This window comes from Miscanthus floridulus, chromosome 5 (genome assembly GCF_019320115.1).
Source record: "Miscanthus floridulus cultivar M001 chromosome 5, ASM1932011v1, whole genome shotgun sequence".
Classification (NCBI taxonomy): Eukaryota; Viridiplantae; Streptophyta; class Magnoliopsida; order Poales; family Poaceae; genus Miscanthus; species Miscanthus floridulus.
In genome coordinates this window covers 138,807,787-138,877,389 of record NC_089584.1, presented here as the reverse complement: position 1 = coordinate 138,877,389, position 69,603 = coordinate 138,807,787, and the positions used below count along the sequence as shown (strand labels likewise).

Genomic DNA, 69,603 nt, shown 5'->3' with positions numbered 1-69,603 from the left:
GGAAAGTAACCACGAACTCCCCTGCATTCTGAACTAATCTGTTTCGACACACAGAACCAACCGTTCATCAACGACCGAAGGTATCATAGGAAGTCATTCGGTAAAGGAAGGAAGCAGTAGAAACACCTGCAACAGGGAATCCCTGAATCCACGAGCACTTCAGGGGACATCACCGTCGTCTTATCACCCAGCATTGCAAAGGTTTCTGCACCCCAGATCAAAATTCCGAAATACAAAATCAAGCGACAGTTACAATAGCAGAGAACAGAGAAAACGATGCAATGCGGGCGCCTCACCTAAGGAGTTCACCTCCCCGCCATATCCATGGACGCGCACCACCTCCTCGAAGGCAAGTGCAGCGTCGCGCGGCACCCCGTACCACGTCTTGGGAGCCCCGTAATGCATGTAGTTGAGGCTGTGCAGGTCGTGGTCCTCAACATGCCAGGCGAACCAACTGAACATCATGCCGACGTAGAGCATCGGCGACGTGACCCCGGGCACCTCCTCCCGCAAGAAGCGCAGCAGAGAAGCGGGGCTCCTGGCGACGCCGCGCATGTTCCACGCCGTCTCGCCCACGTTCGCCGCGGGCAGCTGCGTCGGGCGGGCGGCGCAGGGGGCGAACCCGGAGCCAGGCATGTCGCTGGCGTACTCCACGACGACGGGGCGGTCGGCCGATGAGCGCCAGAAGAGCGCCTCGACGTCGAGCGGCGAGAGCTGCTTGGAGGCGGGGACGCTGAGGCGCACGAGCAGCGCCTTCCGGGAGGCGCCAGCCTTGGCCTCGAACTTGGGGAGCGTGTAGCAGTGGGAGGAGAGCCACACGGGCTTGAGCGCGGGCCGCGGGCGGCGCGGGCAGAGGCCAAGCTGCTGGTGCCGGGTGGGGAATGTCGGGGTGGGATCGTCCGGGTGGAGCGCGGCGAAGGAGCGGGAGAGGTTACCGAGCGTGGTCCGCTTGGGCGGCGGCGGGAGCGGTGGCACGATCTTGCAAATGCCGAAGGGCGCCGCGGCGGGCTCGATCTTGAGGAGGTAGGCGATGGGGTCGGCGAACTCGGCAGCGGTGGGGCGGAACTCGGGCGCCAGAGGGAGGGACTTGAGCCACGGGGGCACCGACTCCCCCTGCGAGGACGCCATGGCTGCGGGCGATCCTTGGCCGCGCGGGGATCGATCTCGCGGGCGGCGCTAATCGCACATTTGGCCGGAGCAGAGCAGAGCGGAGGAGCAGAGGAGGGCTTTTGGTTTGGGGGGCTTTGGCCTTTGGGAATTGGGAGGGGAACGGGAGTCGGGACTCGGGAGTGGAGTGGAGACTGGAGAAGGGGAGAGGGAGCGTGTGTGCCCGCTTTACGGCAACCGCTGGCGCTGCTTCGGTTGCTGATGGCGCTCCTGGAAGGGAAACGGTGCCGGCCGCGGGCGGCGCTCTCGCTGGTACACGGCAGGCGGCAGCGCCGCAGGCGCAGCGGGGCGGTTCCGGGTTTTCCGCTTACAGACAGCGGTTTGGCATTTTTGCACATAGTTTTTTTTTTCCATGAGTATATCATTGGTGGTTTTTGGTGCGTGTATTGGACTTGAGTCTTGGACCCCCGGCTTACGTGGCGTACGCCTGCGTATGTCAATGGTAGCTAATGATTGATTTGAGTGTGTGATCTCTGGTGCCGCGACGGAGAATGTTAACTGTTAAGAGTCTTTGGTTGGCTACCGCATTTTGCCAAACCGCGCTATAACTCTTATGCCTAACTTGCGGCAAGTGTTTGGTTAGCTCCTATATTTGTGGCATGCTACAAACACGACTACAACACCTTTGTTCATTTTTTGCGCCACAATCTACCAAAACACTGGCGAGCAAAATAAACGCGGCGATTGTTGCGTCGCCGCTCTTGCGGTTTGGTGAGCGGATGCGCAAGCCAAACATGCCCTTAACACGCACCTTTACTGACAACTTTGTTGTTCCCTGGTACAGTCCGTTTTGGAATTCTTCGTTTTCTTCTCTAGATTTGGTTTTATGCACTCCCTCCGCCGCCTTGATGAGAAATCAAATAATTCTTAATTTATAGATAATATTTATATATTTAAATATGTTTGTTAGCAAAATATATTCTACAAATAATCTAGTGATGCTTATTACACATGGTAAATATCAATAGTTGTTTATGGTCATGTTCGCTTCTTTTATAATTCGTACTTTTCAGCTTGTTTTTCAGCCAAAACAGTATTTTTCTCTCGCGACAAATTAGCCGGAACAATATTTCGGCTTGTTTTTTCAGCGAAGCGAACGGGGCCTATATCTATTTGGTCAGATTATAATTATTTGAATCCTATTTTTTTAGGAGTGGTGGTAGTAGCTAGGATTTAGGAGTCAGCTTGGGGAGCTATTTTGTTACGGCTGAAAACAAAAATATCTTTCTTCTATGACCTTTCATCCAATTCAGATTATTGATGGTGTTAAGTGTGGGGGTAAAATGATCATTTTACCCCTTACGAAAAAAATAAAGTGCAGAGTTTAGTTTATCTATTTTAGATTTAGAGTAATATATTGCACAAATAAGGTCACACACAATAGTAGATAAATTGTAGTTTCAGGGCTTGCACGCGATTAATATTGCCGCTAAAATTTTATATTATTTTTTGAGCATCTTATGGCCATTTTGGTTGGGTGGTTAATTCTCAACCAGGCTCCAGGAAGCCAGCTTTGAGCTGTTTGGTTGCCTGTAAATAGGTCTAAGCCAGGCCTAACCAAGCCACTTTGGAGGCCCTAGCCTGGCTCCCGAAAAACGAGATTGAGATCCGTTTTTCGCTAGCCAGGCTTGGCCAAGCCCTTGCATGTATTCTCGTCATCGCCTGTCACCTCCCCGCGCCGCTCCTCCGCTCGCGGTCTCGCGCCCTGCTCCTCCGTTATCCGCTCCCCTTCTCTGGCCGCCGCGCTTGCGAATCCAGGGCCGCCAGACTTCACGCTTTGCTCCTCCCTTCGTCTTCACCACCGTCTGTGTCCTCCTCACTCCTCCAATCTCGAATCGCCGGGTGCCTGCTTCCCTACGGCGGTGCCGGCGGGTTGGCCGAAGAGCAGCTGCAGGCGCTCCTGTCAGCCGCCTCCGCGGGCAACAAGCAGGCGCAGCAGCAATACCACTGCGCGTCCGGCGTGGCCAGCACCACGAAATCGACCTGACCTGCAACGACGGCGGTGGCGTGGTGGCATCACGGAAGGGCGACAGGTACGACGACCTCGAGCCTCAGTACCACGGCGTGCACGGCGGACGCGCTGTTGGCGGCGGCGGTGTCCACCAGCGGGCGCCCGTTGTCCACGGCGGACGCGCTGTTGGTGGCGGAGCTATGCCAGCAAGGTGGGGAGGTAGACGCGCTGGTGCTCGTGCGGGTGCGAGTGCCTCCGCACGGGGCTAGAGTGGGAGACGGCAGTGGTAGTGCGAGGTGTCAGCGCGCGTCGTTGCGGCGGGCGCCTCGCTTGCGCTGTGGGAGAAGGAGCGCGAGCTGGAGGCGGCCATGGCGAATGATGTTGCAGTGGCCATGGCGACGGGCACGTGTTCGACGAAATGTGTCAACGGGTAAATTTACCAATCTTAGGATAGGGTGATTCTATGCAAGGCAAAGCAAACAACTAAACAAACCAAAACTTAGCCAAGCTTCAGCAATCATTCCAACCAAACAAGTGGCTGTTGGCTTATGCCAACCTGGCTAAGTCTAGCCTGGCTCAAAAAGCTAGTCAGACTTGGAATCGAACATGAATCAAGCAGGCCCTTAACAATCTCAAATGAAAAAAAATGTGAAACTTTAAAGTTGTAGATCCCATTAAAAGCTACAACTCTTATATATAAAGTATCTCCATTGACACCATATAAGAAAGATGATTTTTCGAAGGCGACAAGCACTTGTACGCGATTAATATACTGTTGAAACTTTGTTTATTTTTTTAGCATCTTAACGACCTTAAATTAAAATATTCAAAACTAGAAAGTTGTAGATCTCGTCGAGAAATACAATTTTCATATAAAAATCGTCTTCATCTAAGATCATATGGAAAAGATACAATTTTCTGAAAACTTTATTCTTTTCATCAGTTGCCTGAATGGGACGGAAGGCCATGGAAGGAAGATATTTTCGTTTTCGGGCCATACAGGTGAGGTAAAAAAAAGACCATAGAAGAAAGATACTTTTTTTAGTTCATATAGATAAATATCTTTTTAATATTAAAGCTGGTGATGATAATCTTATCGTTGCAGGACCTAACTAGAACCATTCATGACGATGGCCGATGGAGTTACTAGCTCAACATAGGGAGACACCACGGGAAATGGAGGGGGGGAAATAGGCCATTGTAGTTTTAATCATTCATGTTATGGACTATAACGGACACTCTGCATTATGCTAAAAAGGCTGTGTCGGTCGGTTGACAAGCTCTTTTGTTGTAGCTTGGATGCGAATTGCAGAGTCGGCAATGATGAAGGATGATAGGAAAGGACCAAGACCAACCTAGTTTTAGTTGGCTACGGTGGTGGACCAGTCCAAAAATTTTGGTTGGGTAAACATTGGAAACGTGTTCTTGATAATAATGGTATCATGATATCCATTTCTTTTTGAAAAATACAAGGACACACCTATTACGTATTAAATTTAAATATAAAATTAAATTTAAAGTAAAATAAAAATGCATTATGTATTATCAAAACTACATTATCATCACGTAGCAAAGGTAACATTTGAGCGAAGTGTTGAACATCAACGGAACCTGACGATATAGCGTTTTGGACACTACATAGGTTGGGCCTTGGATCTGACTTTTTCGGCTCTAGCCCTCAATATTTCTCATTAAGTCGAGGATCGGAACATATACTATCTAATAGTTAGCTGCCTAATTTTTAGGCACAACTAACCATAAGTTGTAGACAGTGCAAATAGCCTCTAAGTCAACAATTCCATCAGCTCGGCGTGTAACCTCCAGTGCTTAGTTGCATCTTTCACAACCTTGAAGTAAGGATGGAGCACCCGTTGTAGCCCGTAATCAGAATCTTGCATTGGGCCAACTAGCTATTATAACATTGTAGAGCACACCAAATGTGTCGAGTTCATAAACTCAAGGTCCCCGATGGGTCCGCTTCCCAGCAAGAACTCGGCCCAGCAGACGTCATTACAATGACGCGCGACTCCTGGGCCGGCCCAGATACCTAACGATAGGCCGAAAGAGTGATCCAGTCTTCGATCGGAAGACCTGGCCAAGGAGGGGACAACGCTCGCTTCCGACTTCGACCCGCTTCTTCCGACAGAAAGGACTGGCCAAGGAGGGGACGACGCTCGCTTCTGACTCCGACCCGCTTTTTCGACCGGGAATGCATCGAACCTCTGCTTACGGCTCTTCATCGACTGGCGCGGTCGGAGCCCACTGGGAACGACCGACCGGGGATGCCCGTTCGGTAAGGACCCAAGAGTCAGGTGGAGCAGATAAGGCAAGATGCTCAAGTCAAACCGCAATACCGAGGACCGTACCTCGCACACCTGCAGGACAGTACCACCAGGCCACGCCAGAAGGATGCTTTGCAACCTTTCAGACATGTCATAACACGAACAGTGTTGTGGGCGCCAATATTTGTCCTACAGTATGGTGGGCGCCGACATTTGCCATACCCGAAGAGCGCGATGGAGCCAGCCACATGCATCTGGGCGTCAACAATATTGTGGGCGCCGACAAACTGTCTTGTACCCAACGGCATGGACAACAAGACTAGGAAACACACACACACTCTCTCTCTCTATCTCCCCTAAACATATAAGGTCATCCCATTCATCTATAAAAGGGGATACACTCTCTCCTAAAAGGAGGACGGTCATTTCGACTCTTTTTCTCTGCTAAGCTTTAGACATTCTGAGCACTCGAACAGCTCCACGACTCTAGAACTCTAAAGCTACACAGAGCATACGTTCCACTACTTAGCATACATTGGAGCTCCCGTCACTCTTGGTCCTTCGGTCTAGAGTCCGACCGGACCTTCGACACCCCTTCTCATTTCCACTCATTTGTAACCCCACAACAAACTTCAAGCACCTGGGCTCAGGAATAAAGTTATCGACCGACTCAAACTGGACGTAGGGCATGTTGCCTGAATCAGTATAAACTCTATGTCATTGAGTGCTATGCCACATCCGATCACAACGTATGGCAAAACTACAAATATTTACTTATTGGTCACTTTTCGCACCGACAGTCGACGCTGTCCATGGGGAGGACGTCGTATGTTCACGCTTTTGGTTATCGGATGGCCCACCTTTCCACTATCTTTGTCATGACAGGCTCAAGCGATACGATTCGCTTCAGCTCGCTGGAGTTTCCCATGCTCCCACCTATTGGGATGTGGGTTCCTCCCGTCTTCGAGCTGTCCTAGACCTTCCTTTTCGGAAGCCTAGACTTCGTCCCTGACCAGCTCGGCGTGCTTCGCCTTCACAAGGAGACACTTGTCTCGGCACCCGGCGGAGGAGGAGTGCTATCGGGGACCTAATACCGGGGTACCCTAGAAGGTGGAACCAATAACCACCGAACATTAAAAACTTCTGGACAGATAAGGGCGCCGTAACGTCCCTTGCTTGAATGACAGGAGTTGGATTTTGCCTTGCCCGATGCCTTTGAGATAGCTCTGCCTCGCCCAAGGGCTCAGGGCTAGTCTTCGTCTCGCCCGACGCCTTTGGGACGGGCTCGGTCTCGCCCGAGGGCTGAGGGATAGACTTTGCCTCGCCTGACGCCTTTGAGATAGCTCTACCTTGCCCGAGGGCTCAGGGCTAGTCTCCGTCTCGCCCGACGCCTTTGGGGTGGGCTCGGTCTCGCCCGAGGGCTGAGGGATAGACTCCGCCTCACCTAACCCCAGAGGGGCGGGCTCGGTCTCGCCCAACCCTAGAGGGGCAGGCTCAGTCTCGCCCAACCCCGGAGGGGCGGGCTCGATCTCGCCCAAGAGATAAGGACTGGTCTCTACTTCACCTGACGACCAGGAACAAGCCTCGCCCTGCTCGATATCTAAAGACTAGTTTCATCTTACCTGACAACTTCTCCCCGTTCCCTCATGATGATGGGTATAGGGCAAGACAAGATGTTTAGGTCAACCATGACTCCAAGGACCATACCCTGCGCCCTAGCAGGAAAAATACTGCCAGGGAACGACGGGACAGGTGCTTTAGACCCTTCTAGGTGCCGCAGAGCTCGAAAGGTATTACAGGTGCATGCTCCTCGCCCTGTAGAGTTGTAGGCGCTGCCTTTAGCTCTGGGACATGAAACCCGATGAAGATATATGACAACCGCTACGCTCCAGAAAAGGATTTGCTATCTCCACGAACGACGAATATTCCGCCACCACTCTATGGACCCAAGGGAGCGGCGTCTGCTTCCCGACCCCTCAGGTCCACCAAGTCAGAAGACCTTGGCCATGGCGCTACTCCGGACCCCGACCTCGCGTCCCTCCGACGAAGACTCATAGGAACTAGAAGACGTGCGGAGCAAGGCTGGGGGAGGCTCATAAGTCAAAACCACTGTACTGCAGCCCATACCCTGCGTAGGGCAGCATTCTATAAATCAACCTGACATTCTACAGAGGCATCGACAGTATTGTAGGCGCTTATCTTCCTTCGTACTCATCAGAATAAAGAACTAGGCCGGGTAGACGTGAGCCACAAGACTAGGTAGAGTACGCATCCTAAAGCCCTCACCCTTGTAAAGCCAGCCCCTTCATCTATAAAAGGGGAGACGCTTCCTCCATCAAAGGGATCGATCTTTGACGGCATAATACACAACACTCACACAGTCAAGCTGCGATCAAGCTCTTGGCCTCCTTTCAACCCTTCCATCAGAGACTTGGGACTAGTCCCTCTCTCGATCGTTTGTACCCCCTACCATGAACTGTTTTTGGTGCTAATAACACGAGCAGCAACAAACTAGACGTGGGGACATTCGGCCCGAACCAGTATAAATCTTGTGTCCTTTAGTGCACCATCCGAGCCTAACGCGCATTACTATAAATTTACTTACTGGTGCTTGTACGAAACACCGACAAGTGCCATCTGTTGACTTTGGGCCACCCGGCGACTGTCGACGAAATATGGTCGGCAGTCTACCTAGGGGTATGCCCAAGGTAGTAGATTATCGGCAGACAGATGCGCAAGCCCCCAAACAAGACGGTGACGCAAGACAGACACGAGGTTTTATCTAGGTTCGGCCGCCAATAAGGCGTAATACCTACGTCCTGCGTCTGATTTGTATTGCTGTATGTCAATGAGAGATATCTTTTAGAGGGGTCCCCTGCCCGCCTTATATAGTCCGGGGAGCAGGGTTACAGATCTGGAAACTAATCCTAGTCAGTTACAATTGCCATATGTGACCGGATAAGGATTCCTATTCTAACCGACCAGGATCCTGCTTGATCGCCAAATCCGTCTTGATTCCTTGTGCGGGACTCCGATCAGGTTAACTGGGCCGCACGTCATCTTTCGAGTGGACTAAACCCATCGATCCGGGCCAGCCCAAGCTTAGCCGTAAGGGTATAGGGGTTAATACCCCCACAGCTAGTCCCCGAGCATCATGTATTATGCTGCGACACGCCATTTTAACCTTCTCCGACAAGCGAGGCTTGAATTCTTGACGCCTCCGACCACCGTCATCACCGGAGAAGTAGGTTGTCCGAAGAATGTATGGTGCTCTTAAGAAAAAAGAAAAAGATTTCCGTCCTAAGAAGTGTGCCCACTTGTATTTCTGAAAAGAAATGTAAGTGTTCTTGAAGCATAACACCCTTAAACATCAGAAGCGTAGGGGTCGAAAAACAAACACATTCACCGCAAGGTGAAGTGTGCCCACTTAGTCCCCGAGCTTGCTGGAAGGCAAAGTATGAGCCTTGTAGCAAGGTCTAAAAGAAAAGTCTCTTAACTGTATGTGAGTACAAATCACATGTAGCTAAGGAGAACCATTATTCAAGCAGTGGTCTGAGCAGTCCCCGAGCACACTAATAATCCTCATAACCATTCAAAACACAGGGGTCGATTTAAACAAACACATTCACCGCAAGGTGAAGTGTGCCCACTTAGTCCCCGAGCCTGGTAGTAGGTGACGCAGGCATGTGGTGCCAGGGTCTAAAAAAGAAATTCCGCTGAGGTTAAGAATCCAATTGCCGTACAAGCAAAACAAAATACACCGGCAGGTGCATCGTATCGACGTAGTCCCCGAGCTTGCTGGAAGGCGAAGTATGAGCCTTGTAGCGAGGTCCAAAGAAAAGTCTCTTAACTGTATGTGAGTACAGATCACATGTAGCCAAGGAGAACCATTATTCAAGCAGTGGTCGGGGCAGTCCCCGAGCACGGCCGTGGTCGGAGCGATCCCCGAGCACAAAAGTGGTCTGGGCAGTATCCAAGCACCGTAGTGGTCTGTGCAGTCCCCGAGCACATTAGTGGTCTGGGCAGTATCCAAGCACCGTAGTGGTCTGTGCAGTCCCCGAGCACATTAGTGGTCTGGGCAGTATCCAAGCACCGTAGTGGTCTGTGCAGTCCCCGAGCACATTAGTGGTCTGGGCAGTATCCAAGCACAGTAGTGGTCAAGGCAAATCCACGATCACTTGCGCTGCTTGTACTATTATTTTGTATATTTTTCTCTATTCTCTGCCAAGGCCAGTCTGACACATCTGGTCAAAAAAGTAAATAGGTATAGTACGTCGTTCTGTCTTCCCCCCCCTTTTTTTTTTTTTTTTTTTTTTGCAAATAGCCGGTTGACACCTGTATTGAGGTGTGTCAGTGTGGGCCCCCTTACACCATCAACGAAGAGGCGCGTACACTGTTAACGAAGGAGCGCGTTTATTGGCGCAGATTTCGAGGTTGTGTGAACAACCGTCTGCGGCGCGTGCGCACGACTCCCAATATTCTCGGGCGGACGAAACGACGGTGCTCTTTGTTTTATATAATGCAGATCTGGTAAGTTGCTCATACCATTCATCATTGTCATCCGCCGCCGCAACCTTCTTCTTCCTCCTGCCGAACCCTATTCCCCAAAAATCATCACCAATCCCCTCGGTCTCCCGCATCCATCCACTTAGTAAGGACGAACCAATGGCGAAGAGAGACGCCCAGAAGAAGGGCGGGGTCATGGCGAAGGAATGGTGGAAGTCGCGGAGCAACGAGCAAACCATCGAGGACCTCGTCGCCATGGGAGTGCTCCATAACAAGGCACTTGCGGGATGGCGTGCACCGGAAGGAGAAAGCTTCCCCGATCCACAACCAGGTGAGATTGTGGTCTTTGAAGATTTCTTCAAAAGGGGTTTTGGGATTCCAGTGCACCCTTTCCTTCAGGGTCTCTGTTTGTACTACGAGATTGGGATTTGCAATCTGCATCCCAACTCGATTCTTCTTGTCTCCACCTTCATCCATCTCTGCGAGGCTTATGGCGGCTTCCAGCCCCATTTCGACCTCTTTCGCCACCTATTCTGTCTTCGGAAGAAAGGGAGCGGTGGCTCGAAGATCGCCGGAGGCGTTTACCTAAACCTGCGCGACGGCATGAAGGCTCAATACCTGCACTGCCCCTGGAACACCTCATTGGACGAGTGGTACAAGAAGTGGTTCTACATCCGTGAAGAGCCGAACACCATCACTCTGTGCGATGTGGGACTGATTCCAGAGAAGAAAAGCAGCTGGTCGGAGAGGCCCGAGAACTTGGAGCAGATCGCCGAACTGCTCGGGATGATCCCGTGGGGAAGGCTTGATGGCCCGAGCGTTGTCGGCAACTTCATCAGCCGAAGAATTCAGCCTTGCCAGAAAAGGATTCACCCCGGCTTCGAGTACCAAGGAGGCGCTGATCCGACGAGGACCAGAAAGGAGCCGCTCGACAAGATGGAGATCAAGGCCAGGATTGGAGAGCTATTCAACCTGGCCGATCCCAATTATGTTGCACTGAACGCCATTGAACACGCCTTCAAGCTGGCTCGCCCTCCCCCAAAGGTAAATGACGCCTCCTTTTAACTGTAAAGTCATGTTGTATCAAGAAAATAACTGTCTTTTCCTTCATTTTGTGTCTCAGTATAATGGCCGTGACCGGGCAAGAGTGTTTGTGTCGCCTCCCCCCGGTGTAGAGTGGCCGCAAGCTACTGGGCCAACCGCCCAGACCAGCGCCAGGACCGACGGCGTTCACTGGGCGGTACTCGAGACCGTAGAGGACGCCTCGACCAGAGCCGCCGGCAAGCGTCCGGCCGCCAGCAAACGACGCCAAGCCATCATCTCCCAGTTGGACGACGAAGCAGAGGATGCGGACATCTTCCGGCTCGTCCCCCGAAAGAGGAGAAGGTAGGTGGGGCCGTCGGAGCAGGGTGGCTCCTCTGTGCCAGCAGTGGTCACAGCACCGACCACGGCAACACAGAGCACAGACGAAGGGAATGTGCCGCATCATCCTCCGACGCCCGTACCGGAGGTTGAACAAGTCCCGGTGGAAACTGCCGAGCAAGCAGAGCAGGGGCGGTCGAGGAGACGTTCCTTCGCCACATCCTTCCGCAAGTCAAAACTGTAAGTATATATATTTTTGATGTAAGCTTTGCATTTTGCATTGGATGCTATTGTCTTCTGAATTTGTCTCTGAATGTATTAGATCGGCGTCCACCGAAAGCCCCGACCAGCTAGCTGGGTGCAGAACGTCCTCTGCAAAAACGGCGGGACAAACTGCTCAGTAACCGGCCGTGGAAGAGCCCATGGCAAGGACTCTGCCTGGGCCTCAGCAGACGGACGACCAGACGCTAGTCCCCGAGCAGAATACAAGTGCTCCGAGCACAAACTCTGATGAGGCGGATACCACAGCGCCACGGGAGCTGGATCTAGCCGAGGAGCAGCAGCCAGAAGTTGCCCAGAACAAGGGTGCCAACGCGACGGCTCGTGGGAAAGCCCTGGTGGTCGTGGAGTCTGCGAACTCCGGACCACTGCCGCCTCCCGAACAGGAGGCTGAAGAAGATGAAGTGGAAGAAGTCCTAGGCCGTCCCCAAGATAGACGACAACATGTATATGTGTCGCGCTATCGGAACGATGAATGGGTCATGCACGAGGAGATCCCAGAGGCCGAGGAAACCTTAAGAGTTGAACGAGCGGCCAAACGCCTGGTGACTGAAGTCCAGGTATATTTGGCTTTAGTCCTTAAACCTTTTGTGTAGTCAAACTGTCTGACGTAGCTTGTCTGTATGCAGGACGTGATGAAAACTGCAAGGTACCGAAAAAGGTGCTTCGACCAGATAGAAGTAGTCATGAAGACCAATAAGGAGCTGACGGCTGAAGTGGAACGCCTACGGCGCCAACTTGAAGCCACCGACCAGGAGAGGACGAACCAAGAAGCACAGAACCAAAACCTGGTCGGCCAGCTCAAAAACAAAGAACAGGAGAAAACAGGTAAGCATTCACCGTATCATAGCAAGTGCTAGACTTGTGTTTTTTTTGTTCTTGACAGTAATAGCTGTAATGCAGGTTTAGAAGCTGAAGTAACCCGCCTCCGGGGGGAGAACAGCCGGTCGCTTGCAGAATGTGGTCGTCTGAAGGAGGACAACGAGAAATTGGCACGCCGCCAGTCGGAACTCCAAGACCACACTAACAGAATGAAGGACGACCTGAAAAGTAAGCACTCCAGACCGCCTTGCTCATTCAATTGCCCACATTGCCTTGTCGTGTCATCACGTTTGATGTCTTGTACTGTTTTCAGTTTTGAAAGTCAATGCCAAGAGGCACCTTGAGGCCGTGATCAAGGAGCGCGACGACTGGAAAGCACAATGCCTTAAGGCCGTCGAGGAGCGGGACACGTGGAGCAAGCGGTGCCAAGAAATGGCAACTGGCATTGTGCCCGTCCTCGACCTTATTGACCCGGCGCTCACAGAGGAAGAGCTAAGGACGCCTCAGCTCGGACTGGTCGAGAGATGCAAGCAAGCATGGGGATGGTTCCAAGACTTCGTGAAGGAGGCGGGTGAGTACACGGGTGCCCATGTGCTAAGCATGGTGCGTGCTCACTACCCCCTGATCGATCTCGAACGCTTGGAGGCTGGGTACCCAAAGGAGATAGACCCAGACAAGGCCGAAGAGCTTCGGACGGCCCAGCTGGACTTGTCGTCCAAGATAATTGGCGATATTAACCTGTGCGGAGGTGGGACAGCACCTGTGTAGGGTATGCCATCGACAAGCCAGCTGGAAATGCCATCAGCTGCAAGCCAACCGACGAAGCCTGCGGTCTTGACCAGCCAGGCACCGGCGGGGCCATCCCCTTCAGCTTGACTAGCTCTAGAGTCCCCGAGACTCGAGTAGGGTATCAGAGGCGGCAAGCAGTAAATGCTATGCGCCCCGACCAGCCAATGTAATAGGCTTAGAGCTGTAGAAGGAGGACATAGTTGTGTTATTGTAAACTTGAGCCTTTTCAGGCAAGCTTGTAATAACGTAACTGTATATCATTATAAGCTTGTTTGTTTTATACAAAACGCACTTTAAGCTTGAAAATTTTTTGTTGGTGTAACTAAGTGGGAACGTGTTAACGTTCTGTTTAGTTGTACCGTTTTGCTCGACACGTCCTCCTGAAAAGTTTGTGCGGCCCTAGTCTGGCATGTGGTCGGAGTATGAGGTACTATGACCTGTGCATACGTGGACGCAGACAAGCCAAACCAGGGGGGACCCGCCGATCACCCGCAACGTAGGGAGCGGATCCCATGCACGTGTTGGGAGGAACCGGAGACAGGGCCTGCTCCGAAAAACCGTAGAAGGAGTGGTGGTCGGCTTGTACTGGCTTAAGTTAGAACAACCATAAATCCGGAGTGACACGTTAGAGTGGTCGGACAAATCATAGTTGCTTTAGTAAAGTAAATCGAGAATACAAGTAGAGTACATATCTCAGTAGTTAAGCATAGAAGCGTCTAAGCTTGTCGATGTGCCACGAGTTCGGTACGTCCGTGCCGTCTAGATGAGCCAACCTGTAAGACGTTGGACGTGTGACTTCCTTGATCATGAAGGGTCCCTCCCATGGGGTTGCGAGTTTGTGGACATCAGACTGGTTCGTCTTCCACTTTAGGACTAAGTCCCCGACCACGAAGAAACGCTCTTTAACGTTCTTGTTGTAGTACCTGCACAACACAGCAAGGTATTTGGCCGTGCGTACGCAAGAATCAAGCCTTTTCTCTTCTGCGCTGTTGACTTCTAGCTCCCGTACTTTGTTGACCTTGCCTTCGTCGAAGTTCTCTACCCGTGCTGATCTGAAAGCTATATCTGGTGGGAGTACTGCCTCAGCGCCGTAAACCATAAAGTATGGTGAGACGCCGGTGTTACGACTGGGCTGAGTTCGGAGGCCCCAGACAACGGCTGGTAACTCCTTGAGCCATCTTCCAGGAGCTTTATCGTTTTCTCTGTACATCCTCTTCTTCAATGCGTCCAGGATCATGCCATTTGCCCGCTCGACTTGTCCATTAGCTCTAGGATGCGCCACCGAGACATATTTTACAACTATGCTCCTTTCATCGCAGAAGTCCCAAAAAGCGTTCCCGGTGAACTGAGTACCCAGATCAGTAATGATGCTGTTGGGCACGCCGAAACAGTGGATGACCTGGTCGAGGAATGTGACAGCTTTCTCTGAGGATGCCTGTACCAGAGGCATGTATTCTATCCACTTAGAAAACTTGTCAATTAGCACGAAGACGCATGTAAATTTCCCAGGAGCTGGTTTGAAAGGCCCGATCATGTCCAGTCCCCAACACGCGAAGGGCCAAGAGGCTGGAATCGTCTGGATCTCATATGCTGGTACATGGATTCTCTTGGAGAAGAACTGACAACCCTCATAGCGGCGGACTAGCTTCTCTGCGTCGGCCACTGCTGACGGCCAATAGAACCCTGCTCGGAAAGCCTTACCGACCAGTGTTCGTGAGGCCGCGTGGTTGCCGCAGGAGCCAGAGTGGATTTGGTCTAGGAGATGCTCGCCTTCCTCCTGGGTTATACACTTCATCAAGATTTCCTCCTTAGCGTTTTTGCGCCATAACTTGCCATCGACGAGCAGATACTGCTTGCTACGACGCATCAGGCGCTCATTTTCTGTTCGATCGATATAACCGCTACCATCTGTTAAGTACTTGATGAAAGGCGTTCTCCAGTCCGGCTCATGAGTGGTCGGAAATGGCTCGGTTGTGCTCGGCATCGGAACCGTAGCCACTAATTGCTGGTCTGAAACTTTGTCGGTCGTTGAATCTTCGTCTTCAATGGAAGGCGTGAGCAGGTCTTGGACGAATACGCCATGTGGGATTTTGGCTCGGGATGATCCTAACTTTGACAACGCATCCGCTGCCTGGTTCTTGTCCCGGACCACGTGTGTGTACTCGATGCCATAGAACCTGCCTTCCAGCTTTCTTATCGATTTGCAATATGCGTCCATCTTTTCACTGGTCGTGTCCCAGTCCTTGTTGAGTTGGTTGATGACCAGAGCCGAATCTCCGTAGACATAGAGACGTTTAACTCCAAGCTCAACCACGATGCGTAGACCATGCAGGCATGCTTCATACTCGGTGGCATTATTAGATGCTGGGAAATAAATCCTGAGGACGTACCGGAGCTGCTCCTTGGATGGTGACACGAAAAGAACTCCTGCTCCCGCACCGTCAATGTTGAGAGAACCGTCGAAGTACATCGTCCAATATTCGTCGGATCCCGGAGAGACAGGCGTGCTTAAGTCCGTCCACTCGACGATGAAATCGACGAGCGCCTGAGACTTGATTGTAGTACGGCTTGCAAATTCCAAGGAAAGGGGGATAGCTCCATTGCCCATTTGACGATGCGCCCGTTCGCATCCTTATTGCGGATGATGTCCCCCAAAGGATACTCGGTCATGACCACCACACGATATCCATCGAAGTAATGTCTCAACTTTCGGGATGTTATCAGTATGGCGTAGAGCAGTTTCTGAATCTGTGGGTACCTGGTCTTGGATTCGTTGAGTACCTCACTAATGAAATAAATTGGCCGCTGTACCTTGTAGGCGTGGCCCGGCTCGTCGCGCTCGACGACCATTGTAGTGGAAACCACCCGATCGGTTGCCGCAATGTAAAGTAGGAGAGTTTCGTCTTCTCTCGGAGCAGTAAGTACCGGAGGTGACGTGAGGTACTGTTTTAGCTGCGTGAAGGCAGCGTCTGCTTCCTCCGACCACTCAAACTTCTCGGACGCTTTGAGCAGTTTGAAGAACGGTAGGCCTTTTTCTCCTAATCTTGATATGAAACGGCTTAGAGCAGCCATGCAGCCGGTAAGCTTCTGGACATCCTTCACCTTTTTGGGGGCTTCATGTCTAAGACAGCTTTGACTTTTTCCGGGTTAGGGCGTATGCCGTCGTAACTGACGACGTTGCCGAGCAATATGCCAGAAGGGACACCAAAGATGCACTTCTTTGGGTTTAATTTCCATTGGAACGTATTAAGGGCAGCGAAGGTGCGTTCCAGATTGTCAACAAGGGTATGAGCTTCCTTGGTTTTGACAACTACATCGTCGACGTAAGCCTCGACGAGGCCGTCTTTTATCTCGTCGTTGAGGCAGGCCTGTATAGCGCGTTGGTAGGTAGCACCGGCGTTTTTGAGCCCGAACAACATAGTCGTGTAGCAGTAGGCGCCGAAAGGCGTGATGAAAGATGTCTTGATCTGGTCGTCCTTTTTTAGAGCGATCTGGTGATAACCAGAGTAGCAATCGAGAAAGGAAAGCAGCTCGCAACCGGCGGTTGAATCTACGACCTCGTCTATGCGAGGTAAGCCAAAGGGGTCCTTAGGGCAGTGTTTGTTGAGATCAGTGTAATCAACGCACATTCTCCATTCATTATTCTTTTTGCGTACAAGAACCGGGTTGGCTAACCATTCCGGATGATACACTTCTTTGATAAATCCGGCTGCCAAAAGCCGTGTAACTTCTACCCTAATCGCCTCCTTTTTATCGCGAGCGAACCGTCGTAGCTTCTGCTTGATTGGTTTGGCTTTGCTGTTGACATTTAAGGAGTGCTCAATCAAGTCCCGAGGTACACCGGGCATGTCGGAAGGTTTCCATGCAAACACATCCACGTTGCCCCTCAAGAACCTGACGAGCGCGTCTTCCTATTTGGGATCCAGGTTGGCCCCGATGAGGGCCGTTTTGCTGGGATCGCCCTCGACCAGCTGGATCGTCTTGTGCTCCTTGGATCTGATGTTCTTGCGCGGAGCCTCGAGCTCTGGGATCTCCAGGTGGTCGGCCAGGGTCTTCTTAGCGTCGAGCATGGTCTCGGCCATGCGAATAGAGAGGTCGTGGGCCTCTGCTATTTTGAAGCTGTCGTCCTCGCAGGTATAAGCTGCGTACACGTTGCCCCTGAGGGTTAAAACTCCTTTCTCAGTAGGCATCTTGAGCACCAGATACCTGTAATGAGGTATGGCCATGAACTTGGTGAGCGACGGTCGACCAAGAATAGCATGGTAGGTGCCGTCGAAGTCAGCGACCACGAAGTTGACGTAGTCGGTGCGGAAGTGGTCCGGAGTCCCAAACTGCACAGGTAGCGTGATCTACCCGAGAGGTGTGGAGCTCTGTCCGGGGAGAACGCCCCAGAACTGTGCCTCGTACGGCTTCAGGTCCGCCTGGGCTATTTTTAGAGCGGGCAGGCTGTTCTTGAACAGTATATCAATGGAGCTGCCGCCGTCGATCAGTACCCTGTCGAATTGAACCTTGTTGATACAAGGATCGAGGACCAGGGGAAAATGCCCTGGCTCGGGTATGGCGGCCCATTGGTCCTTCCTGCTGAAGTAGATTTCACGGTGAGACCACGGAGGAAGCCGTGGATCGGTGAGAAGGTTGTCGGTGTTTGCCACGTTCAAGCAAGCGCGGGCGAGCAGCTTGCGTTCTCGTTTGGTCTCGATGGACACCTTGCCGCCGATGATGGTGTGTACGCGATTAGTCGGCTTGACGTATTTGTGACGAGGGTCTGCATCGTCGTCGTCGTTGTCCTCGTTGCGTCGTTCCCCCCGCGTCGTTAGGCTTATCGGACGTATCCGGAGCCTGTTGACGCGTGTAGATAGTCTTGAGGACGCGGCAATTCTCCATGGTGTGGTTTGACTTAGGATGGAGCTGGCAGGGCCCCTTCAATGCTTTGGCATAGTCGTCCTCGTAGTTACGGCGTCCGCCGCCCTTTTTCACGGTATTGACCTCGCCGTCGTCCTCTCGAGCGCGCTTGTTTCTGTAATCGTCACGGCGGTTGCGCCGCTGATTACGTTGATCACGGTGGTCGCGGGAGTCGTTGCGTTGGTTGCGGCGGTCAAAATTGTCGTTCCGACCACGATTACTGTGGTAATCGTCGCGGTGTGGGGGGTGGTCGGAGCGTGGAACCCTTGCTGCTTCTTCAACGATTATCTTTTTAGCGTCGTCAGCGTCCGCATATTTCTTAGCGGTGGCCAAAAGCGCTGTGACCGATTCGGGTCTCTTCCGGAGGAGCTTGTCTCTTAGGGCGTCGTGGAAGCGGAGGCCGGTGACGAAAGCCTCGATTGCTTCGTTGTCGGATATTGATGGGACCTTGATACGCATCTCCGAGAAACGCCGAACGTACTCGCGCAGTGGTTCATCCTTTCGATCCCGGATCCGCTGCAGATCGTACTTGTTGCCGGGTTGTTCACAAGTAGCGATGAAGTTGTCGATGAAGGCCTGCCTGAGCTCCTGCCAAGAGTCAAAATAGTTCGCTGGCAAGCTAACCAGCCATTGGTGACCTGCATGACCAACAGCGACTGGGAAGTAGTTAGACATGACGTGCTCGTCAGCCATGGCTGAGCGGCACGCAGTTTCGTAGAGCATGACCCATAATTCGGGGTTTTCCTTGCCGTCATACTTCTGAAGCTTCTCAAGCTTGAAATTCTTGGGCCATATGACTTGGCGCAGGTGTGGAGTGAACTGCTTCAGACCTGGCGGACCGTGGACGGTGTCATACTCCATACGGCGATAGCTTTCATGGGATGCACGATCGTCGGCTCTCTGGTTGATGCGAGCACGCAGATCACGTCCACCGAGGTGATGGCGGAGATCGTTATTGCCATCGCGGCGATCTCGATTGCCATCTGGGTTAGCCCTGCGACCGTGGTTATCACGGCGATTGTCGCGGTTATCTCGGCGGTTGTCGCCTCGAACGTCGTGGCGGTTATCCTCCCGGCGGCGGTTGTCGTCCCGACCACCATCACGACCACCGTTTCCGCCTTGACGGTTGTCTGATGGGTCGTTATTGCGCGAGCCACGTTGGTTGAGTGGCTGTGAGCGACTTGAGTATTGGCGGCTGTGGCTTGATTCGACAGAAACAGATGGAGCCCGGGCTTGGTTCATCTCTGCGGTCTGAGCCATAGCAGCCGTCAGGTAAGCTTGTATGTCATCACGGATTACTTGAGTCTCGGGAGTGTTGGGCAGCCGCTGCATTGTTGCCATGGCGACGGCTACGTTGGCGCTTGGGGTCCTGAAGACTTGCTTATCCCCCACCCTGTCGAAAGCATTGTTGAGGTCATGTGGTTGGACCCTCATGCGTCGTGCCTCCTGGTCTGCTTCAGCTTCGGCTTGCCGGCGATTAAACCGGTCAATGTTGCGTGCTTCACGTGCAGTCTTCTCTTGTTCTGTTTCACCAACTGCTGGCGGCTCGTCGTTGCTGACAACATGGATCAAATCCCCCCGTCTTGGCGGGAAAGACGGAAATTGGGGGAAACCCGGGGCGTGGTCTGGTAGATCCAGATCGTATTTGACGCCTTCATCTTCGTGACGCTGAAGCTCGGTGTGGACAGATGCGTTGGACGCTATGCCGGATGAGGAGCTGGAGTCACCCTCTCGGATGGTGTGGACGGATCCTTCCTGATAATCTTCAATCCGGACCATGTTGACGATGTTGCATGACCTCGGCCGGGATCGGTGTACAGGACACAGATCCGAGCGGCGTCGTAGGTTGTACGCGTAGTTGGAGGCAGCGTTTTGCAGGCCGTAGGGCTGGACCTGGTGGTTCTCCGTCGGGGCTTCGTACTCGCAGAGTCAGAGATCCGTCGCGATGTCTGGCCGGCGATGAGCGAAACGCCCCTCAGGAGTTGATACGACCACAAGATCTGTTCCAAGTCGCACAGGACGACTGGTCTGAGCCGGTCGGATAGATCTGTTGTGGAGAGCTGTTACCTGCTCGTTAGGTTGGATTTGAATCGTACTTACCAAAGCTAGGGTTTCAGCGAGTTGGATGCCGACCCGATCAACGGAGTCGAGCAGGTCGGTGTTGTCGATCTGCTTTCCTCTGTAGTGGGGAAGCGGATGACGGGTTGTTGGCGTGGCTGTAGGCGTGGTCGGAGCCAGATGTCCCGTGGTCGGAGCCAGGTCCATCGTGGTCGGAGCCGTGTTCACCGTGGTCGGAGCCGTGTTCACCGTGGTCGGAGCCGTGTTCCCCGTGGTCGGAGCCGTAGCCGATGCAGGTGAAGTAGTCGTCGGCGCGGGCTGAATCCATGCCTCCTCCGCAGTCATGGCGATGGAGTCGTTGGAGCGGGTGGTCCAGGTGATCTGGCCGACGGTGAACGTGAGGCCATTGGGCGTAGCCATGGAGCCGGAGATGATGACCATCTTGTTCGCTTGGAGAGCAGTACGCACACCCCCTACCTGGCGCGCCACTGTCGACGAAATATGGTCGGCAGTCTACCTAGGGGTATGCCCAAGGTAGTAGATTATCGGCAGACAGATGCGCAAGCCCCCAAACAAGACGGTGACGCAAGACAGACACGAGGTTTTATCCAGGTTCGGCCGCCAATAAGGCGTAATACCTACGTCCTGCGTCTGATTTGTATTGCTGTATGTCAATGAGAGATATCTTTTAGAGGGGTCCCCTGCCCGCCTTATATAGTTCGGGGAGCAGGGTTACAGATCTGGAAACTAATCCTAGTCAGTTACAATTGCCATATGTGACTGGATAAGGATTCCTATTCTAACCGACCAGGATCCTGCTTGATCGCCAAATCCGTCTTGATTCCTTGTGCGGGACTCCGATCAGGTTAACTGGGCCGCACGTCATCTTTCGAGTGGACTGAACCCATCGATCCGGGCCAGCCCAAGCTTAGCCGTAAGGGTATAGGGGTTAATACCCCCACAGCGACCTCAACGATGAGACGCCTATGCTTCACTCCAAGCCCACACTGGGCTCAAACCTCACTGTGAGTAACGTACATATTGTTCTTTACTCGCTATTTGATATCTTCCACCGACTCTTTGAAGGGACCCTGTTGTCCCCATCGCAATCGCCATGCGATCGGTTCCCCTATGGCCTCGCGTCCCCCATGGGCGTGTATGTGTGGGGGCTCCAAAAAATACTGACGCCTCCCCCTCTCACATCTAAATTTGTGGGGATGGCGGGCTATGCTCCTGCCTCTTTCCATGACCTCGTAGATGACGAGGTTGAAAGTGACAGCTCCAGCATCGGTGACGTCTAGGACAGCTGCCGGTGGTAGCGGAGTCCCTACAAACTCACACCCCTCTAGACCCTCGTGTGGAGGCCCAAGAGCACGGCAAGGAGTTACAACAAAGGCGATAAAGCCAATCACCACGAGCGCGTAACCAGGTGAGCGACGCCTGGGGTCATGCCCGCTAGGTCCAGCGCAACATCATGGATGGAGGAAACAATCCCCCATAGTTTGCTCAGCCTAGATAGAACATCGCCGCTGCGGCGATGCTTCTACATGGCCTTCCCGAGCCTATTGACCCCCAGGAGTAGGTGATCCACCGGACCCCTAGGCGTTGGTGGAAACCGCCGTCGTCCAACAGGCGGAGAGCTCCGCGTCGTGACACCGGCTCGCGCCCTCTTTCCCTACTAGGGGAATGGGGGCGCACTAGTTGAATCACTCCATCAACTCACCACTATAGTCGCTGGGCAGGGAACAGGAGGCTACAGCCGCACTATGGCCTGACCCGACGCTCGCTCCACACCGACCACCTATGCACGAATGGCTCAGGCTGAACCAAGCCACTCGCAACGTCATCAACAATCGATGTCAAGTGCGACGTGATGATGGCATCCATCAAGGGGCGGTGATAGCAGGCGACATAGGCCTTGGCCGGACCATCGAGGGGAGCGGAGAAACGCACTCCAGACATGGTCGCCGACCAGACGACTAGAGTCCCAGCTCGGATGGCCTGAGACCATGGGCCTTTGGCCATTGCACCCAGAAAGCACCATCCCCACAGCGCTTCTGACCACCTACCAACATCACCAAATACACCGAGAAAACAAATCCTAATATATGGCTCGAAGACTTCCGGCTCACCTACCGAGCCTAAGGAGTGGATGATGGCCACTTCATCATTTAATACCTCCCCATCTGCATGGGGGAGCATGTTTAAGCATGGCTCGAATTCCTCTTGCCTAACAGCATTCGTGACTAGGCGGATCTCAAGAGGGTCTTCATTAGGAATTTCTAGGGGATGTATGTCCGTCCTAGGAATTCCTACGACCTCAAGAGCTGCCAGCAGGAGCTCAACGAGTCCCTATGGAATTACATCGATATGTTCTCAAAACAATGCAACTCCCTTCCTGATGTCATTGACGTGGACGTCATCAGCGCGTTTCTCTTCAGGACAACCTATGAGTCCTTGATCACCAAGCTCAGCTATCTGAAGCCCTGTACCACCAGCGACCTACTTGATGTCACCACGAACCATGCCTTCGGTGAGGAGGCAGTCAGAGCGGTCTTTAGTGGAGGCTGGGACAAGGGCAAGACCAAGCGCGAGGACCAAGACAAGGTTCCCTCCATGCAAAGGGGCAAAAAGAACAAGAAGGGTCGCTTAACACAAGCTGGTGGTGGCTGACTTCTGCTTTCTGGTGCAAACTCGTGGGAACAAACAAGCTAGGGTTGCTACAATGAAGTGGAAATTAGAAGGGAAGACATCAAAGGTCTTTAAGAAAAAGGTCATTGAAGAGGGCCCTTGGAATGATGAAGGCGATGCAAACATCATGTGGAAGAAGATGGCAACATACATTCAGAAGGTTGCTTTAGAGGTGCTTGGAGTGACCAAAGGGAGCGGATGCAACTTGAAAGATACTTGGTAGTAGAATGAAGATGTGCAAAAGGTTGTTAAGAAAAAGAAGGAGTGTTATAAGCGCTTGTATCATGATAGGTGTGCAAACAACATAGATAAGTACAAGGTGTCAAAGAAGACTGCAAAACGAGCGGTGAGTGAGGCAAAGGGGTAGGCCTATGAGGACCTTTACCGATGTTTGAGTATGAAGAAAGGAGAGAAGGACATTTATAAGATGGCTAGGGCTCACGATAGAAAGATAAGAGACTTCAACCAAGTCGAGTGCATAAAAGATGAGAGGGAGCAGCTCTTGGTGAAGGAGGATGAGATCAGACATAAATGGCAATAGTATTTTGATAAATTGTTCAATGGTGAGAACGAGAACACCACCGTTTAGCTAGATGACTCGTTTGATGATACTAACAAATACTTTATAAGGAGGATTCAAGAATCGAAGGTCAGAGAAGCCTTAAAAAGGATGAAAGACAGAAAAACGATGGGCTCTGATGGTATCCCAATCAAGGTGCAGAGATGTCTCGGGGATATAGCTATAGTATGGCTAACCAAGATATTCAACAATATCTTTTGATTGAACAAGATGTCTAAAAAGTGGAGAAGAAGCATATTGGTACCAATCTACAAGAACAAGGGAGATATCCAAAGTTGTACTGATTATCGGGGAATTAAGTTGATGAGCCACACTATAAAGTTATGGGAGAGAGTCATCGAGCAGCGCCTATGAGGAACAACGAACCAATTTGGTTTCATGCTCGAAAGGTCAACCACAGAAGCGATCTTCTTAATAAGACAAGTTATGGAGCGGTTTAGAGAGCAGAAGGACCCCCACTTGGTTTTCATTAACTTGGAGAAGGCTTATGATAAGATATCAAGAAATGTTATGTGGTGGTCTTTGGACAAACATAAAGTCCCATCAAAGTATGTGACCCTCATCAAGGACATGTACAACAATGTTGTGACTAGTGTTCGAACAAACGATGGTAACACAGATTACTTCCCGATTAAAATTGGACTTTATCAAGGGTCAGCCTTAAATTCGTATCTCTTTGCCTTGTTAATGGATGGGGTTACCAGGAACATACAAGGAGATATCCCTTGGTGTATGTTGTTCGCTGATGATGTAGTGTTAGTGGACGAAAGCCAGGCGGGAGTAAATAAAAAACTAGAGTTATTGCGGCAGACCCTTAAGTCTAAAGGTTTTAGATTGAGCAGAACTAAAACCAAATACATGAGATATGACTTTGGTAGAGTTGTACAGAAGGAGGGAGATGTGAGTTTGGAAGGTCAGGTAGTTCCTAAGAAGGATACCTTTCGGTATCTAGGATCGATGCTACAGAGGAATGGAGATATTGATGCGGACGTTAGCCATAGAATCAAAGTAGGGTGGATCAAGTGGCAACAAGCTTCTGGCATTCTCTGTGACAAGAGGGTACCACAAAAGCTAAAAGGCAAGTTCTATAGAACGGCGATTAGATCGGCTATGTTGTATGGAGCATAATGTTGGCCTACAAAGATTCGACATGTTCAACAACTGAGTGTTGTAGAAATATGTATGTTGCGATGGATTTATGGTCACATAAGAATGGACCGAGTTTGAAACGATGATATACATGATCACCTAGAGGTAGCACCAATTGAAGAAAAGCTTGTCCAACATCGGTTGAGGTGGTTTGGCCATATCCAAAGAAGACCTCCAGAGGCACCAGTGCATTGTGGAGTCCTAAGCCAAGCTAATATGAGGAGAGGTAGAGGAAGACCAAAATTGACATGGGGGAGGCAATAAAAAGAGATTTGAAAGCTTAGGATATACTAGAGATCTATGTTTGAATAGGAGTACTTGGAAAGCAGCTATTGAAGTGCCTGAACCATGACTTGGGGCTCTTGGTGGGTTTCAACTCTAGCCTACCCAACTTGCTTGGGACTAAAAGGCTATGTTGTTGTTGTTGTTGATATTGTAAATATCAACATATATGTAGTATTGACCTGATTTTCTCAAGAAAAGTATTTGTCCTTTAGCTTCAATGAGGTTTGGTTATGTTCTGCCCAACGAAAATAAGTCACCTTAAATTAATTAATTATCACATGAACGTTGCATGAATGTTGTTGTTACCAAGTTTTTTTAATGAGAAATAGCTCAACTTTTATTGAAAACTAATATCAGTTTAATACACCATATTGGGACACCAAATTACAGGAAGTGCAAAGAGACCATAGAAAACCATCTAGATAAAAGATACTACTTCAGACTAAAACAACCATTACCATCATATCACTTCTATGTCCGTTGGCGACACTATCTTGGGTTGAAGTCACGCAACAACCTCAGGGCACGTACTCTAGAAAAAAGCTTCAGTTTGTCTTGCTCTCTTTCTTTCAGTAGAGGCCGCCATTTCTGTAGAATATTAATTAATACCTGTATATACAACATCAGTTGGTTTATTTGGGAAACGATGCTTAGTTTCCATTTTATTTGGCACCCTGAATTTATTACCAATCCAATTACCCCATAGGTCTGCTATAGACATTGAGAAGCCCTGCCAGTGCTGCACATCTCTGAGACACGACCAACCCACTCTAGCAATAGAACAAACAAAGAAGATATGATCAGTATATTCAGCAATGGTGCAAAGAGTGTAACTTAGCCATCTTTTTTATGAAGACTGGAAAGTTGACTGAAGCTAAATACCTGATCCAAACTATACCTTACAATTGTAATCCTGAAAGTCATGTGAAGTCTCTTTCCTAGGCTATTGAAATGCTTAGTGAACTTGAGTTGCAATCATTCCCTTCTCCCATAACTCAGATGAAGTCCCAATAATCGACATATTTTGCTTGCTAATGATGTGGAGTTGCTGGAACATCCACAGCCACAAACACTATCCACTCCTATAAATGCATGTTAGCCAACCAAAGGCGTTGCGAGTTGAGGTATTTTCTGCTGCTAAATGAACCATAGCGCCATCCTTATGTCCCACCTGATCTCAGAATTCAACTATTGGACCATGTGATCGATAACAACGCACTTGTTTGCTGCATTTGAATCAGACTATGAACTGACCCAGCTAATAAGCTGATTCAAAATTGCTTGTAGAAAAATTATAGCATTATTTCTTTGTGTAGATCGAGTGAACCTGCAACTATGTTCTTTAGAAATTGAACTGCATTTACCTCCCAATCCCTCCATAAGTCCATAGAAGAAAATTTCTAGATCTCGTCGTATGTGCACACCTCCATGCCCACCACATTCTAGTTCCTCGCCTCCTCCATTATGTTCAAGGCTAGATCTTTTTGGGGAAAGAACTTTAGATATCAAACCTTCTACAGAAAACAAGGATTAATCAACATGAGACCTCAGACATATACTTTTCATTTATCATAACAATCATGTTCAACTGAATTTCCCAAAGCAGCTTCAGAATACAAAAAAAGATAGCATTATACCTCATAGACATATCATTGAACACGGCATGTACATGCTCCATGTTGATGTGGATTGCAACATTGAGGTGAACGGGGACACACTGCCACAACGGTTCATGCAAGAAGCGATGCCACTGCCTGATGCATAGAATTGGTGAGCTTCGACAGTTCCTTCGTGTCCTCCTTTGTTAGGGGATCCCAGTCATAGATCTCGATGGATCGAAGCCTGATGCCAGGGCCATCCGTGAAGGAAATCGTCCACTTCAAGAACTTATTGGCCTTGCTCTCATCGGCATTATCACCATGGTGGGCGAAGGAGGCTATCGGGTGTGGCCACGGCAGAATCATGGGCTACAATATATAAGAGGAAAAAGGGGGGAAAGATAAAAACCTAAATTCGAACACATCATGGACATCCCTGACCCAAACCGACTCCGTTCCACGTTTAATTCAATCTCAAATCAATTTTTGTCACCAACATAGAGCAACATGAGTCCTGAAGCTGCTCTAAGGGAGAGGATTACCGGAGGCGAAGCCGAATCCGTTCTGCCTTCCAATTTCTTCAGCAACACAGAGCGACGAAATGTTGGCACCGCTCGGAGCATGGCTCATCAAATGGCAGCAACAACGGCGCGTAGGGCACGGGAGCGGGGAAGGAGGTTTAGGGAGGGGCGAGGTGGCTACGGTGTCCGCTCGCAGAGACTTTGGCATTTCACTCATCATCAAAAATTGGTTTCACACTTTTACCATCCCGCAAAGTGACTTTGGCATTTCACCCATCATCAAAATTTGGTTTTGCACTTTTACCATCCCGCAAGGTGGTTTCGCTCGTTTGCCATTATAAAACTGGTGTAACCTGCTAAAATTCATTTTAGAATATTCTAATTCATAGAAAAAAAGAAAACACAACCTTCCACCTCTACCCCTACCTACTTTCTCCTTATACGAGAGTTGTATCCAAGGCCTGACGTATCTGCGCCGGGTTCAGCTTCCTGCTCAGATCGTGCCACCGAGCGGCAAGTGGGTCACCCGCTATGAGTAGGTTCACCTTTGTTGGCCTGAGGGTAGGGACGCGCTCCCACATCTAAAGCTAAAGAATGTGGAGGGGCGAGTAGACGGATAAGGAGGAGAGCATATCAGTGTTGCCTGCGGTGGCGGCGATGCCCGTAGCGCCGAGGAAGGCCTTGATCTCATGGAGGTCCCAGTACATGGAGGTGAGGACGGCAGGCATGAGGGCAATGCATTCCCCGTGCATGAGGTGGACGATGATGGGGAAGACGACCTGGCACATGGTGGACTCTAGGTGGCCTAGGAGGACGAAGCGCGTGAGCCAGAGCACGAGGAAGGCGGCGTGCTCGAAGACGGGGTCGATGTTGTCGTCGATGAGGAAGTGCTTGACCTAGGCGGAGTGGTGCGCCTTCTTGTAGGCGCTACAGTTGAAGCCGAGGCGCATGCCATTGAGGGCAGCCTCGTCGAGGCGCCACTGGGGCAGGAGCGGGGCCAGGGCTGGGGCACCGAGGGTGGGGAAGCCGGCGAGGACGATGATGTCCTGGAGGGTGATGGTGGCCTCCCCCTAGGGGAAGGCAAAGCTAGCGGTGGTAGGGAACCAGAAGGAGGCAAGGTGGAGGATGACGGAGGCGTCGCGCTTGAAGCGGAGGGTGGAGGCGAGGATGGCGTCGTGGATGCCGAGGTGGCACCAGAGGCGAGCATGGAGCGGGCGAAGCTTGGCGACCCAGTCTTCCCAGTGGCAGGGGATGCCAAGCCTACCGCGGAAGGAGAGGCGATGTTCGGTGGATGCGATAGCTTGCGGCGGGGGCGGCAAGCTAAAGGGGTAGGCGGGGGCGGGGGAGGCGTGCGGTGGAGCGAGGGGAGGAGGTGCGCCAGGCGGGGCGTTGGCCCCTCCTCCATGTCGAGGGGAACCTGGTGGACGAGGAGGAGGACATCCTTGTCCCCATCATCAGATTAAACAATGTTATGATCCTTTGGGTGGGAAAAATATTTGGGACTGAGCCTGAATAACATTTGACAGTAACAATTTCACCTAGAGATATCAAGCTTGCATGTGGCTTTTCTTGAAATGCATTATCCTTGTGCATTGGATGCTTGTAAAATCCATTCGTCAGGTTTGCATCGCCCCCTTTTGCCTACAAAAAATGGAATCAAAGTGCAGGTACTAATCACCCTACTCAGCTCCATGGCAAGCTCTATTATTGCAACAAGCACATGCTCCTTCACCAGGGCATCCTTTAGCTACAACATAGAAGGCATAGGAAAGTTGGGAAAGGGGTTCGGTACCGTGCTGCCACTGACTCCGCCAGTGCGTCAAGGCGATTTTCTTTACATCCTTGATTTGGTTGAGAGTTTGAGAAGTTGCTTCTGTGCTCATGCCGGCTGCAACCTCTACCTTCAAAATAGATTGGGAAAATCTAGATAGAAGATTTGAAATTGAGAACACAAGCAAGACATGGCCAAGGATAAAGTGCCCACCTTGTTATAGGTCTCTAGGGTCGAGGACATATGGGCCTAGTGTTAGTTTGGTGAACGGCTTGCCTTGGAGGCATTTCGTCAAACAACTATTGGGCGTCGTCGATGTTGGTGGTTGCTCTAGCTGCTAAAGCACTGGTGTCGATAGAATATCGTCGGTAGTCCACCGAGGGGTATTCCATGATGGTAGATTTGTCGGTGGGGGTGCGCATAATCAGGAACCAGATGGTGACACAAGGCGTAGAGACAGCGATTTAGACAGGTTCGAGCCATCTGATCGACGTAATACCCTACATCCTGTGTCTTTGGTGTATTGTATTGAGATGTAGTACATAGATCTTGATGGATCGTCTATGTATCTTATCCGCTAGGGGACCCCTGCCTCTCCTTATATAGTCTGGAGGGACAGGGTTATAAGTAAAGTAGCATATTTGGTACTATACAATGTCTTGCGGTGCACGTCGAGCAACGCCATGCACGCCTTGATCTTGTGGGGCGGGCCACCTTTAATGGTGCGGCCCATGTCTTGGGGGGCATACCCCCACAGCTAGTCCCCGAGCCTGACAGTAGATGACGTAGTCATGTGGTGCCAAGGTCAGAAAGTAGAAGACCAGCCGAGCAGGCAGCCAGTCCCCGAGCGTAGCCTCGAGATAAGAACAAGCACATTCACCGCAAGGTGAAGTGTGCCCACTTAGTCCCCAAGCCTGCTGGAAGATGAATAATGAATCTTGTAGTAGGGTCAAAGAAAAAGAAAGCTTGCCGACGTCATCTGACATGCGCGTATCAAGACCCCAGACGCGCCGCCCAAGATCAACACCCTGATCCGAACAGCATGGAGCAGCTTGATAGTACACCGATGAGATATAGCAAGATCCAAGCACCGAGGAGTCCCCGGCGTAGTTGGCGATGATCGAGCACCGAGGAATCCCTGGCGTAGGTGGCGATGACCGAGCACCGAGGAGCGAGGAGTCCCTAGCATCGCCGACGATGACTGAGCACCGAGGAGCGAGGAGTCCCCGGCGTCGCTGGCGATGACCAAGCACCGAGGAGTCCCTAGCGTCGCTGGCAATGTCTGAGCACCGAGGAGCGAGAAGTCCTCGGCGTCGTCGGCGATGACCGAGCACCGAGGAGTCCCCGGCGTAGGCGGTGATGTCCAAGCACCGAGGAGTCCTCGGCGTCACTGGCGATGATCGAGCACCGAGGAGCCAGGAGTCCCCGGCGTTGCTGGCGATGACCGAGCATCGAGAAGTGAGGAGTTCCCGGCGTCGCTGGTAATGTCCAAGCACCGAGGAGCGAGGAGTCCCCGGCGTCGTCGGCGATGACCGAGCACCGAGGAGTCCCCGGCGTAGGCGGCAATGTTCGAGCACCGAGGAGTCCCCGGTGAAGCTGGCGATGTCTGAGCACCGAGGAGCGAGGAGTCCCCGGCGTCACTGGCGATGACCGAGCACCGAGGAGTGAGGAGTCCCGGTGTCGCTGGCGATGACCGAGCACCGAGGAGCGAGGAGTCCCGGCGTCGCTGGAGATGACCGAGCACCGAGGAGCGAGGAGTCCCCGGCGTCGCTGGCGATGTCCGAGCACCGAGGAGTCCCCGGCGTCGCTGGCGATGACCAAGCACTGAGAAGCGAGGAGTCCCCGGCGTCACTAGCGATTCCCGAGCACCGAGGAGCGAGGAGTCCCCGGCGTCGTTGGCGATGACCGAGCACCAAGGAGCGAGGAGTCCCCGATGTAGGCGGCGATGTTCGAGCACCGAGGAGTTCCCGACGTAGGCGGCGATGTCCGAGCACCGAGGAGCCCCCGGCATAGGCGGCGATGTCCGAGCACCGAGGAGCGAGGAGTCCCCGGCGTCGCTGGCGATGACCGAGCACCGAGGAGCGAGGAGTCCTCGGCGTCGCTGACAATGATCAAGCACCGAGGAGCGAGGAGTCCCCGGCGTCGCTGGCGATAACCGAGCACCGAGGAGCGAGGAGTCCCCAATGTCGCTGGCGATGACCGAGCACCGAGGAGTTCTCGACGTCGCTAGGGATGACCGAGCACCGAGGAGCGAGGAGTCCCCGACGTAGGCGGCGATGTCCGAGCACCGAGGAGCCCCCGGCGTAGGCGACGATGTTCGTGCGGTGAAGTGTGCCCACTTAGTCCTCGAGCACGAAGAATCCGAGTGCTGAGGAGTAACCGGTGTAGCTGTCGATGAAGCACGAGCAACGAACAGTCTGGTCAACTGGTCGGTGGTGAAGTGAGCATTAAGTAGAAGCGACCGGCGAATAGTCCGATCAACTAGTCGGCGATGAAGTCCATGAACCAAGCGATCTGACCAGTTGATCGGTGGAGAAGTCCGAGCACCAAGTGATCCGATCACCTGGACGATGATCCTGTAATACAAATATATAGAACGGGTAGTACATGACGCACAAATAAATAAACTCTAGAGAAAAATCAGCAATGGTGATGAAACGACGTATGCAGTTCGGTGATCAGTTGGCGTGAAAATATATTTATGTTTAATATAAATCGCCCGAACAGTTAGTATGTAGCTGAGTCTCCAGCCCTAGCTAGCCCATAATCCATAACGTCGAGCGCGGAGCCTGTGCACACGTAGGAGGAACAGGCGTGACCAAGGAGCCGCTGCCGACTACCCATAACGCAGAGCACGGAGCCCGTAGCACGTGTAGAGAGGAGCCGGAGACAGGGCCGTCTCTAGAGACGTCCGAGCATCAACATGACTGTTTAATGGTTTGAAAAATCGTTTGGAGAGCAAATATAGAGAAAACAGTTCAGAGAAATATTATGGCGATATACGGAGATTGGAGAATATTTAGAAGAATATTAAAACGTGACTTAGCTTTGGACGGAGTGTCTGGTCGGCGTTGACGGCGAGCACCTGATGGGCGATGAGTTGTTGGTGAAGACGACCTCGGAGGTGGTTCTGAGATCGGATCTACTATCGCGGGGGCTAATGTAGCCAGCGATGAATCGTCGTCGTCGACCGACATGGATCTCCACGAGACTGACGACGAGAACGCGTTGTTGATCTGTCGATAGAATATCGTCGGTAGTCCACCGAGGGGTATCTCGCGATGGTAGATTTGTCTGTGGGGATACGCGTAATTAGGAACTGGATGGTGACACAAGGCGCAGAGACAGCGATTTAGACAGGTTCGAGCTATCTGATCGACGTAATACCCTACGTCCTGTGTCTTTGGTGTATTGTATTGAGATGTAGTAGATAGATCTTGATGGATCGTCTATGTATCTTGTCCGCTAGAAGATCCCTGCCTCTCTTTATATAGTCTGGAGGGATAGGGTTACAAGTAAAATAGCATATTTGGTATTATACAATGTCTTGCGGTGCACGTCGAGCAGCGCCGTGCACGTTTTGATCTTGTGGATCGGGTCGCCTCCGATGATGCGGCCCATGTCTTGGGGGCAGACCCCCACGGCTGGCCTATTCCCTAAGCGTTGTGGCAGGTCGCACAGGGCGCGGGGAGCTACAAAGCATCGACGCTGGTTGCCTGCTTCCTCACGCGTGCCTTGGTGGCGGCGGTTCCGTGCTTCTCTGTCCGCCGCCCGACACGCATGCCTTGGTCAAAATTGTACCAAAGTGTTTGGTTGAGGAAACTGTAACATGATTTGGTTACGGACGGTAACAGATTCCTTTACTACTTGTTTGTTTCAGCCCTCCCGTGATCAAGTCCCACAGTTATCAGATACCAGCCTATACAAAGCTATTACCACTCTCTCCCCGGCGTAATCGATCAGATCGCGATCGTCTCCCATCAACCCGCTCTGCGGCTCCGCCTTAGCTGGTGCCCTGCGACATCTGTGCCCATGGGAAGCCATCGATGTGGTCCAGAATCTTAGACCATCAGATAATTGACAGCGTTGACAACTCCCATCAGGCCATCACAGCGTTCTCTCTAGAGATTGCTTTCAGCTTTCCCATTACTGTTACAGCAAGTGAAACAAACAAACAAAGTCTGTTTTAAGATGCTTTGTTAACGTTACCACAGTGTTCTATTTACGTTCGCGTTTGCGTTACCATTCCTGATCCAATCACCATCACATATTAGTCCCTTTGCATACTATACTGACCTTAGCTCAGATTCAGAGCATTAATGCTACTGAATAATAATTCTCAGTATTAAGTATCTAATTTGTAATGGGACAAAACTTGAGATTTGGTAACTTGTGTGGGCCATAGCTCTGGTAAAGGTCGGTGGTACACGTATCTATATGCTGATTTTTGAACTGCCACTGGTTTATATTTTACACGGATGCAGCTATCTTTGCTATATGTATTAAAATCAATCAATGTAATGCTAATAAGTACAATAATCATTCTATGTGTTATCGTCACTATAATGATACGATTTGATTCCACAGAGTTGTAATTGATAAATTTATGCCACGTCATCAGGGGGGTCTGTACAACCATGAGAGCTTGGTGGTGCCAATGGAATCTGCAGATGTTGTGATCTCGGCGGTGGGTTATGCACAGCTGCCAGATCAAACCCGCATTATCTCAGCAATAAAAGATGCTGGAAACATAAAGGTAACTTACTGTACCTCAATGGAAAATGTCATTTGTGTATATCTTTTAGTTTGTTGTGGACATTTTAATGTTACGATTATGTATATTTGTCTCTTTCGTCGTCTTCCAACTCCACGCAGGAAAAATGAAAGCTAATTGATTTTTTTATTTGTTTCTCTGAGATCGTGTTGAGCATTCCTATTTATTTCTTTTGAACACCAGGCAGTCCTTGCCTTTTGGCTTCACAGGCTTCACTGATTTAAATCCAAATATATTGTGTAAATGTTGAAGGTTTGCTTTTGTATATGCTACTGTGTAATGTTGCAGTATTTTCCAGAGATTCTTTCCATCGGAGTTTGGGAATGACGTAGATCATGTGCATGCGGTTGAACCTGCAAAATCGGTGTTTGCTGCCAAAGCTAGTATAAGGCGTGCCGTAGAGGCCGAGGGGATCCCCTACACGTATATATCCTCCAACTTCTTTGCTGGTCGTTTCTTGCCAGCTGTTGGACAGATTGGGGTTACAGGCCTTCCAATAGATAAAGTCTGTTCGCTTGCTCGTATATGATCGTGGATTATAAGTTGGAACAGTATTTTTCTCTCACACCAAACCAGCCAACAGTAAATAATCCACGATCGTTTACGGCCTGCTGAACAGGCTGAAGGTTCATCTTAGGTGATGGAAATGTGAAAGGTAAGACTAATTACAATTTGTTGACTATATGTAGCTTACCTTTTTGTGGGTCGTACAATCAAAGCAATATGTACTTGTAGGGTTGTATACAAATTACAATGAAAGGAACTAAGGAAGATATGAATACACTTTAGTTAATTTATAAATTTTTTTTGCGGAAAATTTTATATATTTTTTGTGTGGACAATAGCAATATTTGGAACAGAAGAGGATGTTGGCACCTACACAATAAAAGCTGTAGATGATCCAAGAACCCTGAATAAGATCCTATATCTGAGGCCACCAAGCAACTTCTTATCTCACAATGAGCTTATCTCACTCTGGGAGAAGAAAGTTGGGAAGACATTTGAAAGGGTGTACATTCCAGAAGACGATGTCTTGAAGAAGATTCAAGGTCTAAAAATAGCAGGCTCAACTTTTGTCCTCATTTATCTGCAGCTTGTTCGCTTGCTCATATACGATCATAGATTATAAGCGAATAATATTTTTTTCTTACACCAAACCAGCCAGCAGTAAATAATCCACGATCGTTTACGGCCTGCCGAACAGGCTGCTGTTTGGAGCCTTACAACAGTAAAACTTTTGTCCTCATTTTTTACTCTCTGATCTGTTTCAGAGTCTCCAATTCCATTGAACATAGCGCTGTCAATCAGACATTCTGGGTGGGTGAAGGGGGACCACACCAATTTTGAGATTGACCCTTTCTTTGGAGTTGAAGGCACTGACCTTTACCCTGATGTCAAGTACACTACCGTGGATGAATACCTGAACAAGTTCCTTTGAATTCCTAGATCCTATTTTGACTGCACCATTCAAGTACTGAATTATAGGAAAGTATTTGTGGCAATTAAGACTCCATATGATTTTTAAATATTGCGAGACCCAACCGTATCAAGAAATAAAAAGTTGTTCAGTTTGCGTTTCCCTGAGCTTGAAGCACTGTATTATTGTTGGCTAAATTTGGAGCTGACTTGCATGATTGAAACTGTTAAACTAGATGTCATAATAATACTAGTAATACCTAAAGCAACACAGGTTTGTTCAGTTGTCAGACGCTCTGATTTTGCAGCAATGTTTTAACCATCGCAACTTCGATCTGGATTCTTAATATGTGTTCTTTTTAAATCAAAAAATGAAATCCTTTGATATGACTTGTGAGTAGGCATGACCGTACGAGGTATAGAAGAACAAAATTTGGGTTACAAGAACTTTTCAAGTGGTAGAAATTTTGACTATGTTACAGCATGCAGCTAGCTTTACAAGCACTTAACCCCATGATAAGTATAGCTCTCTGCCTGACATCAGCTGGACATCCTAGCCATTTCCGTGAGCTGAACAAGTGACGCTGCAGTGCTGCACGCTCTCCACTATGTGCAGTACCAATAGCGACCATCAGCTTCATATAAATGTTCAGACTTTTCTGATGCAAATCCGTGCTAATCACCACCAGATCAGGAGGATGTCGCCTGGGAAGCAAGAAATGCAGAATATTTTGCTCGCTCTGCCTTGTAACGTTTTAGCTCTTTGATTGCCGCCAGAAGCACATGCAAGGAAACTGGTGCGAAAAATGGCTGCAGAAAGTATGGAGTTTTCAATAGGAATTCCTTTTCAATGTAGTACTGATTAACATGCACATGGGTTTTGATGTATGCTTGTCATCTCGCCACTCTATAGTTTGACAAAATGTGTTGCAGATTGGTAAGCTATATTCTGAGATTTTAAAATAGATGATTGAAGAATCGAATGATAACTAGGTTTTTTTACTTTACTTTCAGGATTAAAGAAAATTATGAGCACCATCACAAAAGTTTGGAAAGCTGACACAAGTCTGCAATAGTATACTGACCATGTAAATGGCGAAATAGTGCTCAATTGAAGCATAACTGATTGACATGATGGATGGATGGAAAAATGCATCCTCAGCCAATGCCCTGGCTCTTGTTGCATATACTGTACATCAGCACAATTCTCAGCAAATGTTCATAAAAGTGCAAGGACATTATAAGGAACGAATTATCGCCAACTTGCCTGCTGAAGAGTCACTTATTCCTAGAGTTGCATTTCCCTGAGCTAAATTTGCAGCTTCAAGAGAAAGCTCAACCTGGAAAAGAAAATGAAAATGGTTGGAACAAGCTTAAGCTTGCTATTAACTAATCATATGCTACAATCAAAATTGTAAACAATCTGATCAACCCATGCACAAGTGTTTCAAGTACATGGTAAGATACAATACCACAGCTTAAGCTCGCTATTAACTGATCATATGCTATAATCAAAATCGTAAACAATTAGATCAACCCATGCACAAGTGTTTTAAGTACAAGATAAGATACAACAACACATAGGATACATATATGATGCAGGTTCAGTGAAATATTTAAACAAACATATTATCTGAATGTAACTACTTCTGTTGCTTTAACTGCGCATAACCAAAACAAAGATAAAAACTACTTTACAGATCAATGGGCTCCCATCTAGCAAGAGTGGTAGAAGGTAGAACCTGTCTTCCAATTTCATCCATGACAATCATTCTAGGGAGAGAGCGGACCTGGCCACATAATAACATTAGTGACACCCGCGTGCAGATCAGCCTTTTGTATATCATTAAGCACTGGTTTCAGATGGGCCATACCAGACTGGATAGAGACTCCAACGTGGTGAGGCATGACAGCAGATTGGAACGTGCATGGTGTCGATATAATAAATCTAACTCCCTGCGAGGGAAAAAGAGAGGCGGGAGTAAGAAACACAAAATGATCATTAGAGCTTTATGTTCATTTCTTGAGGGGCAGGGACTTAGAATTTGAAAAGTTCAAAAATCAACCCTATGGGACAATCAGACTTGTTTGTGAATGCATACCATCAAACATATGATTTGCAACTGTCAACAGTTGTGTTCACAATGAACTGCTAGAACATCTAGACATTGACATCATCTACCTTTGGTGAAGGCCCGGTTCACTCTGATCGATCTAACACTTTCAAAGGGTGAGATGGTCCATTCTATAATGTATTGGTACAAGCAATGTGATGCAACTATAGTACTGACAGTTTGAGAATATGCAGAGTGTATAATCAGAACGATAATAATTATCACCAAATGTTGTCCCATGGGGTAATGAATATGGGATAGAAATTACAGATCGTGTGATATTATGCTTCACCATAGAAAGATGATTTTTGTGCTGTGCTAAATATAATAAGCCAGTTGAGAAAATATTTACCATTCTGTGAACCCCTTTTCACTAACTACAAATTTAGTTGGCATGTCCATATCTTGTGAGAGATAAGATGGTTTCAGACCAAACAATTGCCTTAGTTGTCCAATGAAGATTTCGATGGTCTCCATAAGTTCCTGTTTCAAATACAAATAATGCAATAATGCTATTGCAAAAAGGGTATTTGAAGACTTGAAAGGGTAGCCTTTGCATATGAACATGCCAGGATATCAAAGAGGCAATAAAATGATAAAATCCATACCTGAGATGACATTTTCTTCCGGGTACCATGAGTCTTCTTGGAATCAAGTGAGCAGTCCGGTGGGTTCCAGATGAGAACACCTCCCCACATCTATGTAACAAAATAATGCTATCAAGTAAATAGCAAGATGCGTAACAGAAAGAAGGTAGTTTTTTACAGCTAGGTATAGTACCACTTACTGGGGATATAAATGCATTAGTTTTTGAAAGCCTGCCGTCAGGAAGTTGTAAATATAATGGGCATTCCCTTGCAGATGGAATGTATCTGATGATTATTGAATAAACGGTTCAGCAGAGCATCGAAAAACATTTGTACTCTAATAGTAAACTTTTATCTTGGTTTAGTTCTCTCTTGCTTGTAATGGTTTAATTAGCTTTTGGTGTTGGTCTGGCATTTTGGATTGTTTACAAAATACAAGTAATAAGCAAACTTGATAAATGAACCATCAAGGTGATGTTTTTATCTGCGCGCACTTGACACTTTAAAAATCAGAAATATAGGGAAAACATGACATTTTCTGTAACGGGTTGTGTTCTTAGGTTTTCATCAGTCCAAAGAAAAAACAAACATCATGGACACATTATATCTACCAGAAGTTTAACAAAGGAAAATGATGATGTGATGGTAAAAAAAAAGAAAGGAAAATTTGTTGAAGAGAACAAATTATATTACATCATGGTTTTGACACTTGAGTAAAGTTTAATGTACAGTTTCAAAAAAAAAAGTTTAATGTACAAAAAAAAAAAAAACAGAGGTTAACAATCAAGTTTGATCCAAGGAACATACACCACAAATTGAAGAACTTTTGATCGTCCTGTAGCTGAAATTGATGTATCCAAGTGCCACTCATTTGAGTTTACCTGTCAACGTCATATTTTTCATGGAGCGATTAAATTTTTGGAACTCGCAGTTAATAACTATAGATGATTGTGGCAAGCTATGGATAACATGTAGTACAATCAAGAGCAAATGGTTTCAACAAGACAAGTCAGACACATACAAAGAAAGGAATGTCTCCCATACTAAGGACATTGCCACCCAGTTTATCATCAGAATAAGAATAGGATGACTTAGGAGTGTGGTATAAAACCTGAAACAAAGTGATAGGATTATTACTTATTAAAATCGACAATATTAAGCAAAAAGGAATATCATGATTTTCATAAGAAATGGAAGAAGATAACTTAGTTTAATGCAAATTAGCACCTGACTTTCTATATTGATTTCTGCAATTGGTCGCAGTGCCTCAACCACAGGATTCAACATCCTCTCACCAATCTTTTCAAAATCCCTGCATGTAGAATGCCTAAGTGCGAAAATTCCAACAGCAGCAGCAGCAAAGGAAAATAGGTTTCATTTTTGCAGGAAGCTAAACATAGCCTACAGGACAGCTAACTGATGTAAATAAGAAATATACCATATCCCCATTGTCTAGATAAATGAATGTTTTGCACAAGTATTTTCTTGATGCAGTCTAATATGTAATATGTTGTACATTACTTGTACTTAAACAACTAACATAGAACACAAAATTTGAATCTTTATAGCAATTTGATACGGAAGGGAATATTAGCACAACAACAAAGGAACAGCAGAACTAAAGAAGTATAGCAGAGTTGCGAATTTTGTTCTTACCAATCATACACCCAATCACTTGGATCAGCATTCAACAAGCTAAAGGATAGAACAACATTTCCATCTGAACCAACTGGCATGAACTCGCCTTTCCCAATGCCTGCCTCACCCTCCTCAATACCCCCATTCATGAAATACTTGGCAAATACCTTGCCAATAACTGAGACAGCCTTAACCTCATCAGCCTTTCCAACCACCCAAGCATGCCGGTGCTTCCCAACGACAATCCTCATACCCTCTGCGTCATCAACCTCCACAACCACAACCGTGTAAACCCTAGACCCATCCCCTACACCGCTGCCTAAAGCTGAGTGCAGCAATTCATCGAACACCTCATCGCCAATCACCAGGTCTGCACTGGTCACAGTGCCACACTGCCAACCTGAGTCAACGTTACTGCTACTGCTGGAACAGCCACCAGCCGACTCAACGGTGACTGATACCGAGACATTACCGGCAGTAGAAGTGGCTGGGAGAAGCTGGAGCTGGGCCGAAATCGATTGCTCAAGGCGACGGGTGAGGGAGGCATCAGAGCGATCGGGAACCGACCGGAGGAAGACCGCGTGGAGGACGCATGGGAAGGAGGGCGGAGTGGAGTGAAGGCGGTGGGCGAGTGCCGTAATTGCGTCCGAAGGCAGCGGCGAACGATGGATCTCGGTAGATTTCAGTAGGAAGGGCAGTCCTAAAGAGAGACATACAGAGATGTGAGCGAGTTATACAGAGATGTGCACAAAAACACTAGCCATAGCATAGGGGAGGTCGTGGGTAGTACCGACGAGAAAGGAGAGGAGGACGGAGGCGGTGAGAATGAGGCGCTTCACGCCGGGCTTCGTCGTGCGCAACGGCGGGTTGTTGCTGCCGGTAGAGGCAGGAGTAGAAGTATACGGGTCTGTGGAGACTTCGCCGGAGATAGGAGGAGGAGGCGTTGGGGCCTCGTCGCCGGCGATCTCCGCCATCGCTAGCATAGGCGGACCGACCTATAGGGCGAGGTTGGGCAGTCGCCCTACCTCCCCTCCGGCCAGGAACCCAACCCCCCGGCGACGCCCGACCAGCTGAGCTCGAGGAGTCGAGAGGTTGACGACGATACGGCGACAGGCAGGCGTCCGGCATGGAGTGGGCTTGTGCCTTCTGGCCTTCTGAACCGTTAGCTAGCCTGTTGCCTTACTGGGCCATGGGCCTCGTTTAGGCATTAGGGAGACCAACCCACAACCTCCACATCTCGGGCTCTCGGCTGCCCCGGTGGGCTGTGCGCTGCCCCGTTGTTGTGTGGCCGGTGGTCCTGTCGAAGCTGTAAATCTTGTGATGGTATTTGAAAAGCTTAGAAATTCAACAAGTCATATAACTCGGCCCAATCGTGATGTTGCCGAATCAAAAGAACAAGAGGTACTAGGGGAAAAGTCTTTCATAAGCCCTTTTCTAATTGATTTATCTTTTAAATTGACAAGTTTTGTTCTATAATTCTCAATTGAAATATGCATTATTGTGGATTCATACCTTAAAAGGTACCATCTTGAGTCTCGTTTGCAGTTCTACAGCTTTTGTTCATGTTATGCACGTTTTCGTTTTTAGTAAAAGAATTTGTAGTCTAAGTCGGTAAGTAAGTCCGTCCTACCTTCATTTTCGGATTGGGTCTGCCACTTATAGCTAGAGTGGCCGGACGTCCGGCCGGCGTTGTTTGGTTCCCAGGGTGGAGTGGGACGGTCCTGCGAAGGGAGAGCAGCGCTGTCGCCTTGTGGGCCGGGACCGTTGCTGGGCTGTCTGACAGATGCTGGCCAGGTTGAACACGGGCCGCAGATGTCATAGGCTGAGCCCGGAGGTCTGATGGACTCGGAAAGGCCTAAAGGCGATCAGGAATCGGCCCACCCAGCGTAGTAATCATTGTCACCTGCCTTAATTTAGTATATACCAAAAGAAAATTGCAATTCCAAGTTTCAAACAAGTCAAACTTTTCTAAATTTGATCAAGTTCATAGGAAAAAATATCAGTATTCATGTCTCTATTTAGAGTGGCCGTTGTTTTCTATAATTAATCTAATGATTCTTATTCAATATCATAAATGTTGGTACTTCTTTGTACATATTGTTTGACTCTTTGAGGAGTGAGGATTGTATTTTTTTTGGATAGAGCGAATATTATTTTATTAATGGGAAAATTAGTTTTGGCTTCAGATTCTTTTCTACAAGCAAGCACTAGTCCACCATTATTATGAATTGCCAATGCTACTACCGCCAACAAGTTGTACATAAGATTAAAAAAAAACAGGCCTAACTCAGACATCACTGCTGACAGTGACAAGAAACTTATACATTGAATTTACTGAGTATTCACCGTTCTTGTCAGGCCAATTCAGTACTATCGCTGCCCTCATTTAACCATAGATTCGGAATTCTCACAACTAGGATTACGCCATTCTACAAGTTTGCCACTCACTACTAAAACCCCTCCGAAGAGAGTTATTCAATGGAAAAGAACTAAAAAGCAAAAACATTGGCGAATGTTGTTGTTTAATGCTAACACTGTTATCAAAGAGAGCCTGGAACTGAAATTTCAACTGATGTACCATCGTTCAACTGATATTTCCTCAGGCTAAGAGCATCTCCAAGAGAGGTACGGTGCTAAACATAGATGCTAAATCATTTGATTTAGCCATTATGTAAAATAGAAAACCTCTTAAAAAGACCGTGAACTGCAACAACCTTTCTAAATAGCTCGCCACATCATCTTTTTAGAAGCACCATGGCGCAGTAGTCCACCGCCGGAACGTCACCGGTCCTTTGCTTCCTCCATGACTGGCTAGCGGCCACCTAGACACAACCATCACGGTGGTAGCTTGGCTCGTTGGCTAATTGCACCCAAGCTACAGCAGCGACCCTACTACGTATTGACGCCCGTGCATCCGGCCATGGCCAGCTACAACCGGCCTTGGCTAGCACTCGAATGTCGCCCAATCTATCAAAATCGAATGTAGCCGGTTGGAAAAGGGATTGGTACCGTCTGACTAGCAAGGATGGGGAACGAGTACGTACAACGCAGGGCAGAGCTCCTGCAGATGGCGGATGCGGCAAGCTTTGCGTAGTGCACGGCATGATTTTTTGAGGAGCTCGAAGGGGCGGAGCAGCGTGGAGAGGAACACACTCCGGAAAGGGCAGCCGGCGAGTCGGCGACTCGCGACGGGGATCGGCCAGGACAGCGCGGCAACAGGGCGCATGTGTGCGAAGCCACACGGGAAAGCGAGATAGCAAGCAGCGCTCACTAGCTTTCTTTGACCACCGAGATTCACGGAATAGACGGCTCGGTATTTTACAACTCGAGATACAACATCTGTTGGAGTCTATTTTGTAGCACAAAATATCTAAATCTGATTTCTCGCTAGGAATAGCAACTCTCTTGGAGTTGCTCTAAGAAATTGAATCTTTAGCACCTTTAGCCCATCCAAAAATGAGAACCTCCTCCTTTTCAGCGCGTGCACTTGTGTGCAAATGCAGCCGGAGGTGGTGGGGACGTGGGGTAGATATGCATGGTGGTGGTTGCACGTTCGGCAGGGTCTCATGCATATGTAGATGTAGCGAGCAGCAGACGCTGCAGCACCAGCATGTTCTATCTGCATCTGTGGTCACACACACTAATGCCTCATTGCTGAGGCCTTGATGGATCTAGGAAAGGTCATGCACGTTTGCCGCGAGCACACACGAACCAAATTAATCGATGATCCAGCGGCGGCTGCGCCGCGGCGGACACCGGATAGGCGGATACGACGCGCGCCGGCGCAATCCCATTGGCTCCGTGGGAACCCCACGCACATGCGGGCATGCGGCTGCCGACCTGCGGGCATGCGCGCGGAGTGGCATGCATGTACCCGGCCGCCGCCCGTTCGGATAAGCCGCGCGGCGTGGCTACTGAACTGTGGCGAGACGGCGACGATTCCCCGGGCGCGCGAGAATTCCATTTCCACCTGCTACCCGGGGACCGATCCGGGTCACCGGGGTAACATGGCAAGTTGATCAGGGCGTACGTGCGTCACCGTCTGCGCTGATTCTGCTGGAGTGCCGGCACATGCGCCGCGGATCGGCACCAGCCGGGCCGGCGGTGCGCGGAGAGCGAGTGGGGCGCTACCGGCATTCAATCTGGCCCTCCCTTTCCGGCACGAGTTCAGGGGACTGGGTCTCGGGCACCGGGTGGATCGATAATCACGTGTTAGATTTCGCGTCCCTGTCTCTGGCCCGGGACCTGCCCCCTGGCCCCTGGGCCAGCTTCATCAGAGCCTCGGGGGCTCAGGGCGCGTAGCCCACGATATCTGGTCGCGCCTGTTTGGCGTTTTGTATGGGTGGTGATCAATCCACAGCCGTTGACATGTTACCGCCGAGTCATAGTCATCTCTGGTCTCACCACTGGCGCCGATTGCGTGCGCGTGACCACTGTAAAATGGCACCGGAAAAAGGAGCTTGGGACTTGGGAGAGGCACGGTAGAAACAGCAGCCTTTGCCATGCGACTGACGAGTGGAAACTACGACTGAACTATTTGTGCTCGCCGTCGTGAGAGATTCAGAGCGCAGACCGCTGGCTCGACCACTTTATAAAAGTTCAGGTATGCGGTTGACAACTTGCTATAAAAAAGCAAATCTTGTGCTCAAACTTTGCAGTTCAGTGCAAGCTGGCGGTCGGTAACCGTAAACCTCGATGCTTTTCTTGGCATACGTCAATTGCGAATTGAAGGGCAGATGTACAGTAGTGCATGTGCCAAGGGAAACTGCGCTAGGGGTTATCAACCTAATTACGTAGTAATTACGGCCTTAATCCTCTGAACCAAACACTGCATAGTGCAAAAGCCTCATAAACCAAACGCAGCCTGATAGTAACGGGAGCAGGAGTGTCAACACTTGAAACGACGACTTTTTTCTCCGTGCTATCACCTGTCCTATATCACATAATTTTTGCTTTTGCAATGCTGATCCTCAAAGTGCATACTTTTCTCCATGCAAAAAAAAAGCCTTTGGCGCAGACATGTCCTTTTCTCCCCCGATAATAGTACCAACCATTTCTTTGATTCTGCGAGGATTTTGTAAGTAGTGGTTAATGGTGGGCAGGGGCAGCTTGTTTAAAGCAGGTTTCTGTCCAGCCTTTGCAGTTCAGCGCAAGCTGGCAGTTTTGTACTACATGTTTGGTAGCCGTAAACCTGCTGCCGCTTGGTTTGTCAATTGCAACATGAAACAGCATGTGTACGCAAAGTACAACGGAACTGAAAACCGAGCAACCGCAACAGATTGCTCTTGCATTTCTGGATTCAGTACATGCCAAAGCTGATAAGAGAAAATGGGGCTATGTAGTACTGGATTCTGGGCAAAAGACAAGAATTTTCAGAGCATCCATGAATTTCCGAACTGTATTGCTGTTCTCAAGAAAAGAGTATATACAGAGTTAAGAAACAAAGAATTACTGGCTCACACTGGCACTGGGATTACATTACCGGTTCACAGTAATTTACACCATGTATTTATCATCTTATATATGTCCTTCCTATGTTTGCAAATGTCTTGATTCGATTGATCGAATTCAAGCCCTGAAACTCAGCAGGCTCTGAAGTCTGAACACTGCAGTTAGACTGTTAGACTGAACTGAAACCTTCGCTCTGTCGCTCACGCAGGCAAACTGGAAAAGAAGACGGAAAAAAAAAAGAAAAACCGGCAAGAAATTCTGGGGATTTCTCTCTCTACACTTGGATGAAGGAGTGGCAGGGCACGCCCATGAGCTGCGCCAAGGTGGTTGACCTGAGCTTCCTCTCCTTGACGGCCGGGTCCTCCAGGAGCAGCACCTTGTCCTTGTCCTGGACGCCCACCATGTGCAGGTGCTCGCAGTCGTCCCTCTCCTTGCCCCTGTACAGCAGCCTCTGCTCCCTGGGCCACAGCCCTGTCACCAGCGACAGCATCACCTTCAGGTCGCCTGCATTGGAATTGTTGGAGAAAACGCAGCTTAGCAAACAGCGCCATGCTTCCCGTTTAGTAGTTTGATCGCACGGGGCAGGGAGTAAGAACAATGGAGAGCAGACAGCACGGCAATGCGGTGCCGCGGAGGAGTAGAAGACGACGTACCGAAGGTCGCGGTGGCGTCGATGGAGACGTCGTGCCACTGCCACCCAGTGGAGACTCTCACCAGGATGTACTCCACGGCCGCCGCGTCCTCCTCGGGCGACCGCCGCTTCTGCACCAGCATCCCGCCGGGCCGCACCTCCCACTCGATCTTCTCGTGCTCGGCGACCATGGCGCAGATGTCCGCGCTGCCGACGCTGGTGGTGGTGCTCCTGGACCGGCTCCTGAACAGCCTCCTGGGGCTAGGAATCTTCACCATCTCCGGCTCCCCGATGCTCTCTACTACTAGGCTAGTAGCTGCTCTGCTCTCTGCTCCTGTCTCTGTCTCGGTCGATCACTGGCTCTGGATAGTTGCTGCCGCTGCCGGGTGCCGAGACTGGCAGCAGGGCCTGGGATTTTAAAGAGGGGGAGAAGCGGGCGATGTGAGGACAAAACGGGAGGAGGTTAAGTCGCGACAGAGGCGAGACGTCCACCGTGCGGAAATGATTGGCGATTAACCTGTGTTTGTTTAACACCCCCAGACCAAGACCCTCCTCCTTAATTTAAAACGGATTAGGCGAGGTGGCTCTGATGGAGACGACACCTGTTGCTGAGGCGGCGGGCGAGAGCGCTGAAAAAGGCCCAAAGGCCGGTGGTTTCCTGAGACTTTTTGGCGCGGGCACACGCACGGTAGCGCGGCGGTTGGAAGCGGCAGCACATGGGGAGGTGGCAAACACGGTTTTGCCTGCATGAATGGCGGGGGCCGGCGGAATCAATCGCTCGCCCCCGGCAGTTGGCTGCTTACGGCTCACTGTTCGGTTGAACACTGCTGTAGCCATTCATCTAGCAGTAGTATCTCTTTCTAGCAGCAGTTGGAGTACTGTTCAGTCCAAATTGCCATGTTAATTTACTGTTTGGTAGGCCTGAAATAATGGCATGCGCTTTTTATTTAGTTTATTAATATAAAATGGGGATAAAATGCCCACGCAGCTCTCAGAAACTAGAGACAGGAAAAAATGAGTGCTTATGCAATTGAAAATTATGTAGGGACCCCCGGTAGTAGAAAAATATAGAAGAGTTCGGATCATCGGATGCACATAAGAAGTCTTAAATCCTAAGACACGGATCGAGCAGAGAAAGCACTAGGAAGACATGAGGTCACACCAAATGCTTATTTCCTAGTACAAAATTTCTTGAACATGGCTCGTTCCTTGATAAAATTTCATTGTAGAATTCAATCCCTCCATCCCAAATGACCTCGTAGAAAAATTTCTTACACAAATAGAATGTACACAAAGCATTTACGTTCCATCCGTTCCAAACTGGAGCTTGTCATATGGATTATGATCAATCTCTACGGCGGAGCTGAGTCAGTGATCTCGACGACCGAAATACGCCTAGGATCATGCGTTCGTAGGTACGTACAACAGCGGCATGTGGGCATGCTGTAACGAAGGGGAGACCGTTCACGTCCGCGTGTCAGGTGCCCTTGTGTGTTGTAGAACGAAATGGAATGCATCTGGCTAATAGTACGACGACTAGATACAATTTGGATTTGGGCCACCTTCACAGTCGTCGGCGCCCGGCGACGACCATGATTGCAGCGTCGGTCGGACAGCACATGCGCTGCGCCTCCGGTGCCGTATTTTTAAGCGAGCCGCTCGGCGCTCCTGGCACAGGCGAACAGTAGTAGCGTAATGCTGAGTCATTAGCAGATTCCGGCCGCTGAGGAGCCGCCACGTTGATCGACGGCGACGAACCGGAGCTGATTTTTTTAAGCCCCGGCTAGCGATGGATCAGATCAGATTCTCACGGTTCGGTCGGCTGCAGACTGCCGGTGCAACGAGATCGATTGGCCTGGCCCTGCCTTGCTCGTGCGTGCGTGCGCTCGCTCTCTCGGTGTTTCGACGGCTCGGTGCCGACGAGGCTTCACGGAAGGCGACGCTTGCTTTTGAACTCTTCGGGTAGGATGGGGTAGTTCGAGGCGTCACAGTTGGCGACGAGTACTTTGCAGCGTCCCTCCGATGCATCGACCTGCCTCGGCTGCGCGTAAGGTCTCGCTGTCCAAGGGCTCACGTTAAGGCGAAGGCGTGTTTGAGCTTCTATCAGATGTTTGATATATGTATGAAGTATTAAATATAAACTATTTACAAAACTAAATGTATAGATTGAGACTATTTTGTGAGACGATTTTTTAAGCTAAATTAATCTATAATTTGACAATGTGGTGCTACAGTAATCATATGCTAATGCCGGATTAATTAGGCTTAATAAATTCATACTGACGGATTCTGTAATTTATTTTTTTTATTAGTATCCGAATACCCCGTACGATATCCCCATATAACACCTCCTATACTTTAGCCCCTCAATCAAATACCATAAGGACAACCTGAAAAGTGCGTATTCCACTCGGCTTGCTGTTCGTTTCCTGGTCTCTGTAGGCTAATGTAAGCTGTATATGCCTCAGCCGGTGAAGGAACCTCAAGGAAGAACAGTCTTGGAATAAGAATGATCAAGTGTTCTCCCGAGTTGATGAATACTGAATGAATAGATTAAGGTGCTAACAGTGTGTTGCGTATTCGATACCGTCAACATACACGCGGGTGCTACTACCAGCTTGTCTTCACAAGGACAAAAAAGGACTATACACGCATGCACCAGCTGGGGATGCATATACGTTACACCTAATACAACTGCTAGTGAGCAATTAGAGAGAATCAAAGCACAACTGGGCGTACTGCTCAGTCACAAGTTGCATTGCAACAAAACATCGCATGCCACTGACAAACTGCACAGGCCCAAGTTACAAACACAGTTACGCTTCGCATCGCTGCCATGTGGGCCTAATCTTGTGAAACAGTTATCCATCATTAGGGCCTCAGATGTCAAGCTAAAGCCTGCATACTAGTACATCACCCATGGGCCTGACCCAATCCGGCCCAACTGAAACGAGAACAGTAACCGATTTTTTTACATTTTAGTCTTTTTTTTGAAAGTTTCTCACAAATGGACCCGTGGCGGAAAGAATTCAGAAAATGGACCCTTAGCTCGGTGCCATTGGTGCTGGCGCCGAGCTAACACGTCTCGGCGCCGAGCTCCTGTGCACGACAGATGACATGGCAGTGAGCTCGGCGGCAGTCACTTTGGCGCCGAGCTCGGCGCCGTAGATCTTGGCGCCGAGCTCGGCGCTAGAGTGACTGACGTCGAGCCTTTAATATCTATGGTCCCCACGCCTCTCTTCCTCTCCCTCTCTCGCTCTAGCATAGCCGAGCTCCGTCGCCGCTGCCGCTCACGCCCTTGCCTCCACCGACCGCCCTCGCCCTCGCCCGCTCCGCGCCGCGCCACCGCTTTCTCTCGTGCGCCCCGAGCCCTGCGGCCGCCCCGCGCCGCGCCCCAGCGGACAACCCGCTCCCCGCGGCCGCCCCCCCCCCCCGCGTTGCACCGTTGCCCGCGGTTGGCCGCCCGCGCCGCGACCAGCGGCCCTCCTCCGTCCTACACCATCGTCCTCGCCTTAGCCTCGCCTTGGCCTCGGCTGTGGCCCGCCTTGCCGCCCTCAGTCGCGGCCGCCATGCCTCCCGTGCCCGTAGAGCCGGACTCGTAGCGCGGAGCCCTAGGCATCCCGCGCCCCCGTGCGCCACCGATGTCGTCAGCTGCGCCACCGCCGACCCCGTCACCTGCAGCGGCCGGTCGTGCCATCGTCGGCCTAGATCGTCGGCCTGACCCACGTCCTTCGTCTGCTGCGACTCCATCGACATCCGCGGATTAGTTGTTGGAAAGCTAAAAATTATGAATATGCAATGTACCTACTTAGTTGATATTTGTTATTTACTAGTTAATGTGATGACTCAGGTAGTTGATTTAGTTAGTGATCTAGTGAGATATATATGTCGATAGATAGAAACATAGATACATAGGTACATAGATATAGTTAGATAGCTACTTAGATGTGTAGTTACATATTTAGTTAACTACATATGATCTAGCTATTTAGTGAGTACACTGTATATATATACGTAGTTATATCTTATTTACTTAGTTTGTTGTTAAAAAGTACTTGTTAGATACTATCTATCGTCTAATTTGGACTAAATGACATATGTTTCTTTACGTGTTTGAACTAGATAGACAACCTAGTTACCATATATCATGGAGGCACCGTTGAAAGCGATCGCTATGGATATGTTGAGTTTGTTGACATGTAAGACATGCCTGTACTATTCAATGATAGACCTTTATTTAGTGAGATGGTTGCAAGAGCTCAGGAGGAGCTGCATTGCTTTAGAGATGATGGCATTGCAGTTGATGGTGTACTGCACCTATGTTCTCTTTCCAACGTGTTCAGACGAATGATCTCAATTGGTTGTGCGGATCAGTGGGAGAACTATGTGAGATCGGCTATGAAAAGTCAGCTGCAATGTTTGGACGTGGTTGTGCGTCGGGTGTTAGTTGATCCCATCCCTCATGGGTTTACCCCAGCAATGGATCATCAGGCACACATCGACCCTCCCGTTTTGGAACCTTATCTGCGTGTGCAGATTACACCTATAGTTCCCGATGCTCAATCTGCCCCCAATGCGGTAGTTGAAGATGGTTGTCAGACTTATGTTTCCGTGGTAGATCCTCATTATGAGATCCCTTTGACACAGAATCATCAGAGTAAATGTCTTAACAGCATAGTTTTGGAAAGCTTACCTCGTTCCTTACATCTATTTCTTTTATTCTTTTCTCATTTCTCTACTGATGTTGTAAGAGACATTTCTGAGAATGTGGATGTGCTTCCTATTCCTGTGCAAGTGCACTTTGGAGATGGATCCCGTAGCTCTAATAGTGTTGAAATTATATATGATTCAGAGCCATATGAGATGGCTAGGGCTCTTGATTATGATGATAATCGCCCTATTGGAGAGCTGACGGAGAGTGATGTTGAGATGATAAGACGTATCTTTCCCGGCCGTCGTGATCCTAGAGTTTACGAGTTCAGCGATCTTGCCCATTCTGATCAGGCGTTTGTAGAAGAACGTGATGATGAGCTCTTAGAAGCTTCTGAGGCCGATCCTAACATGGTAATTGAGAATGAGAGGGTGTTCAATGATCTCCCTACTTTAAAGAGGTGGTTGTAGGCTTTTGCAGTGATACGAAAGAGGCCTTACAGGGCATTGCATTTATATGCGGAGCACCGTTACATAGTTGTGTGTGACAATGAATGATGTCCATGGAGGGTTTGTGCAAGGAAGCAACAGGTAAACGAAAAATAGAAGCTCACAAAAGTTGTCGGGCCACATAATTATGCTGACCATGAGCTGACACTGAGGCAACGGCAGTTGACATCTACCCTCATTGCCAAGCGGTTGATGGAAATTTTGTAGGGAGAACCCAACATGAAGGTGATGACAATTATCAGGACCGTTGAGATGTTGTATGGAGAATATGTGATAACTTATGGTAAAGCATAGAGGGCTAAGCAGCGAGCGTGGAAGATGATATACGGAGACTAAGAGGATGGGTATGAGCAGCTGCTAGTTCTTTTTAATGCAATCAAAGCGGTGAATCCAGGCATGTATTATGAGTACATCCCAAAACCTAATGTATGGAATGATGGGAGGTAGATATTTTTCCATGCCTTCTGGTGTTTTCCTCAGTGCGTCGAGGTCTTTAGGCACTGTCGTTCCGTCTTCTCCATTGATGGTATGTTCTTGATTGACAAATACCAGGGCACACTTCTTATAGCCATATCCTGTGACGTGAACAACAAGTTGGTTTCTTTGGCATTTGCTTTGGTTCAAAGCCTGCATCTGTACTCTTGTCTCCTCCCTTGCCCTCTCCTCCTCAAATCTCATCTGCCTCTTTAATCCCCATTTGTTAAGCCCAACATTGATCGGGTTATATATACTGTGTTGTCTAGCAAACTCACACATCTTTTCTTTGTGATGTTTAACGAATAGGTTGACGTAGTCAGGTACATATCTCCTCTTCCGTGCAATTACTTGCCTCTTCTTCAGTTCATCCAAGAACTTAGCTTGACCATCATAACATTTCCACCTGCATTTTCTAGTGCTCTGTTCAAACAGCAAATTCTATCATATATGTCTTAGCAAAAGAAACAAAATACGATTTTATGTTTACCATAAAAATAACCAACCTCATCATATTCAACCGTATGGCCGCAATAATGGTCTATTTCAAGCTTCGAAGGGAATAGGTCATAGTTGGATTTAACACCACATTCGCACATGACAGAAGGTGCTTTGTAAATTACATTTTCTTTCTTCTTTTTCTTAATCTTTTGCGGTTCTTCCGGCCATTGGTTCTTAGGACCATACAACCGCTCCTTGAAATGACACTTCGCCATTGAAAACACCTAAATAAGTAGACATTAGTACATGAACACATATAGCTCAACATTTCAACACATACACTTTGCACTTACTTCATGCTTGTTTGGACACACAAACTCCAACGTATTCTCAGGGTTTATCATAGCTCAATCTTCATAATCGCACAGAGAAGATTTCTCGAGTCGTCTAACTATGGCTAGGTGCTTCTCCTTAGCCGTTATTAGTGGAGGGTTAGGGGGGATGGAACCCATCGCTTGAAGTGCTCACATGGATGTCTCTCTTTAAACTAATCGTCGAAAAAGAGATACCTAGGATCAAACTTGTCTGCACCGTCGATCCACTAAAAGAAAAGCACCTCTCATGATCCTACACAACGAGATTCCAACATAATATTAGTAGCATACTTACATAAATAAAGAAAAAGGATAATAGAAATAATTTCTTACATTAAAACGACTGCATGTGTAGAAGCAACGCACCGCTGTGTTCGGATGTTTCGATTTAAAAATATGGACCAGGAAACCACAGTCACAGTTAGAGACAGGGAGGTCAGGAGGGACGGGGGCATTTTTGCTATACGCGTCGGGGTATAATTCTCGAGGATGACCCCGTTTTCGCCAAAACTCCTCCTAAAATATTTCTTGCATATAACAAAATAAATGTAATTTAACAAACATAAATCAAAGCATCACAAATAAATGTCAATGAGAACTATAACTACAATACAACTAATTTTATTCTAAGAACTCAAAGTAGTTAACATTAAACTATAAACCTAGGGTTTTTCATTTGATGCACAACAATGAACCCATAATATAACTACATGCGCCTAGGTTTGCTAGCTTTTTTCACGCCTTGGCATCATCCTACGGTTGTATAATACATATATTGATGGATACAATGAAACCCTAAGTGATGATGATTATTACGTTAAAAAATTCAACTAATACATACCGAATCGATGCGAAAAAATTAGGAGTAGAGCGAGGATACCTTGCTCTCGAAGATCTACGAATCAAATCAAAATTTACAAGGTCCAATATACTGATTCGTGAGGTAGGATGAAGTGGAGAGAGAAAAAACCCGAGAGGGAGGAGAAAGAAGAGGAAGAACGCTCGGGCAGAAAGGTTGATTGGGGTTAAATGGTAGGGAGCTCGGCGTCAAGATCTACGGCGCCGAGCTCGGCGCTAGAGTGACCGGCGTCGAGCTTACTGCCATGTCATCTACCGTGCCCAGAAGATCGGCGCTAGAGACGCTGGCGTCGAGACGTGTTAGCTCGACGTCAATACCAACGACGTCGAGTTAAGGGTCTATTTTTTGAATTCTTTCTGTCAGAGGTCTATTTGTGAGAAACTTTCAAAAAAATGGCTAAAATATAAAAAAATTCAGGCACAGTAACCACCGCTGGAGTGTGTGATCAGGGCCTGGTGAGATCTAGCCTTAGGGTGTTTGGCACCTACTAAAATTTAAAATATGTGTCGGAAGGATGTTATATGAGGTGTTTGGATCCTAATAAAAAACAAATTACATAATCCGTACTTTACGAGACGAATTTTTTAAGCCTAATTAATCTATCATCAACACATATCTACTGTAGTAAAATATTGTCAAATCATAGATTAATTAAGCTTAAAAAATTTATCTTATAAATTAGTCAGCAACTATATAATTAGTTTTATAATTAATCTATATTTAATATTTAATAGTGCATGTGTCCAAATATTCGGACAGCGAGCGACCAACACCCCCTTACTCGCAGAGTCGCAGTCGCAGAGCTTTCGTGCTCCTTGCTCCCCCGTCCATGCTTTCGCAGTAGTCAAGGGCTAGTCTAGGCCAGTACCCTCAAGTCCTGAACCCGCATCCGGAGCTCACAGAGTCCACCCCGCCACCGGAGCTCGGCGGAGACGATGCCGGAGACACACCAGCCGCCGCCGAGGCCGGTGATGCTCGCTGACCTTAACTTTGAACCGGTGGAGAGCGATGGCGAGGACCGCCCACCGACCCCCACACCCAACCCAGCCGCCGCCGCCGCCGTGGCCGTTGCCGCGGCTCCGGCGGTCGCCACCGACTCCTTCACGAGGTAAGTTTACCAAGAATACTCCTCGATCTGAACATGAGGGATTTTCCGCCACTCGTGCACTTGGCCAGTTGAGTGCGGGTCCGGCACTGCGGTTGTTAGGAATTAGGGCGTTAGTACCCATGGCTCATGCTCGTGGGAGCCGGAACCCTAGGACTTGATGGAGTTATTCCTTTTTTCACAGGGGAAAGTTCATGTAGCAACTCAAATTTTGTGAGAATTGTTACGAATTCAACAAATATGCCATCCACATGGTTCTGAAAATTCCATGCATGTATTCCATATAATAATTGCTGTTCCTTGAATATAGTTGTCTTATAAATTGTAACCATCATTTATTTGAACAGGAGGTAACATATAGTGCTCAATTTTTGATAAAAAAGGGCTACCGGAACAATATCCAAATCCTTACAAATTACAAACTAATTGTTGAGTCATAGCCAGAGATGGCATCTTGGTCACAAGTTTTCTGTTGAGTCCTTAGAAAACGAAAATTGGTGGATAGTTTGACAAGAAAAAAGTACTTGCAGGAGTGGCAATGAGGAGGGTGGTTTGATGAAAAATGTGATCGCTACAAAGGACACCGATGCTGTTGAATGTGAAGGTAGCATGATAGTCAACGTGCAATACAGTGGTAGGAAAAAATTCTGTCGTGAATTGATTACTTACAATTCTTTATGAACAGATGCTGATCAACATTGTCAAGGGGCTTCTGCTCCACGTGAGGAAAAAGTTAGCAACCTGAAAGCTGTGAGTTCTTGGTTTTGATGCCATTTGAAATAATTAATCTGGCATCCAATAGATAAGTGGCACTGTATTATAATATATTTAATGTCGTGTGAACGCTGATGTTGTTTTACCTTTGTTCTAATTTGTGGCACTGGTATGGCTAATAGAAATGGTTGAGGGCCTAACCTTCCTTCTTGCAGGCTTTGGTTCATGTGGCCCGAAAAATGCCTAAGAATGCTCATGCACATTTTATGTTGGGTTTGATGTATCAAAGGCTTGGTCAGGCACAGAAGGTAAATCTTCTCTTGAAAAATTGAAGTTGCTTAGCGTTTGCGTAAAGCTCAAGCAGCTGCAGAAACCTTTCAGGCAATAGCATCATATGAAAAGTCAACAGAAATACTGCTACAAGATGAGGAAGAAGTGCGGAGGCCTGATTTACTCTCATCAGTGAGGATACACCATGCACAGGTTCATCAGCTTGATCAACAAAAAGTTACCTTGTTTCTAGTTTTATTTTCTTTCATGCGGTCATCGCCTCCTCTTTTTGGGTGCCTATTAAATAAAGTGGCTCTACCCCCTCAATTTGTTCCTCATGCAGTGCATTTTGCAAGCAAGTATGGGGGATAGTTTTGATGAAGAGCTTGAAACTGGTGAGGTAGATGACATTCTTGCCAAATTGAAGAGTTCAGTTGAGTCAGATCACAGGCAAGCAGCTGTTTGGAATATCCTAGGTTTAGTTCTTCTTCGGGGTGGTCAAATACAGGTATGATATGCTGAATCTGTTACATTTCTCTCTATTGATCATGCAGCCGTGTCTACAAAGAACTACTTGCTGATTTTTTGCACCCTATCCAGAGTGCTATCTCAGTTCTATCTTCTCTCACGGCTGTTGCTCCAGACTACTTGGACTCCCTTGCGAATCTTGGTGTCGCATACATTCAAAGGTTCGAAATACTATTTTCAGTTGTCATTGTCTTTCTTCAGACTTTAATATTTATCAACTTTCAGTGGGGATCTAGAGCTGTCTGCAAAGTGCTTTCAAGAACTTCTTCTAAAAGATCAAAACCACCCGGCTGCTCTGGTGAACTATGCAGTTCTTCTTCTCTGTAGATATGGATCTTTGTCTGCAGGTACATGAACACTTGTTTGCCATAATCTTCTAGTACTTGCCATTTTCCTGTCATATCATAAAGGGATGTTTATCCCTATGCTGTTTTGCTCTAGCCAAAACAGTGACACTAAACAATTAGATAACACATACCTTATTGTTGGACACGTTATATCAATTGATTTGTTTGTTCTTTAATCTTTATATCCACTAAAAATAAGTCCAGAAAGCGTTTTCCCTCCAAAAATGTGACCAACCTAGGAGAAACTAGGCATTTTTCATTTAAGAGGAAAATAGGCACCCAAATTCAAGCTGAGAAGACTTGAACCTGGGTGGTTGGGTGCATGAGCACACCTCCCACCTAACCAGTAGAGCTAGGTTCACTTCCTCCAAAAATTAAATTTAAAAATCACAGGGGTTTTATGAGTAGTAATTGCTTTTGGCTCCTGCCTCGTGCTTTGTTACAAATTCAGGGGCAGGGGGCAATGTCAGCACAGGCCCTTACCTGCATCAGAAAGAAGCCTTAGTTGTTGCAAAAGAGTGCTTACTTGCAGCAGTGAAGGCTGATCCTAGAGCTGCATCAGTTTGGGTTAATCTTGCAAATGCATATTACATGGATGGTGAGCATAGGAACTCAAAGAGGTGCTTGGAGCAGGTAACAACTTTTGTTATTTCAGTTTCCCTTTTATTGACATGTATTACTCAGATTAGCTGTCACAAACATTGGTAATGTTGATTTGCTTTGTCGTCTGCTGGAGAAATATCTCTGATGAGAACACAATAAGTTGTTTTATGCTGACTTGTAATGGGTAGATGTAGATTCGCTATTTGCTGTGTGCTGCTTTTTAATTCTCAGGGAGAAACTCCCTTTAATTCATAGTTGTAGCATCTTGTACCCTAAGGCTGGCCTTTCGAGATTTGGTATTAACAAAAAAAAACATTTGTTCAAAAGCTGACGAGTGACCCGTTTGTGGTCAGCTCAGCGCTCCACTAGGGACTGGTGCTTAAAAAAAAACTCGACCTGCAGGGGGTAAGACCTCCCCCCGGGCATTGCTGTGATAGTGAAGACCTTCTCACACAGGTCGAGAAAACCCCCCGAACCCCTGCCCCACCCTGACACAGGCACCATTGCCTTGTGAGAACTGGGCCAGGCCTTTTTGACCTGTGCATTGGCTGTGGGACAGACGAGGGGATTTTTTTTAACCCTCAGCCTGAAATTCGCTCCCACGGGGAGTCGAATCCAGAACCTGAGGGGTGCTACTCGAGCGCTCTAACCGTCTCAACTTAGATCAAAGCTTTTTAGACACAAGGAACTAACTTTCCAGAACTGTTTGGATGGTTTAAAATAAATATTCCAATGACATAGTCACGAGAGTTCTGTTAGTACCTAACCTGGTAGACCTCTCTTTCGCAAGTCCACAAATTGGGTCTTTTGGAAATTAATCACATTTATGTTTAACAGCTAGCTACCACACAAACTCTGTACAGCAAAAGTTATTGTTTAGTATAGTGATTAAATTTACTCAAAACCTTTTTGGCAACTTGGCCATAGGAACTGTGGCCTATCAGGGGAGCTGGTTCTTATTTGCTACCAAAGGAAGGTTTGATGGTCTAGGTTTAAAAGGGCAGGCCTAGTGCCGGAGGCTCCCACATGAGTGGGGTCTGGGGAAGGGAAAAACCGAGGCAAGCCTCCCCCCCGCAAAATCTGCGGAGAGACTGCTTTAAACCCGCGACCTGGTGTATTTTCTACATTTGGTACTTGTCCTGCTCGACTGTTTATTTTAAACCAGTCTGGGTGTCTTACACCACAACTATATGCTCTAAATTAAAGCGAAAATTATGGCCAGTCAACTTGAAAATTGCTTGTCTAGCACTCAGTTTTATTCCAGACTCACCAGTCACTACTGTCCATTACTAACTATATAGTACCGTTCATTACTTTCCTTCTGCTCTGGTAAATATGCCAGAAAACTCTGTACTCGCTGTGGGAAAAGTAAGTATGTGACAAACTTTTCTTATATTCTTTTGTACGGTATGCTTTGCAGGCAGCAAAATTGGAACCCAATCATATGCCTGCTCGGTATGCTATTGCAGCTCACCGTATCAGAGACGCTGTAAGGTCACAATGTTCTGATGATCAACTTCTTTGGGCTGCAAATGAAATGGCAACAGTTCTAAAAGAAGGAGATCCTTCTGCAGTTGATGCCCCAATTGCATGGGCTGGGTTGGCAATGGCTCATAGGGCACAACATGAAATTGCAGCCACCTACGATACCGAAAACATCAATCTTAATGATGCAGAAGAGCGAGCTCAATATACACTAAAACAGGTGATGCTTTGCAAACTATTAGCAGAACTGAATTCATTCTCATCAATCTGATTGGCAAGTGCAAAACATGGACATGGGAAAGTAACGAAATAAACATTATTATTTTTGAAATTCTATTACAGGCAATCCAAGAGGACCCAGATGATGCTGTCCAATGGCATCAACTTGGCCTGTACAATATTTGCATGACCCGGTTCAGCAGGTCTGTAAATTTTCTTAAAGCAGCTTTAGCTCGTTCCCCAGATTGCAGTTATGCTTGGTCGAATCTTGGTAAGTTTTGGGCTCACTTGAGTCCTTTTTTCTTGATTCAAAATTTAGTAGAACTGAACAACATTAAACTTATCTGAGCCTTTTCTTGCACGAAGATTATTTACTATTAATCGCAAGTTCTAAACTATTCTATAAATATGTTTTGTTTTTGCTAGGAGACTGATGTTTTATGTTTGGCCAACGGGAAATGTTTAAAAATGATTTGTTTAATATATCTATCTTGTTCAAGCCCCAACAATTTCCTAATTTACCAATTCATCTAATTAGTCGTAGAAGTTCCCCATGCCTTTCATCTCAATAATGGAACTTCTATCCTTTATTTGGTGGAATAGTCTGTTTTTGTGCAATTTATCAAATGAAGTAATGAGTATGCACAGTATAATCACTGTCTGAGAATAATTTCCTGTTTCTGCAGGTATCGCGTTGCAACTATCAGATGATCCATCCTCTGAAACTGTATATAAGCGGGCACTGGTAAAATCATCAACTCAGCAGCTGCACGCAATCTTCTCGAATCTTGGAATTCTTTATCGGCAGCATAGGAACTATGAATTTGCAAGGAAGATGTTATTAAGGTCGTTGGATTTGTGTCCTGGATATGCACCAGCCAGCAATAACCTGGGTCTTGTATTTGTCGCTGAGGGCCGTTGGGAGGATGCTAGAAGCTGTTTTGAGAAAGCTCTGCAATCCGATCCCCTACTTGATGCGGCCAAATCGAATTTGTCAAAAGTCCTTGCATTGTCTAAGAAACAGTAGAACAAGACTACAAGAGAAGACCTAACTCCGAAGGAAATTTCCACTGGAGCCTCAGAGTTCAGACACGGAAGCGTGGTCACCAAATCTCTGTTCTGAAGTGTCTCAAGGGGCAATTCAAATTTGATGCTTGGTGCTTCTGTAATGCACTACTGCTCAAAGGTATAGGAAGTTTCGGAAGCGTTGGTTTTGGCCGAGGGGCTGCCCCTGATTTTGAAGCTGCACAGGCTCCGAAGTAGCTGTGACGTGTTCTTAAAGAGTCAGCATCGGGGCAGGAAGGGCCCAGATTTTGAAGTTCATGTGTAGTTAAATTTCGATGTAAGCCTGTAACAACCCTGTATGTGACCGGCTTCCCTTAGCTGATGTATATAAATAAATAAATAAATATACTCCAACTTGAAGTATACTCCAAGTTGAGCATGTGCATGTTATAGGTTCAGTGTTCCGTAAAAAAAAAACAGTGTTTCAGAGAGCAACTTATGGTTCTGTGCATGAAAAGACGTTAACTCCATCTAAACCTCAAATTTGGCAGCAATTCCACTTTGGAATTAAAAGGGCGTCCTACGAGTGTATAAAAATGGAGACGTTAACTGATTAACGATTTATAATTTATTTTAAGAGATGACTTGGAAGTATAGCAACACCCACTAGAGTTTGAGGTTAGATCAAAATACAGTGAGAATTAAATTTAAAAGTTCTAATAAAAAATATAGCTCAAATATTTAGTAGCCAATAATTGTTCATTTCTCCTATATCTTATATGCTTGATTTTTGTTGTTGTTGTTGTTGTTCAAGTAACATATAATTTTATTATTGTTTGGCTATAAAAAAACATGAATGATTTCTTGTGAGTTGTCCACTAGTTACTAGTTGTTCAAGATCATCCCTTCATAACTGTTCATGATTTTCTTTACTTTGTACCACCGCCAAATTGAAAATTCAATCTATCAAATTGGAAGACCAGATTGTCATGAAAGTTTTGAGTCTTCAACATAAAAGTTCTAATAAGAATTAGAGTGTGTTAAACGGCAGGTAACGAGTGAACACTTCATGCATAGGGCTAGGATAGGAAGCGGGCTATTGGACTCCGCGGGCAGCAATCGACTCATAAACCATCAGCTGGGTCTGGGCGCCACCCGTTGAACGGCCGAGCTGCCGACGACGGCGAGTACCCGCCGGCGATTCCACCTCCTCCCCTCGCGAAGGCGAGGGGCAGACCGACGCCCGTTCCCGCCAGATCAGCTCCTCCGCACTGCCCTCCCCTTCCAGATCCTTCTAGGCCTCACCAGATCCTCCGAGCGCGGACGCGCGGGGCGGAGATCTCGCCGGAGAAATGGACAAGTCCAGCGCTCTCGAATACATCAACCAGATGTTCCCCACAGGTACGCACGCTCCCGCTCGAATCGAATCGGTGTTTCCTCGCTCGCACGGGGACTTTGCTCGTGATGCTGTGCTGCGGCAATGCACTCATTTCAGCTGTGCTGTTGTTCGGAGCTCCTAGGGTAACAATTTGCTTCTGGTTTTCCGGTGACCTGCAGAGGCGTCGTTGTCGGGCGTGGAGCCGCTGATGCAAAAGATACAGAGTGAGATTCGCCGAGTGGACGCTAGCATCCTCGCCGCTGTCCGACAGCAGGTTTGGCCTCCTTGTCCCACGTTCTGTGTCATGCAGTGATGCTATTTGTAATGTGTGCACTCTTTGTTCTGGAACAGTTAAACTGAACTGACCAAACTGACGTGTCTCATAATTTGATCAGTGCTATGTCAATGCAATTGCTCCAAATGAAATTATGCTTTTGCTCATTGTTATGCTACACTGGATAATGGGAAGAATGTTTTACTTAACAGAGCAACTCGGGAACCAAGGCCAAGGAAGAACTTGCTGCTGCAACAAATGCTGTTCAGGTCGATTTTTTTTTTCACTTGTTATGCACTATTAAGATTTCTCACTATGAAGCTATTGTATCAGTTGATTAAGCATCGTGCCTGCTGCCTGGTCAGATAACTGGATTAGTAAAACAAACTGGTTTCTGCATTTGTTGCAGCAATTAATAGTGCATTACAAGTGAAATAAAAACAAAGTTCTGATCAAATTTGGTACTAACAGGAATTAATGCACAAGATACATGAAATAAAAACAAAGGCTGAACAAAGTGAAACTATGGTTCAAGAAATCTGTCGCGACATCAAAAAGTTGGATTGCGCTAAGAGGCACATAACAACTACAATAACCGCTCTTCACCGTCTTACTATGCTTGGTTAGTTTCCCTCCCTCCCTCTCTTTCTGTGTTGTGGAATAGCAAAGGACATCAACCTCATCTAAATCGTGTTAACTTATGTACAGTTTTGGCTGTTGAGCAACTTCAGGTTATGGCGTCAAAACGGCAGTATAAAGAAGCAGCTGCACAGCTGGAGGTAAGAATGATTTAATTAGCTGATAAACCTGTAAAAGCTCTAGAAATGATTTCAATGTCTGAAATATTTTAACACTTGTAGTGATTGTTTTGCATGATTCTGCACATGATTTCCAACCTATTTCTAACTCTGTTCCAGGCAGTGAACCAACTATGCAGTCATTTTGAAGCCTATAGAGATGTGCCCAAGATAACAGAGCTGAGAGAGAAATTCAAGAATATCAAGAAAATCCTCAAATCTCATGTATTTTCAGATTTTTCAAGGTATATAACAATTAGACTTTTTGGTCATTGTGGAAAAGATACCAGGCTAATACCTGTTAGTGGCACTACCAGTTTCTGGCTAATTCCTGAACAGGAAACTAAGAAAATGACAATTTGAGTCCATGTGTCAGCTCAAAACAGGTGATCCAGGAACATGTGTAATTGAAGTTCTAAATCAATAACATCTTTTCGGTCACACACGTAGTAATGACTGTACAACCTTTTCGGCTTGGCAGCAATCATCTAGTAACAGGCAGGGGACCATTTTCTTCTATATGGGCCTCATACACAGCCTGGTAGACCTGTTTTTAAAACAATGTAATATCTTGATAATGTAAAGAGGGATCCGGTCTTTTGCATCCTCTGAACAATGTAATATCTGTTCCCTAAATAGCTTGGTTTACAAAATATTGTTCCCCGCTGGTAACAAACAGTTTGGGAACCCAGCCTCCTAGAGATGTTACGTGCCTGGTCAATTGTAAGACGTGTAACAGGTAGGGGACGGGTTTCTTCTATATGGGCCTCATACACAGCCTGATAAACCTGTTTTTAAAAACAATGTAATATCTTGATAACGTAAAGAGGGATCTGGTCTTTTGCATCCTCTGAACAATGTAATATCTGTTCCCTAAATAGCTTGGTTTACAAAATACTGTTCTTCACTGGTAAAGAATAGTTTGGGAACCCAGCCTCCCGGAGCATGTTATGCGCCTGGTCAATTGTAAGACAATCAAGCAATTCAGTTTTTTATCTTTTTCTCGAACACACAAAAGATCAATTCAATGTTTTATTCAGTTGTCTGTTGTTATGCCTATTACTTCGTACGGTGAAATAGACCCAGTAATTTATACTTTTCAGCTTAGGAACTGGGAAGGAAACAGAAGATCCCATGCTATTACAGCAGCTATCTGATGCTTGCTTGGTGGTTGATGCATTGGAGCCATCTGTAAGGGAAGAACTAGTGAAGAACTTTTGCAGCAAGGAACTCACCTCATATAGACAGATCTTTGAAGGAGCAGGTTTGACCTTGTATATGCTACATATATCAGTCTTGTTTGTGTAATTTTAGTATCAATTTACTGACTCCCCTTGTTCACTGTTATTTTGATACTTCTTACAAAAATCAGAACTTGCCAAATTAGACAAGACCGAAAGAAGATATGCGTGGATTAAACGTCGACTAAGGTCAAATGAAGATACCTGGAAAATATTTCCACCTTCCTGGCATGTCGACTATCTGCTGTGTATCCAGTTCTGTAAGATTACAAGGTTTGATTTCGCCTTATCTAGTTTTGCAATTAATGGTCTTGCCCCAAACTAAGATCACATAGAACTTAAACAGCATTTTCAGTTTATTTTGCTTCTTGTTTGATGCATTATATCAGTACTTGTTTTGAATGATTTGGTCTTCTTTAACTATCTCTTTACCCCCTTAGCTGTAAATTTATCTTATAACATCATGGTCATTTCTTATCTTCCACCTTACCAGTCAATTTACCGGTGAAAATTCTTCTTTTCAGGGCTCAGCTTGTTGATATCCTTAATAATCTCAAAGAAAAACCAGATGTGGCAACTTTGTTATTGGTAATTCCTCCTTATTCGAGATATTTTATAGCCTACTTTCTGTTTCTAGGTCTTTAGGTAATTTTTTTAGTATTCTTATTTTGCTTCAAGGCCCATTTCTCATCAGATCTTCCATTCCCTGAAAAATAACAAATGATCAAGAAAACAAACAAAATTTATGTACTTCATGATGTTGTTGCATTACAATTATTGAAGCGATAGAGATATCTCTGAAATGTTTAGTTATTTGAGTTGAGCATGTGAGCTCATCCATTTGCCATGTGGAACATCTGTAATGAACATTTTGAGATACTTGCAATGCAGGCGTTCCAGAGAACCCTTGAGTTTGAGGAAGAATTGGCAGAGAAATTCAGTGGTGGAACTACGAATGCTAGAAATAAAGAGACAGCAAGTGATGACGAAGATGAGGGCGGGGAACACAATAAAATTGTTTCAGACATACGGAAGAAATATGAGAAGAAACTGGCAGGACCCGGTGATGAAGCTGAACAAGTATCTGCCGTTTAATTTTAACCCCCATTTTTCATTTTATTTATTATATATTTTACAACTCTTCTAGCATCTCCTTACTGGCAGGACAAAGATAAGCAGAAAGATTTGTCGGTTCCTGGTGCTGGGGTTAGTGTTATATGAGCTATTGTGCTGTGCATACTTACTAGTGTTTCCAAAAGTTTCTGTGATGACCCATTCTGTATATTCATATCTATACTTTGGCCTGTTGTTCTTGCAGTTCAACTTCCACGGGATCATATCTTCTTGTTTTGAACCGTATATGACTGTGTACATTGAACTTGAGGAAAAATCTTTAGTGGATCAATTAGAAAAACTTGTCCAGGTACACACAACATAAATATAATCGCAACCATTGTACTTGAGGTCTCTGTACCTTGAGCTCATCCTTCTATTCTGCCAGGAAGAAAGATGGGAAACAGAGGAAGGAAGTCAAACAAACATTCTATCAAGCAGCATGCAGGTAGATAATACAATGCTTCACAAAATTCTATAAGTGGGTAGCTCCGGTTGCACCCCCCCCCCCCCCCCCCCCCCCCAAGTTAGGCTGATCAGTAGATCTTCAGAGTTTGCCTTGCTCAAATTTGTATGATACTCACCATTTTGTGCCCCGCAAATCTACAAAAAGACCATCTTAATTGGTTTACAATTTCACCTATGCAGGTTTTCTTGGTGATCAGAAAAAGCTTAAAGCGGTGCAGTGCATTGACAAAGAACCAAACATTGTTCAACTTATTTCAAGTAGGCAGTTTTCCCATTTATGTACATTTCCTTGTTTGCTGTGTACGGGCTACAATGTTTGCTTTCAGATTTTTCCCCAGATGCTGGTATTGGAAAGAAATAGGAACACCTTGCATCAAATATCAAATGGAATGGATATTAATCAAATATGAATATACTCACAAATATCTCAGATCATGAAAATTCCCTTAAATTGTATAATAATAACATGAACACAAATGGTTCCTTGATGTGTGTTGCTCATGCAATTGACTATTTCTAATCTACTTACTGTTTATATACTTCTTGATAGTTTGTCTCTGTCACTTTAACGAGCTTGACTGATAATCTGATGCCTCTTTGAACAGACCCATTGATAAATCCAATAATTTACTCTTCTAAGACTCTAAAAGTTTATTTTGGGCATAACAACAGGTGGCCTCATGATTGTATTTCCTAAACTGGCATCCAGTGCTACTGGTTTTGTATCCAGTTTCACCTTTTCCTGTTTACTATCTTTGCTACTGAGCTTTATGCATCAGTGAGAAGCTACAGGGCAGTAAGCATTCCTACAGAAGGAAAAATGCACCATGCTCAACAGTTCAACCCTTGCACTAGCACAAGCAATATGAAATGAAATTTGCCATTCACATGAATGTGTTAGTCTGGGTTAGTAACTATGTGGACTGAAAACTGCCTATCTAATATTAGATGTTATTTGTGCACATATTTATTATGATTGTTAATGTTTAGATTTATACGATTATCAAAGCCAATGAAGTTTGACCTTCAATGTGCTAATCACTAATATATTTTTTTACTCTATCAGCGCCAATAAAGTTTAGCCTCTGAATGGGGCTCATAACTGTTTGCCCCTCTATTTTTGCTAGGTATTTCAAAGAATACTCAAGGCCTATGCGACTAAGTTATATGCCAGATTACCAAAAGGTGGAACTGGTATTGTTGCAGCTGCCACTGGTACCGATGGGCAGATCAGGGTACGATGATCACAACTGAACCACTCTTGTTTTTCTCATTTGTTTGACAGCAATTTATGTCCTTTTTACATTACTGCAGACCTCGGACAGGGACGAGAGAATGATATGCTACATTGTCAACACTGCTGAATATTGTCACCAGACAGTAAGGCAACTTGCCCTTAAGTATTATGGTAGCCTGATGTAGAAGGAAACATATTGTTGATTACTTCTCTCATGCTCGACAGAAGCAAAATATCAGAAAATGACGTAATCAAATTATGAGGCCATTTCTGTTCTTCACTGAATACTTGCGGACCTATGCCACTTCATTTGTATTCCATAGTCCGCTTGCAAGTGCTACTATAAGCAAGCCTCTTTCAGATATGCTACTGTTAACACTGATTAGTTCACAAAATGACACTTTGGGCTTCAAGAATGATAGAAGAAATTAGAATAATTTAAAGTCACCACCTTGTGCATCTTCATCTTTTCAGACTTCTTGCATCCTGGCCTGCCGTTCTTTATAATCAAGTACCCAGATTTATGTACTACCACATTTTTCCATGGGCACCACTTACTTAGTTCCTTAATGTAAGACCTCCCCCTGAATCTGGGTTGTGAATGGGGGCACTGGAGATGAGAAGCTCAATAGTTTGTGGCATCTAGTGCTTAAGTTTATTGGTTGTTGCATGAGGCTACTTTTCCTTGTGTGTGGCATGCATGCATTTGTGACCAAGTTCCTCTCAAACTGACTTTTAGCTTTCTCTATAAATTTTACAGTCCGGTGAACTAGCTGAGAATGTTGCTAAGATGATTAACCCTCAGTTTGCTGACAAGGTGGACATGTCTGAAGTTCAGGTGACTGATCTTTTATTGTTTTTGTCCCTAACTTATGTGAATATTTTATTTATGTTACAAAAGGGTACCACAGAAGCTAAAAGGCAAGTTTTATAGGACGACGATTAGACTTGCTATGTTGTATGATGCAGAATGTTGGCCTACGAAAAGACGACATGTTCAACAGATAAGTGTCGCGGAAATGCGTATGTTGCGTTGGATTTGCGGTCATACGAGAAGGGATCGAGTTTGGAACGATGATATACGTGATAGATTAGGGGTAGCACCAATTGAAGAAAAGCTTGTCCAACACCGGTTGAGATGGTTTGGACGTGTCCAACGGAGACCTCCAGAGGCACCGGTGCGTAGTGGAATCCTAAGCCAGGATAGTAACGTGAAGAGAGGCGGAGGAAGACCGAAGTTGACTTGGGTAGAGGCAATAAAAGGAGACTTGAAAGGATGGAATATACCCAAAGACTTAGCCTTAGATAGGAGTGCTTGGAAGACAGCTATTCACGTGCCTGAACCTTGATTGCTTCTGCTGGGTTTCAACTCTAGCCTACCCCAACTTGTTTGGGACTTAAAGGCTTTGTTGTTGTTGTTGTTGTACTGTTGGAGAGAAGGCCTCAACACTTCAATACTTGCAGGATGAATTCTCGGCCATGATCACAAAAGCATTAATGACTCTTGTTCACGGACTTGAAACCAAATTTGATGCTGAAATGGTTGCAATGACTCGTGTTCCATGGGCTACCCTTGAAAGCGTTGGTGATCAATCAGAGTAAGATTTTACTGGATCCCCTATGTTATTCTGTTGCATCCTTTGCTGATATTCATTCTGTGTGCTTTGAAGCTCAAAAGGACTACTGGCCATACGCTTTAGTCCACGTCCTTGATGAGAAATGTTATAATATTGGAGTCTGTCACATGTCATATTGTAGCAATGATGTCGTGCATTTTTGTAGCTGTGGTGTTGTTAATGTCTTTCTACTGGAAAGGAGATAGGATATGATTCACTTTGGACTGCTAACTCGGAACTATCTTATAAGAGCCTGCATATTATACACTAATTCAAATGGTGGATTGCTGGACTGAACAGGTTCAGGTGGAGTTTGGTTGGGGGTGCAGGGTTATAGTACATTGAAATGTCATTTATTAGCATGTGAGCACGCAAAAATGGCATTGCACGTTGAACAGATCTTTGAGTTTCTTTTAGTAAGAATCTTTGATTTTTTTTGGCACCACCGTCATGTTCTTTATTTTTAAAAGTTACATCCAATTTGCCTTATAGGCATTATTTGCCTTGCAAAATTTTTCAGATCAGACAAAAATATTCGTCAACATTTTCAATTATATAAATATCTAATAAGATTCACTCTTGCGTGCCAGATATGTGAATGGTATCAGCTCTATTCTGTCAAGCAGTATTCCTGTGCTTGGTACCCTGCTTTCACCTACTTACTTCCAGTATTTCCTGGACAAAGTAAGTTCATTATTCATCTTTGTAATAAGATAAAATATCACATGCCTTTCATCGTTGTGAACTACATATTGGCTGTCAGCATGGTCAATTATACTTTGTTTGTTTGTTCTAATCCAGCTTGCAGCCTCTCTTGGTCCTCGGTTTTATCTCAACATATACAAGTGCAAACATATATCAGAAACTGGTGCCCAGCAGGTACATGTTAAATGCCATGTGAAGCTAATTTTGTTTTATTGATTACTTATTCGGACTTCTCTCATTGCTTTGCATTTTGCCCCCAAGATGCTTTTGGACACCCAAGCTGTCAAGACTATTCTCCTAGACATCCCAGCTCTTGGAAAACAGGTAACCTTCTAATCTGAACAATTGTCTACATGTTTTAGTATCTACAATTGTTTACGCCTTATATTGGCTACCAGTCTATGTGGACTAGTTCTTCTGTTTCATGTATTCTTGAGTCTGGAATGAAATCTAGTGCTGGAAAGTGTGCATGTTCAGCTAAAATGGTCTGATTCTTATGTACATAGGTTGCTAATGCAGCAGATTTGTAGTTTATGCTGGATTGCAGTCCTAACGAGGAGATATATTTTTAAGTTATGGTATCTCAAAATCTTAAATGTGGCTTCCTTGCATTGTGTGTTACAGAGCACAGGTGCAGCTAGCTACTCAAAGTTTGTCAGCCGGGAAATGAGTAAAGCCGAAGCACTACTTAAGGTAAATTTGGGAGAATGCTGTAATGATTGCTGAAAGGCACTTTGCTGAATGATTACCACCAGGTAGTATCAAGCTGATGACATAACTTCATGCAGGTCATTTTGTCACCAGTTGATTCTGTTGCTAACACATACCGTGCGCTCCTCCCCGAAGGCACGCCTCTTGAGTTTCAGCGGATACTTGACCTCAAGGTTTTTACATTAAAAATTGGCCTCTTTTGTATGCCAACTTCAACCTCCGAGGCTAATCTGACACTCAATTGTTTGCTTCTGTTGTTATTGACTGTCACAGGGCTTGAAGAAAGCAGACCAACAAGCTATCCTGGAGGACTTCAACAAACACGCCCCTGCCCCAGCCCCCGCCATCAAACACCCTGTCGTTGCTCCCACGGTCACGCCACCTGTTGCCACAGCATCTGTCCAGATAGTACCCTCGGTGTCAACTCCAGCCGTTTCAATAACACCAAGCATGGCCTCCTTGAAGGGAGCACTGGCGAACCAAGAGGATGTTCTCGCCCGAGCTGCGGCGCTTGGGCGCGGAGCAGCAACCACGGGTTTCAAGAGGTTCCTTGCATTGACGGAGGCGGCCAAAGATCGGAAGGACGGGCCGTTCCGCAAGCTCTTCTACGCGTAAAATGTTGCTCGTTTTGTGTTCATAGTTGGCGCCCCTCATGCAGTGCACATAGATATAGGGAATTCTTTCCACACTGTGTACACCTTTACTGTTAACCGTCAGTGTATAACAACCATTTTGACAGACCAGGCTATCCCGATACCGCGGAGAACGGGTAGCTCAGTTGTACCATGGAGATTTTGAGATAGTTTAAGCTATGAGATAAGACACCCCCCCCCCCCCCCCCCCCCCCCCTCTGTTTTTGTGCATGAAACGTCAATATTCTATACTCATGTGATTGTATAATCCTTTTTCTTTATTTTTTTTTCTTTTTGATGGGATGAAGGACGTCGTCGTTGCCTCGTTGGCCGTCCATTCAGTACGTCCTTCGGACGACACGAGCCTAGCAATTTCTGCAAGGCACCATGGTAGATGGCACAGTATTAATTACCGTTCCTGCGACTGATATGCTTGGCATCCAAGAACGGCATGTGCACCCTACTAAAAGAATATTCGCTACACAATAAATCATTGAATGTGTTTTCGTGCTTCACTCTGCCT

The 69,603-nt window shown here is 47.3% G+C and overlaps 5 protein-coding genes and 1 pseudogene across 6 annotated transcripts in view; 3 read left to right on the top strand and 3 right to left on the bottom strand.

Annotated features, from left to right (window-relative positions):
- Positions 1-1,270, bottom strand: part of LOC136453828 (lysine-specific demethylase JMJ705-like) — a 6,540-nt gene extending 5,270 nt beyond the window's left edge. Inside the window, exons 1-3 of the mRNA XM_066454385.1 lie at positions 297-1,270; positions 127-205; positions 1-38 (exon numbers count right to left, since the gene is read on the bottom strand). The exon at positions 1-38 is cut by the window's left edge and continues 30 nt beyond it. Of these exons, the coding sequence (XP_066310482.1) occupies positions 1-38; positions 127-205; positions 297-1,128 (949 nt within the window). The 5' untranslated portion in view covers positions 1,129-1,270. The remainder of the gene's footprint in view (positions 39-126; positions 206-296) is intronic.
- Positions 1,271-27,631: 26,361 nt separating this feature from the next.
- LOC136455471 (phenylcoumaran benzylic ether reductase Pyrc5-like) lies at positions 27,632-35,025 on the top strand (annotated as a pseudogene).
- Positions 35,026-35,322: 297 nt separating this feature from the next.
- LOC136453827 (uncharacterized) lies at positions 35,323-40,373 on the bottom strand. Of its 2 annotated transcripts, XM_066454383.1 has the most exons (13): positions 40,033-40,373; positions 39,261-39,942; positions 38,832-38,916; positions 38,626-38,715; positions 38,412-38,485; positions 37,805-37,889; positions 37,626-37,715; positions 37,370-37,500; positions 36,778-36,859; positions 36,646-36,693; positions 36,171-36,243; positions 35,989-36,092; positions 35,323-35,713 (listed from the first exon to the last, which is right to left on the bottom strand). In XM_066454383.1, the coding sequence occupies exons 1-13, from the start codon at positions 40,223-40,225 to the stop codon at positions 35,594-35,596; spliced, it is 1,857 nt and encodes a 618-aa protein (XP_066310480.1). In that variant the 5' UTR covers positions 40,226-40,373; the 3' UTR covers positions 35,323-35,593. The 2 variants fall into 2 exon arrangements, with proteins under 2 accessions (XP_066310480.1, XP_066310481.1); XM_066454384.1 differs by lacking the exon at positions 35,323-35,713 and having other exon boundaries at positions 36,602-36,693.
- A 4,304-nt stretch (positions 40,374-44,677) lies between these two features.
- Positions 44,678-45,703, bottom strand: LOC136453826 (BAG family molecular chaperone regulator 2-like). The gene is made up of 2 exons (XM_066454382.1): positions 45,347-45,703; positions 44,678-45,197 (listed from the first exon to the last, which is right to left on the bottom strand). Exons 1-2 carry the CDS (start codon positions 45,600-45,602, stop codon positions 44,968-44,970), a joined length of 486 nt encoding a protein of 161 aa, XP_066310479.1. The 5' UTR covers positions 45,603-45,703; the 3' UTR covers positions 44,678-44,967.
- Positions 45,704-53,417: 7,714 nt separating this feature from the next.
- LOC136450957 (probable UDP-N-acetylglucosamine--peptide N-acetylglucosaminyltransferase SPINDLY) lies at positions 53,418-59,381 on the top strand. Its single transcript, XM_066451651.1, has 12 exons — positions 53,418-53,740; positions 54,268-54,341; positions 54,423-54,487; positions 54,667-54,759; positions 54,833-54,934; positions 55,065-55,229; positions 55,322-55,410; positions 55,475-55,596; positions 56,048-56,229; positions 57,620-57,904; positions 58,027-58,174; positions 58,590-59,381. The coding sequence occupies exons 1-12, from the start codon at positions 53,568-53,570 to the stop codon at positions 58,928-58,930; spliced, it is 1,839 nt and encodes a 612-aa protein (XP_066307748.1). The 5' UTR covers positions 53,418-53,567; the 3' UTR covers positions 58,931-59,381.
- Positions 59,382-59,979: 598 nt separating this feature from the next.
- LOC136450955 (vacuolar protein sorting-associated protein 53 A-like) lies at positions 59,980-69,270 on the top strand. The gene is made up of 24 exons (XM_066451650.1): positions 59,980-60,309; positions 60,466-60,560; positions 60,773-60,829; positions 61,032-61,182; positions 61,269-61,339; positions 61,478-61,602; positions 62,461-62,621; positions 62,730-62,871; positions 63,123-63,186; positions 63,490-63,678; positions 63,763-63,804; positions 63,917-64,021; positions 64,100-64,159; positions 64,360-64,437; positions 65,307-65,414; positions 65,494-65,559; positions 66,177-66,254; positions 66,881-67,014; positions 67,623-67,716; positions 67,834-67,911; positions 67,999-68,061; positions 68,362-68,430; positions 68,526-68,621; positions 68,722-69,270. Exons 1-24 carry the CDS (start codon positions 60,261-60,263, stop codon positions 69,061-69,063), a joined length of 2,517 nt encoding a protein of 838 aa, XP_066307747.1. The 5' UTR covers positions 59,980-60,260; the 3' UTR covers positions 69,064-69,270.
- Positions 69,271-69,603: the final 333 nt, after the last annotated feature.

What these genes read in the sequence shown, in the direction of transcription:
- LOC136453827 (XM_066454383.1), bottom strand. Translation starts at nt 40,225, where the DNA reads ATGCTAGCGATGGCGGAGATCGCCGGCGACGAGGCCCCAACGCCTCCT. An exon ending in TGGGAGACATTCCTTTCTTT is followed by an intron (nt 38,486 to 38,625) that starts GTATGTGTCTGA and finishes TGACGTTGACAG; the next exon opens with GTAAACTCAAATGAGTGGCA. An exon ending in CTAATGCATTTATATCCCCA is followed by an intron (nt 37,716 to 37,804) that starts GTAAGTGGTACT and finishes TTTGTTACATAG; the next exon opens with ATGTGGGGAGGTGTTCTCAT.
- LOC136453826 (XM_066454382.1), bottom strand. Translation starts at nt 45,602, where the DNA reads ATGGTGAAGATTCCTAGCCCCAGGAGGCTGTTCAGGAGCCGGTCCAGG. An exon ending in CGACGCCACCGCGACCTTCG is followed by an intron (nt 45,198 to 45,346) that starts GTACGTCGTCTT and finishes ATTCCAATGCAG; the next exon opens with GCGACCTGAAGGTGATGCTG.
- LOC136450957 (XM_066451651.1), top strand. Translation starts at nt 53,568, where the DNA reads ATGCCGGAGACACACCAGCCGCCGCCGAGGCCGGTGATGCTCGCTGAC. An exon ending in ATATGGATCTTTGTCTGCAG is followed by an intron (nt 55,597 to 56,047) that starts GTACATGAACAC and finishes TTACAAATTCAG; the next exon opens with GGGCAGGGGGCAATGTCAGC. An exon ending in CAAAGAGGTGCTTGGAGCAG is followed by an intron (nt 56,230 to 57,619) that starts GTAACAACTTTT and finishes TATGCTTTGCAG; the next exon opens with GCAGCAAAATTGGAACCCAA.
- LOC136450955 (XM_066451650.1), top strand. Translation starts at nt 60,261, where the DNA reads ATGGACAAGTCCAGCGCTCTCGAATACATCAACCAGATGTTCCCCACA. An exon ending in CCGGTGATGAAGCTGAACAA is followed by an intron (nt 63,679 to 63,762) that starts GTATCTGCCGTT and finishes CCTTACTGGCAG; the next exon opens with GACAAAGATAAGCAGAAAGA. An exon ending in TTCTATCAAGCAGCATGCAG is followed by an intron (nt 64,160 to 64,359) that starts GTAGATAATACA and finishes TCACCTATGCAG; the next exon opens with GTTTTCTTGGTGATCAGAAA.